Source organism: Crinia signifera, chromosome 6, assembly GCF_055691185.1.
Source record: "Crinia signifera chromosome 6, ASM5569118v1, whole genome shotgun sequence".
NCBI lineage: Eukaryota > Metazoa > Chordata > Amphibia > Anura > Myobatrachidae > Crinia > Crinia signifera.
In genome coordinates, this window is record NC_139222.1 from 193,563,874 (window position 1) to 193,635,962 (window position 72,089).

Below are 72,089 nucleotides of genomic sequence, written 5' to 3' on the forward strand. Positions count from 1 at the left end.
TATATACCTCACTGATATGTTAGATGCCGCAATATATTCCTGTTTATGTCCAATCAGTGCTACATTTTTCCACATATGGCCACAGCACTTTTTCAAAGATTTCACCTACATTGCTGCTAACATGATATCACTAAAGTAGTGTTAATAGAAATTTATTTTTCCTAATTACTAAAATAATTTCCATAAAACCAGACGTGTTAGAGGACAGAACAGGTGGGGGCCAGGATTACTGAAAATAGTAGATACTAACTGCAAATCAAAAAAATTCAGCTGTGATTTTGCAATCTCCAGTTTGATCACCTGATTTGAATGTGGAATTGATTCAATCTTGAGATATATATTAAAAAACAAAAGTACCCTATACAGTTTTGGTATTCACTTTAGTTACATAGTTACATAGTAGGTAAGGCTGAAAAAAGACTTGCGTCCATCTAGTTCAACCTGGTATAGATATCCATTGCTGATTTGGTAGGTTCTGGTATTTTACAGACAATTTATATTTCTTATTTGTACCCATGGATGTTTTTCTCCAGTAAATGTTTGTCCAACTTTGCCTTGAACGCATTTAATGAGCCAGCCGTTACCACCTCTCTGGGAAGAGAGTTCCAGAGTTTGACTGTTCTGACCGTAAAGAAATTCTTTCTACTAGCTGAATGAAATCTTTTTTCTTCTAATCTATACTCATGCCCTCGCGTCCTAGATTCCTTTCTAGTAGAAAAGAGGGTGTGTGACAGTTCCTTATATTGGCCCTTGATATACTTGTACATGTTGAGCATGTCCCCCCTTAAACGTCTCTTTTCTAATGTAAATAGTCCCAAATTGCTTAATCTCTCCCCGTATCTGAAATTCTCCATTCCCCTAATAAGCTTTGTTGCTCGCCTTTGGGGTAAAAGTTGAACCACAGCATGATTGTAATGGTCGGGGAGCGGTTAGGGTTAGGGTGTGGAGAGAGATGGTTAGGGTTAGGAGGGTGGCAGGGAGAGGTTAGTATATTTACCTGACCACTATTGGGATTACCACCATATATTATTAGCCGCTAGGACTGCAATGGTGCAAAATTAGATACTGTACCTACCACCTCTTCATAAAATCCTATGTAATATTCAGCATGCTTTCCTGATGGAAACGCTGGGCACCCCTTATTGCTCCCCTGTCTTTTCCCTATTGTCAAAATGGTCTAAACGGCAGGAATGAGCCAATGTTTGTAATTTAGAATTCTTGATTGATACTAAATATTGCAATTTTCACAATGTTAAAAACTGTGATTCTTGATTCTCTCCCCCACCTCTTTTCTTTTCTGTATCCCTTCCCTTTTAGGTCTATTGGAAAACTCTTGATGGAACAAACATAGCTACCGGCTCCCTCCCTGATCACCAAGTACTAGAGACATGTGTATTTTAACAGTGGAGTGGGCCTGTGTGCAGACTCTGGGTAGGCCTCCTCCTCTCTACAGTGCAGTATGCCATAGTCTGCTGCACACGTGGAGGTCTTCGGAAACATGGTGCCTGAGAGAAATTTCACTACTGCTCATGAGCTGTGGGCATTTCAGCTGTGAGTTTTGCTGTGGCTGCAGTGACTGATGTGGGACTCCAGATGCGTAAATAATAAAAGATAGGTGCACACTGTGTGATGTGGGCCCCCCTTCACCAAGTAGCCACTGTGCACCTCATACATTGAATCCATTATAGAAACGCCAATGACTAGCGCTGTATCTGAGTAAATGGTAGTCCTTCGTTGAATTAAAATCCCTACTCTTGCCATACTTTGCACAGCGTGTACTAGGTGGAGGAATGGGCAACAATGTGCATAATTAAACGTACTTCTACAAATCCATATAGCCAACCAACATTACTGTTTGCAGACACTTCAAATTGTCAGAATAAAATGCCCCAGGATGTTTGCAATTAAAGAATAATGAGCTCTTGCAAATGAGTTTTCTGCCAAATTGCAAGGACCTTAAACTCATTTTATTTTTGAAAGGGTATAATAAGATACACTTCATCAGGAGAACAACAAATATTGCCATGTAGTTTCCACAACAAAGCTTTCCCATAGAGATGAATAAGAGTTGTAGGACTAAGGGCCTACAACTCGGACGGCTCCGTGTTCAGCCGGCCAGCCGATGTTTGGTATTTGCGCATGTGCCGAGGCGTATCTGTGCATGTGCGAATGCGTCGCACGTTCGGACACGAAGTGAGTTCAGTGCAGAAAATGATCAGTCAGAATCGTCCGAGCAGGGGGTGGAGAGGGGCGTGAAGGGCTGTTTGGGCTCATTACCATATGCGTACGCCCCCCGTATCATGGGCGTTCCCATGAAAACGCTGGGCGTACGTATGGTAATGCGGCCTTGATGCACGTGTGGGGGGCGGACAGCTGACATAGCCGGATGTCAGCTGCCCACCTATATCCCTGCACTAGGATGCACTGGTGATATCCTGCGGGAGGCACAGATGATTGGCGAGACTTTAAGACAGAGGTGCGGAGTCTTAGCTGTCAGTGATTTTCACCAGTGACCCCCGCAAGGGGATATGGACTTCGCTGCAACTGGCGGCCAGGTCACGGCCCTCTGCCCGAGTTCCTCTGTGACAGGCAGGAGTGATTCTCAGGAGATTGCAGAGCGATGATTATAATGGAATACTTTAACCATCTGTGATGGATCGATGGCACTGAATGCTGTATAGCAACACTGGGGACACTGGGAAACACAGGGGCATGACAGGTAGCAGTCTGAGAGCCGGAGATACTTGGAGACGACCTGGGAGCCGGAGATACTTGGAGACGACCTGGGAGCCGGAGATACTTGGAGACGACCTGGGAGCCGGAGATACTTGGAGACGACCTGGGAGCCGGAGATACTTGGAGACGACATGGGAGCCGGAGATACTTGGAGACGACCTGGGAGCCGGAGATACTTGGAGACGACCTGGGAGCCGGAGATACTTGGAGACAACCTGGGAGCCGGAGATACTTGGAGACGACCTGGGAGCCGGAGATACTTGGAGACAACCTGGGAGCTGGTAGAAGTGTCAACGGCCTGGGAGCCGGAGATACTTGGGGACAACCTGGGAGCCGGAGATACTTGGAGACGACCTTGGAGCCGGAGATACTTGGAGACAACCTGGGAGCTGGTAGAAGTGTCAACGGCCTGGGAGCCGGAGATACTTGGGGACAACCTGGGAGTCGGTGATACTTGGAGATGACCTGGGAGTCAGTAGAAGTGTTGACGGCCTTTGAGCCAGAGAGATACTTGTTGACGGCCTGGGAACCGTAGGTGAGTGTCGACGGCCTGGGAGCCAATGATGGTTGTCAGCCTGGGAGCCGTAGGAGTGTCGACGACCTGGGAGCCGACATGGGCAGTTGACAGCCTGGAAGCCTACACAGGCAGTTGACGGCCTGGAAGCCTTGGAGCAACCTGGGATGTCGACAGTCGGGACACTGGTAAAAGTCTCTGGAAAACTCAATAGCTGGTGGTCGACCTGGGATGTCGACACAATCTGGACACTGGTGGTAACTGTTGATGGAGACTGCAGTATTGGATAGTCAACCCAGGGGTAAACAGTACTGTCGACAGTCATGAATAAAGTTGGTGATAGTCACTGATGCTGAGCAATAGCAGGAGATTGGCCTGGGAGCCAATATGGATGTCTAGCCTGGGAGCTAGCGGGGATAGCTAGCCAGGGCCAGCGGTGACCTCTGCTGGGGGTAGCTGGAGCAACTGGTAGATCAGCAGCAGCACGACACTGAAGGTGGAATCGCTGGGAGCACTGGATAGCCTGGAGCCTGGGAACTCTCTGTCTCTGGGGTAACCACACAGGGAGCAGAATGAACATCTGTTCAAGGCAAGGAGAACTCTGGGAAGCTGGCTTATATTCCTCCAGGTGATTGCTGATTGTCAGCAGCTTGCAGCAGCAGCAGCTGCACACAGAACCAGGAAGTATGCATTGAGTTTTACCTGGATCATGTGACTTGCTACAGCAACATACACAGAACAGGATTTGTGATACAGAGACATCATGCCAGGGACTGCAGAGCACAACAGTGGTTGATCTGCAGCGCAGAGTACACCAGCATACCCTCCAACTGTACCGATTTAGCCGATACAGTACCGTTTTTTAACAGTCTGTACCGGCTAAGGGGGAGATTCTGTAAAGCAGAAATGCGGTAAAAACCCCGTTTTCGGGGTTTTTACCGCATTTCTATATGCTATATGCCCCCTCCGCAGTGCCAGCGCTGCGGAGGGAATCGCCAGCAAAAGCTGGCGAATCCCTGCAGAAGCCTATGGGCTTCTCACCGCAGCGCTGTTTGAGGGATCCGTCACGGATCCCTCCCAGCGTGCCCTGCGGCCGGTGCTGGGGTCTACGCAGGCGCAGATGGACTCACGGGTCACAGACCCGGAAGTCCAGTGCCGGCACCGCATCGCAAGTGACAGCTCTTATCGCAAGAGCTGTCCCTTGCGTTAATAACGGCATATATTACAGCATATGCCGTTATTAATAATGCGGTAGCCGGCGATAATGGGCGCGGATGTTACAACATCCCGCCCTGTATCAGAATGTACCGATTGTACCGGTTTTAAAAAATTCAGACGGCTCCTCTTCTCCAGGAAAGGCCCGAAAGGTCATTCTGTGCGAGGTGAACTTTGGGGGCTGTAGTTCAGTAGAGGCAAGCAGCAGGGACTGGGAGCGGACCAGTGAGAAAACTAGCGCGGCCAGGGTCTCGCAGGTATGTGGCGGCAGGGTGAGGCTGTGATTGGCGAAAGCTCCCCGCCGTGGGAGAGGCACAGCAGCACATGCTACCTGTGTGCAGTTAGTTGTGTACCAGCAGCAGGAGGCGAAACAGCTTGGGCAGCGCGGCGGGCTGGCATGGGGCAGGCAGCACTGATCACTCTCCTGCTGGCATGGCACACCGGCCGACCAGCACTGCGTTGCCACCTTCCATCTGTGGACAATGACTTCACCCTCACCATCCCGGGCCGGGCAGCGGGAGTGCTTCTTCCAGCCCATGAGGAAGGGGGCCACCCGGGAGATAGAGTACCAAGTATGTGTTACCCCCTGCCATGCTATAGGTGGGTACATGCCGGACACAGCTATATATATTATCTATATATATATATATATATTATTGCCCAGTACGCATTCGGAAAGGGGGGTACCAACAGACACGCCCCTTTATTATTAGCATAGTCATGCCTCTTTATTACTGGCCACGCCCCTTTCCGAATGTGTACCGATTTCAAACATTCATATGTTGGAGGGTATGCACCAGCATGCCGGTAAGTGGCATATGCGAGCAGCACGAGAACCAGAGTTCCTGGTACTGGGGCTGTGGCAGGTCCCTGGAGCTTCGGCGTATGATTGCTGAAGCAGAGATGAGGGGGGAGCGATGGGGGCGGTGGCCCACAGCCCTGTGGTGGGTTTTGCTTGGGCAGGACAAACCTACCCTTCCAAACCTACCCTGGCAAAACCTACCAGTCAAGGTGTTAAACTAATGTGATCAAGGTTTGGCTGATTAGCATCACCTGTGGCTTTCTGTTATGTGTGTCCAGGGTGCTCCCAATGCTGAACAGCAGCTGAGTGAAAGGACGGTAATGTAATATTAGGTGCTTTGGAGTGTACCCTGACTGTGAAATCTGTATAAACCCTGCAATGCTGTAACCGTGTTTGCAGAGTTGTGAACCTGGTATGCTGTTTACCTGCTACAAAATAAAGACCCAGACTTATTCTATATTCAGTGTATGTTATTCCTTTTAACATTTGGTGCCCAAGGTGGGGCTCACGTTGCAAAACCGCAGGAAACCAAAACAGAGACCCTGGTTAGACAGATGAGTTGTCAACAAAACAAAAAAATCTGGTTATACATTGTGCAGCTGGTTTGGGGAGCCAGGAAATGTGATTGTGGTGTGTCCATTTTCTGGCCAGCCTGTTAAAACCTTTTAATCTGTGCCTGTTGTGGAATAGCAAGGCAACTAGAGTTGCAAAGGTTAGGTGTGGCAGCCAGCCTTAAAGGACCACCGTGTCATAAAAGATTGCTGCTGTTTTGTGTTAAGTGGTCAGTGAAGCAGGCAGGTGTGAGATAAAGTCTGTTTTGTGGATCTGGCACATTGTATTAAGCCTGCATAATTTGCCCCTAAAGGTGAAATGCAGGGTATTTTGGAGCCATTAATGAAATTGTTGGCTGAACTGTTTACAGTGCAACAATCCCAGATACAGGGGCAACAAGCTCAGATGCAGATGCTGCAGGAGGTACAGCAAGCTCAGATAAAGGACAGCAGCACCTGGCTGAACAACAGCAATCCCAGATTCAGGTGCAGCAAGCTCAGATTCAGCTTCGGCATGAGGAGCAGCAAACTCAGATTAAAGGACAACAGCTGCTGCATGAGAAGTTAAAGGTGCTGAGAAAAGGTGAGCGGTAGCGGGAGAGATTTCCTAAGCTCACTCCAGCTGACAACATTGAATACGACATTTGAAATGGCCTGCAGAGGAATGGTCTGTCAGGCTGGCACTCTGTTTGACAGGGGAGGCACAGAGAGCTTATGTGGACATGACTGTGACTGAAGTACACTCCTACCCTGACCTTAAGAAGGCTATACTCAGCAGAGTTGGGGTGATGGGCCCCGGCCAAGCCCAAAAATTTCATGACTGGCTGCCAGATGCCTCCGGTATTACTTGAACGTATTCTGTTTACATTTACTCTGAAAGCATTCCTTCTTTTCATTTCTAAACGTCTAAACTAGATTCCATCTAGCAGGGGATCCCTCCAGTGGTGCTGCTAGCATTTATTAAAGTGTGCATTGGCTTTCTCTCTCTCTCGGTTTGTGGACTCTACACGGATGTGAAAGTCCCCTAATCAAACACCTTAGCACGAAAGTGCTGCATGACCATTGATGATGACCATTCACCCAGCCGGTGAAGTTCGCGGCCACCCATAATTCCCCCACACTCAACCCTTTGAGCTTTGAACCATGGAACCATGTTAATTCCCATTTTGTTCCTGTCAGCATGGTCGAGGAATACCTGGAGGGGAACAAATATCTAGAGGATAGTCCATCGCTGTACGGTGCCGGAATTTACCAGTGGTTCGTCATTGCCTGAAGGTGAAAGGGTGCGGCACAGGTAAGTGGTCAGGATACACCTACACGGCAGCAGGCACCACACTGCACCACCTATTCCCCTCTTACATAAACATGGGAGCTTAGTAAAATTCCAGAATTTGAATTTAAAAAACAGACCATTAAATGTTTGTAACCAGCTAAGTTGCAACTCGGCCAATACATGGGAGCTTAGTAAATTGACCCCTGTAATTCTATTTTTCAAAGTAACATTTTGCTTATGCTGACATGACCTTGTATTATTGTTTGCTCACGCATTGCTAAACCATTACAAGTAATTCTAAATGTAACATGTGGAAAAGCTTCAAGGTTATTAAGTGTTATATTTCGCTTTATAAACTTGACTGTTCTGGATAAGTTACTTTCTATAATATCCCTTGAAATCAAGGTCTTCATTGAATGGGTTCTTTTGAGGTTTTATAGATAAAGTATTTTATTTGATAGCTAACAATTTCATTTTTTATTGGGTTTACGTCACATAATGTTATAGTTTATATTCAATCTTTGACCAGGGCCAAATTCAGAGTTAGGAGCAGAATTAGAAGAAATTTGCAACTTGCCAAAAATATGTTACCAGTGGCGTAACTACCAAGGGTGCAGGGGGCCCGAGCTGTTTCTAGGGCCCGCTGCTCCCCCTGTACCCAGTGGTGATTCACCAAAGATCAGCGGCAGTCAGCGCTCCCAGCTACAGCCCCCTCACCTTGGTCCAGCCCCCTGCAAGCTGCAGCGCATTCACGGAGGATAAAGCTGCACTCTCTCCACCCTCTCACCCTCCTGGCCAGCTTCCAGCAGTCCCACGATTCGCGGACATTTAGGATGAGTGGCCTAATGCCGTAATGTGCCCGCCACCATAAGAGGCCTCTGGCTGTGCTCCCACAGACTGTTGTCCCCTGTAATGAGGTATGCTCTTCCCCACTCTCTGTCTGACTCCCCCTCTCTCTTTTTCTAAGGCTGTCCCCTCCCCCTCGCTTTGATGCTGTCTCCTCCCTTCTCTGACTCTTTCCTCCCAGTCCTGGATGCTGTCTCCTCCCCCTCTTTCTCTGACACTGTCTCCTTCCCCTATTTCTCTGGCGTCATCTCCTCCCCCTCTTTCTCTGACGCTGTCTCCTCCCCCTATTTCTCTGGCGTCATCTCCTCCCCCTATTTCTCTCAGAAAAATAGGGGGAGGAGATGACGCCAGAGAAATAGGGGGAGGAGATGGCACTGTCTCCTCCCCCTATTTCTCTGATGTCATCTCCTCTCCCTCTTTCTCTGATGCTGTCTCCTCCCCCTCTCTCTGTCGCTGTGTGTGTGTTTGGGCCCTTCTCAAGTGATTACTATGGGGCTCACAGTGTCCTAGTTATGCCCGTTCATGTTACACTGCAGGTGGGGCAGATTTCTAATGTACAAAGAGTTTTATAGTTGGGAGAGGAGTCAGATGTGTTCACTCTGCCTACCCGTGGCACTCCTTCTTGAGTCTTCTTACCTAATCTGCCTCCACTTTCCATGTATTATGACTGCAGTCATGAAGAAGGTGCCTCTGCAGTACTCTGCCTACAACACACACCAACTGCTGCATCATTGGAGCCTTGGATTCACTTGGTAGTGTCACATTGTACAATCAGTGGTGGTTTTAACCTATGGGCTGCAGGCTGCAGCCCCCCCGGTAAAATCCACCACTGTAGTGAAGTCAGATACAGTCTGTGAGACGACACTGGCTTCACTGTGGCTGGCAGTGACTTCCTTTTGGAAATTCGACATGACAGTCACCAAGGCAGCCCCATTGGGAGATGTTCCCTGCCTCCGGGGCGCTGAGCGGCAGCCCATAAAATCCAGCAATTGCCCATGTGCAGTACCTACATCTGTACTGCACATGCACTGGTCCCGGTGCCTGTCACCTGTGTTATATAGGAGCCGCGACTGTGATATCCCATAGAAGCTGGCCGCATGCGCAGTACAGTACCGCGCCTGTCATCATAGTACAGAGCGGCGGCAGCAGGGGCGTGCCTGCATTGTGGCCAGAAGCAGCCCCCCCATTTGCCATAAGATACGAGCCCCACTATGTACAAGGTAAAGCAAGATTAAGGGGCCAGGGCTCTAATGTAGAGGATGAGTTATGAATATAAGCAGGGGCTGGTGCAAACAATGCAGTGCACAGGGGCCTAAGGGGTTAAAGGGGCCTGGCACTGCCATCCACCCAGCATGCCGCAGTTTCCAGGTTTTTTTATGTATGGCATGGGTGTGCAGGTGCCCGGACGATAACGCAACCGGCAGGATGATGAATACTTATATTTCGGACATGGATACAGCTCCCTGCAGGTCTGCATCAATGATGGGTGGGGTGGTCCACTAGGTCAGTCGGCATAGCAACAGGCAGCCAATCTCAAGGATGTCTGTTGCTGAATGGGGGCCCAGAAGACACTGCTCTGAGACTCCAAATCAGACAGGAAGTGACAGTGAGTGAGTGCGGAGCAACGCAGGTATTAGTAGCATGTGCCATGGCAACCAAAAGTAAGTTAATTTAAAAGGAGGGAGGCCACAGAAATAACTGAAAATATAACAGGGGGGGCACAGAAGTAACTAAAAATATAACAGGGGACACAGAAATGCCAGGTAGATAGCCAACTGAGTTGTATGTTACTATCACATGAGATGCACTCAGCTCTGAAGCTTGTATAGTTTGAAGATAAGCAAAATGGTCCTCAAAATGGTTTCCAAAATGCAGACATAAAAGGTAATTTACCAAACTAGGCCAATGTTTGCACATACTCCCATAACTCCATACCCAGCTCTACCAATGGTAGTTCTACCCCTAAATTAACATCCAAATGGACATTAATCCCTGAGTTGTTTCATGCTATCTTGTAGCAGGAATAAGCTTAAAGTAAAACAGTCCCTAGATTTTCTTCTATTTCTTTCTTCCATCTCATGTGCTGAGGTGCAGCAGACCATTAAAGATTAGGTAAATACTAATATTGCATGCATGTTAATTATAATCAAAGCAGGTCCAGAGTCCACACAGTACAGGATGTTTTTCTATGTTATGTTATCTCTTTATGTCTAATCTGTACTCTTGACTCTCAAGGTGGACACATGTCACCTCTTTCATGATAAAGTGATAGGAAGGCAGGACGGGTTATTTCCAAAGTTGTAGAAGTCGGTAAGTATTGTCTAACTTCTTCTATTCGAAGGAGCAAATTGAAGGAGTTAGACAATACTTACCTACTTTTACAATGCTCCCTCCTGGAGAGTCCCTAAGGCAGCAACCATGTCTGAGATGCTGTGTGGGGGCTGTGTACCACTGTATCAAGGGTTTATCCTCTTTATTCAAAGATGAAGGGTCTACAATAACACAATTAAATGTGAACTGTGTCATGAAATACGTAGAAATTTGCCCTATACAGTATTGCTGTATCGTTTTAAAACAATATGCAAGCTTCAAGGAGAGGAGATTGTACAGCTGCTTATGCAACCTTACTATGCAGCTTTAGGCACTTGCCTGTGGGCGCCGGCCACTGAAGGGCGGCACCAAGTTGGAAAGAAGCCATGTGAGCAGCAGTAAAGCAGCTGCCAGCCCATTAATCATCCAAGCCGGGGCACCACCCCTCCACCCCCCAGTGGAGCAGGTCATCGGCAGCTGTACCAGAGCCGTCTTTCCCATTGGGCACGATAGGCAGTTGCCCAGGGGCCCTGAGACCTGGGGGCCCATCCCAATGGGAAAGACAGTGTGGTCCGGGCAGTAGCAGTCCAGGTCCCTATAGCCAAGCCCACTGTGCAGAATGTGTCTGCCTGCTGAGCCCGTTCAGCCGGACAGTTGGTGCAGCGTGAGCGTCCAGGGACTGCACCAACTCAGGACATTGCAGGCAGATTACATTCCCAACACTCACGATTTCAGCGGTACAGTCCCGATTACCAGGTCCTGTCCCGCTGTCCCACCCGCGGCCGGAGGTGTCCCGCTGCGGGGGCGCAGTTGGGAACCCCTCCAATTTAACAGAATAGACGCTGTGCGTATTCGCATAGCGTCTATTCCCTTCCGAAAACGGGGACGTGGCTCATTTGCATAAGCCACGCCACTCATTTGCATAAGCCACGCCCCATTTTGGACGCTCGTGCGGTATTAGACTTGCCACCTCCCTACAAAACTTTAAATGGACTCTTAAGACCCACTTCTTCATTAAATCTAACCATTTCTCCTCCTAACCCTCTGCTTATGCTCGCTTGTATCCCAGCTGTGTCACCCCAGTTTGTCTGCTCCGTACCTTTTAGAATGTAAGATTGTAATGAGCAGGGCCCTCTCTCCTCGTGCTTTTTTAAGAATATACAGTATCTCTGCCACTGTTATAATTGCATCAGTGTCTACTGTTGCAACTGTCTTATTTACCATGTACTTGTCCTAATTTGCATTTGTAATGTAAATCACTATTTTCTTGTTTTGTTCTTTTGCTTATATATGTATTGTATGGCACTGTGGAACCCTTGTGGCACCATATAAATAAACGATAATAATAAATAATAATACTTGTTTGAATCTTTAAAAAAATATATATATTTTGAGTATTCACATGTTCTAACTTGTCCCTGAAATCTGCTAATACTAAGTATATTCCTGTAGCTGCACTCCATCCTGCATTGTTGCTATCAGACTTGCAATGAAAATGTGATAGCTTAGCACTTGCAAGACTGGAACTAGTAGGAACAGGGTTCAGGAAGCCAGCCTTGCAAGTGCTAAGCTAACACTCTTTCAGTGCAAGTCTGACTCCTGTTTCTACCAGTTCCAGTTCAGTCAGTGCTAAGCTCCATACCAGTATCCTGTTACCCTGTCTGCCTCATGCGCTAGAGTTACCTATACCCAGCTAGCTTCCTGCATTAAGCACCCTCTACTGAGCCTGCACCAGTATCCAACCCGAATCCACAAGAAATCACACACCTGACAATATGTCCAATATTAGTAAAGTAAAGGTCCATACACACTGGGTGACTTTGCCCAGTGTGTATGGACAATGGTGATGGGGAAAATTGCTGGGCTTAAAAAATGTGGGTTTTTTGCCCGTTTTAGCAATTTTTTTCAGGGTGGACAGCTTTCCATAGCGGAACTCTATGGAAAGCCGTCCATACTGTCACTCCTTCTGCTGGTAATACCAGCAGATGAGTGGCCAGGCCAGCGATGGTGGGGGAGCGCGTATCAGTGCTCACTGCTGCCCCTTACACATTGGGCATCCTTTGAGCTGAAAGCCGCTCAGATGAGTAAACTAAGCTGCTTTCAGCTCAGTCACCCAGTGTGTGTGGGCCTTAAGTCAAATACAGTATGTACATAAATGATGCTGGCTAGAAAAAAATATCATCTTTATTTCTGTACAGCATGAGGGCTCCATCTGGTGGCGAGAACAGAAAATGCAGTTTACCTTGATTTTCTCTAGGAGCATGTCTACTTTAAGGCAAATGTCCTCCTTTAACCTGATAATGCCCAGACATTCATATTCAGGATATGGTCATTAGGTCGACCACTGAAGGTCGACATGGCTAAGGTTGAAAGGGTTGGTAGGTCGACATAAGCATTGGGTCAACAATTGAAGTGCGATTTTGGCAGGGTGCTTGATGGAACTTTAGGCAAAAAAATTGTTAAGACGTTCAACAAAGTATAAATTCCGTGCACTGATCTGTGGTTTCTGACATCTTGGTGTACATTCGTGCACATTTGCAGATGATTGCTAGTAAATGTGCGATTTTTAGACTTTATACTAATGTTATTTTGATGATGTTTGTCGTGTAGATGGTGATTTCTCGAGATTTGGAGTACAAAGTGGACGATTCAGACCCATTAGTGGGCCAATGCCTGCTCGGGTGGGCGGCTGATGTCACATGACATCAGCAGCCGCCCCCTTTTCGTCCATCTCCATCTGAAATAAAGGTCAGCAACCAACAATTGATTAGTCTCTGCTTTGGCTGCACGTGAGATGATGCGGGCAGTGCTTGGGGGGCAGGGTGGGGGGCAATGCTGACCTGTTTGCTAGACTGTGAGCATACACAGCCTAGCGAACCATTCTGAATCCGGCCCAAAGTCGCTTTTGACATTTGAGCTCAATGTGGTATACGGTCACAAGGTCGACAAGAGGAAGGTCGGAATGCTTCAAGATTGACATGTGTGAAGGTCAACATGGTCATTAGGTTGACACATGCGTTAGGTCGACATGGGCTTGGTCGACAGTCAAAAGGTCGATATGGGGTTTTTCACTTTTATTTGAGCAGACAGGCTACCATCCACTACGAGCGCAGCGAGCCATTCAAGGGGACATGGTGCACTTTTGTGTCCATGTCGACTTTGTTGACATTCTGGATAAAAAACGTCAAAAACCCATGTTGAACTTTTGACTGTCAACCTTGCCCATGTCGACCTAATGCTTGTGTCAACAAAATGACACTGTCGATCTAACCCATTTTGGCCTTCAGACATGTTGACCTTGATGCAATTTGGCCTTAAGAGGTCGACATAATGCATGTCGACCTTCCTCTGGTTGACCCCACCCGCTCCATGTGACATGATCCTTAATGAGTTAATTAGCAATTTGCAAAATCACATATTTAAAAAAAAAAAAAAAGGCAAATGAACCAATGTCCAATCATTGTCAATTTCCCAGCAGGAATGGAAAGCCTTGTTCTTATCACCGTAACGAAGCCACACAGAGCATTGGTTCTAACTGCATATGGGCCTGATTCAGACCGGACTACTAATTACAGGATTTGCGCATGCATACTTTTTGCATCGTACGTGCATGAGGGTGAATAGCGACAAACAATGGGGGTTATTCTGGTTGATTCCTAAGGCTGCCGCCACTCATTCGCAATCGCTATACGCACGCAGGGTATGTTTATGGATGTTACACAGTTCGCAGGCCAGGGGGATCCACCCACATCTTTCAATGGTCGCCGACCATCGAAAGATGTGGGTGCTCTGAGCAACCTTACATATGCGTGCACGCTGTGAAGGAAATTGGTGGGCAGCTGGCATCCGGTGATGTCAACTGTTCACCCCCTGCACCCGTGTCATGGCCTTATTAGCATGAGAACATACAGCATTCTCACGGGAATGCCCATGAAACGCTGGGTGTTCCCATATGCTAATGGAGCTGCCTGGCGCCCCACGCCCCTCTCCACCCCCTGCCCGCTGTGTTGGGTGCATGCACCTAGCGAACAAACTGTCCGCAGAATGTGCATGCACATTAGTGACACATCAGTCCCCGATGCGAACGAAGCACTGGTGCGAACGGACCTGAATAAGGTCCAATGTGTATGGACCCTACACACAGTCTCCTCACAGTCTGACTGGCAGAAGCCGGCATTTGGGGGGTGGAAACAAGCCATTTTCTGGGTGTGTCAGAATAACCCAGGCATGCCCATGTGTTTTTGCAGAAGGTCTGTGATGTCATTGTGGACCACTTCCAGCCTCTCAAAGTTGTATATTAGTGGAAGCCTCAGTCCTACTTACTGTACATTCGCACAGATGGAAATCAGAGCGAGGGCCGCATAGGCTGGAGGGAATATAAGAGCCTTTGAATTTGTGGTCCATAAGTAGATCAGATCAGCAGCAGTGTTAAGCCTATGGAAATAGCAGTGAGTGGCAGTTAGTTCTAGCCAATCAGGTGGCAGGAGGGGGCGGTAGCCAGTGAGGTTATATTAGTGGGCAAGAGACAGGAAATGAGCCTCTTTGAAGCTGGATCCAGTGGAAAGAAGTTGCGTTGCTGCCGAAGCTAAGTAGACCTGTTACTTACTGTTTGTGTCCAACTATGTCAGGCCGCCCCAAGCGCTCAGCTCCCCCTCCCCGCTGGTTAGCTGATGCTGCCCGTCCGCTGTCCAGTGCTGCGGCGCGCGGTGGCGGACGGACGCCACACGGCCGCAGCTACCACACCGCCCCTTCTCCCTCTGGATCCCCTGCCCGCCCCAGCACATCATCGCTGGGAGCGGGTGTTGCCGCGACACAAAGCGCGGCCGGCGCGCAGCGTAGCGCTGCTGCCGGCGCGCCCGTGTCGTCACAGGCCGCGAGCCTCGCGGCGGGGAGTGACGGGGGAACACTGTTCCCTGATACACCTCCCAGCAGCGCGGCGGTGGTCGGTACAGACCACGCTGCTGACGCGCTGGCAGGCTCTGGCCTGCGGGCGTCTGGCGCCCAGGTCAGGACCCTGTTTGACACGCCGGGGATGTCAGCCCCCGTTTCTCCCCAGGGCCGGCGGCCTCCCCGCTCATCCACGCCGGCGGGGAGCCCTATGCAACAGATCTCGGGGGGCCCCGCAGCGGGGGCTATCCCCATGGGGCAGGGCCCCGTTATCGCCATTGGTGGGGGTGGACTGGCGCCACCTAGGGGTGGGTTAGCAGCCGGTATTTTCCCCACTGCAGCTCTGGTAGTGCAGGTGACACGGGACCCTGGGGGACAATCCGGCGCCCCAGCACCTACACAGCCAGCAGCTCAGGGTTTTGCGCAGCAACAACACTGGTTCCAGGGTACTGGCGCAAGTGTTGGTTTTCAGAGTGGTTTTCAAGGGCAGGGTTTTCATCAGCAGGGCGCACAAGTCTATGGCGCCCCTGGCATGCCGGCAGGATACCCCCCTTTCCAACAGGCTGCTCCCCAACCACAGGCTCCACAGCCCTGGGCTTTTAATACCCCTCCTGCTCCTGCGCAGCAGGTTTTCGCACATGGCCAGCAGTACTTTGGGCCTCAGGCCCCGTGGACTCCTGCACCGGGTTTCCCTTATTTTGCTGGGACAAGCGGGGTGCCTGGGGGGCCTCACGGCCACAGCGGCGTGGGTTACCCACAGCACCCTGGGCAATACTGGCCGGCTGGCCAGCAGCAAGGTCACCCTGGGACACCTTATTTTCACCCTTACGCTCAGCCGCAGTCTGTGGCTACATAGCAACCCCACTATCCAGCAGGAGGCGGGGCAGGACGGCGAGTGCGCAGGGGCGATGCAGGCGATTCATCACTGTTCTTTTCAATAGTTAATGCAGTGCCTTTGTCTCCCGGGTCCAATACAGGTACCGGGCGTGACTCTAGAGCTGGGGGATCCTTCGGCAGCAATGAGCAGGTGATCGTACAGGATGGGACGCAGTCACCTAGACCACCGACGCCAAACACCTCGGGCGCGGGCAGACGTGGGAGCCCATCCAGTACTGCAGCTGGCGAGCTGCCCGACACACCGCCGAGGGCCCCGTTGTTGGCATCAACCATCAGGGTCACGGATCCTGTGCCTCTAGCCTCCAATCCGGCTGAACAGGGAGACACATCTGCGGGTGGTGAGCATACTGACTCTTCTGGTTGTGAATCATCATCTGGTCAATCATCTGCTAGCAGCGATGGTTCGGAGTCCCCTAAGCGCCCGCGTAAATTTGCGAAAATGGTGGCCCGCGCTGTAGCCAAGAAGGTGGCGGGTAAGAAACACACTAGGAAGGAGGGTGCACAGGGCGTGGGTCCACCCGCCGGGGACATGGTTCATTGCTCAAACACCGCAATATCGCGGGGTTTGCGCAAGGGCATTAGGGATAAGATCAGGAAAGGCAAGTTTGTAGACCTTTTTTCCCTTACCACTGACATGAAGAAGGACTTAGACAAGGCCAAGAAAGCAGCCGGTAACGGCGAGCTGGCTTTTAAAAGTTTTCACAACTGGCTCAAAGGTTTCTTAGTCTTTGCCTCATGTTACATAAGCACCAGGCCAGAGGAACATGCTAATGTCCTTCGTTATCTTTACTTAGTTAATGAGACTTTCATTTCCTACAAGGGCACGGCCTGGCGTGACTACGACGAAAAGTTTTGTCTTAACCACGACGGGTCCAAGATTATGCCAATGGGGTGCAAACAAGTAGAGATTTGGTTGGAGGTTATTGGTAAGGGCCAGCCATCCTCTGATCCCGCCACTAAGAAGCCCTTTCCCGGGGGTAAACCCGGGGCTAAGCCCGGCAGCAAAGGGAAGTGCTTTGCATTTAACGACGGCAAATGTGACCAAGGCGCTAAGTGCCGTTTCCGTCACGAGTGCCGTTATTGCGGGGCTGGCCACCCCGGTAAGTCCTGTCGGGCCCCAGGTTGCCAAGCCGACCAGGGTGAGCCCGGCACTAGCAGTAAGTAAGGCTCCTTCCCCCATTGTTGTCCCGGAATTGATACGCAGGCTAGCCCGCTACCCAAATGGGGCTGACGCTAGTTTTTTAGGTCTCGGTTTCTCTGAGGGTTTTCGCCTCCCCATTCCCCAGGCAGTCTCGGTGGTATCCTATAAGAACCTTAAGTCGGCAAGGGATTTCCCCGAAGTGGTAAGAACCAAGGTGCAAGCTGAAATCCGCCTTGGGCGTATGGCGGGGCTTTTTCCAGCTGACCCGCTACCTGGGATGTGTTTCTCCCCCCTGGGGGTAGTTCCAAAGAAAACCCCAGGCAAATATAGACTGATTCAGCACCTGTCTTACCCCCACGGGGCGTCCATTAATGACGCTATCCCCGAGCAGTTTTGTAGCGTCCAGTATCAATTATTTGATGAGGTTCTTGGCATGGTCCGGGGTTTTGGCAACGGGGCACTTATGGCCAAATTGGATAGAGAATCAGCTTTTCGGCTCCTTCCCCTACACCCCGAATCTTTTAGGTTCATGGGTTTCCATCTAGACGGGGGTATATTTATTGACAAGTGTTTGCCCATGGGCTGCTCGGTCTCCTGCGCCTACTTTGAGAAATTCAGTTCCTTTTTACACTGGTGCATCCAAGACGTCACAGGCTGTAGTGGCGTGGCCCATTATTTGGACGATTTTCTCTTTGTGGGACCTGGGGGGCGCGACACATGTGCAAACATTCTGGCCGCCGCAATGCAAGTTATGGGGACTTTAGGCGTACCCATTGCTGAGGATAAGACAGAGGGCCCTACCACGGTTCTGTCTTATCTCGGCATCGAGATAGACACGGCGGCAGGTTGCTGCCGGCTCCCTGAGGACAAGGTATGCAAGCTGCAGGCCCTCATCAGGGAGTGCGGGCAGAGGAAGAGGGTCAGGTTACGGCAATTACAGTCATTGCTAGGATCTTTTAATTTTGCTTGTCGCATCATCCCGATGGGTAGGGTGTTTTGCCGTAAGCTAGAGAGGTCTACGGCGGGGGTTAGGCACCCTCATCACACCGTCAGACTGTGCAGAGAGATTCGAGACAACCTTTTGGTCTGGTCGGTTTTTCTCGACCAGTTTAATAGGGAACTCATCTGGCCTTCCGACCCCGCCTCTAACCTCGAACTTCAGCTGTTCACGGATGCGGCGGGGTCCACGGGTTTCGGCGCGTATTTCCATGGGGAATGGTGCGCGTCGAGATGGCCTCAGTCGTGGGTTGATCGTGGGTTCACGGTCAACCTGCTGCTTCTGGAGCTTTTCCCGATTATCGTATCTACGGAGCTGTGGTGCTCTAAGCTGGCCAACCAGAACATAGTGTTCTGGTGTGATAACCTGGGGGTGGTGCATGCTATTAATAACCAGAGGGCAGCTTCTCCCGAGGCTCTGCGCCTTCTACGGCATTTGGTTTTGCTCTGCTTACGGCACAATATTCAGTTTAAAGCCAGGCATGTCCCAGGGGTGGAGAACAACATAGCGGATGCCCTCTCGAGGTTTCAATTCGCAAGGTTTCGCGAATTGGCCCCTGAGGCCTCCCCCATAGGGCTTACTTGTCCCCCTTTTGTGTGGCAGATCATAGAGCAGGCATGATGGACCTGGCTCTACTGTCTTTGGCCCCCTCCACTCGTAGAACTTATGGTGCCGCATGGCGAGATTGGGTGGACTTTCAGGGCTCCCCCTGAAGCTAGCGGTAAGTCGGGGGAGGACAGGCTACTGGCGTTTGTATGGGGTCACCATAGGCGGGGCAGGTCAAAGTCGGCTATGGCGGCGGCATTGGCGGGCATCGCTTTCTATTCGCGCTTGCGTGGCGAACCTGACCCCACAAAGTAATTTGTGTTGTCTAAGGCCATGAGGGGTTGGGCACGGGTGCGTCCGGCTCCCCCGGATTCCCGCAAACCCATAGATATAGGCATACTGAGGGGCCTAGTCGGTTGTTTGGCCACAGTGGCGGAGAGCATATACGAAATGTCATTGTTCAAGGTGGCTTTTACGTTTGCGTTTCACGGCGCTTTTCGCATTAGTGAGCTAGTAGCAGCCAGCAAAAGCTCCGCCTCCGGGTTGCTGGGGGACAATGTAGTATTCCGGGAGGGGCAGGTGCTATGCAGGATTAACAGGTCCAAAACGGATCAGAGGGGTAGGGGCCACTGGGTTACCCTTAACGCACAGGCTGAAGCGGCCGTGTGTCCAGTTTCCTGGGCTAATGAATATAACTCCCGCAGGCCAGAGGCTGCCTTGCAGTTTTTGTCGCATGTCGACGGGCTACCACTGGCCCGATTCCAGTTTTCTGCTGTGTTTCGGAGATGTCTGGTTGAGTTGGGTCTGCGGGAGCAGGATTTCGGAACGCATTCCTTCCGAATTGGGGCTGCTACTTGCGCAGCAGCGGCAGGATCTTCACCTTCTGCCATTCAAGCAGTTGGTAGGTGGAAATCCTCCGCCTACAAGAGTTATGTCAGATTAGATAAGTTAGATAAGTAGTAGTTAAGCGCCTGTTGCGCCGGCTCAAAAACTATTGTTTACAATCGGTTCTGGAACGATAGCGTTCCGGAATCGACGGTGTGAAGGGAATTTTTTACTTTTTCCTTCATTGTGAACTAATTCAATTGGCTGTCCCCTAAAGTTCACAGGAGGTTTTTTAAGTTTTTCACCTTCACTTGGGCCGTAGTTAATGCATTTCGTTGTGTGTACAGTTGCATATGTTAACCGCTAGGTTTTCTCTTTTTCAGCTCCCCCCCCCTTCCCTCACGGCTCTGGGCAGGGTTTGGTTGGTAGGGCATTCTTTTATTTTTTGGGCTGCTAGGCATCCACTAGCCTCCAGTTCTCCCGTCCTGGAGAGGGCACTTAGTGTACAATGGTTTGGAGTTAGGGGCCTACATTGGGACAGTTTATGGGAGCTTCTATCCGCTAAAGCCAGTAAAGGGGGCCGCCCGGATGTTTTGGTTGTGCATTTAGGAGGCAATGACCTGGTCAAAAGGACAGGCATTGAGCTTACCATCAGAATCAAGACGGACTTGGTACGTCTGGCAGACCTCTGGCCCGGTGTGAGGATTGTGTGGTCCGACATAGTTCCCCGCATTAATTGGAGGGGCTGCCGGAATGTGAAGGCAGTTGAGAGGGCCAGGAGGAAGTTGAACCATGAGGTGTCTAGGCATGTGGTAACTATGGGCGGCACGGCGGTTAGACATCCCACCATAGTCACAGACGCAGTAGATTTATACAGATCTGATGGTGTCCACCTTTCGGACGTAGGCATGGCTGTGTTCTTGCAGGACATTTTCCTTAAGTTAGTTTAGTACAGTTAGCGTAGGGGTATTTGTTTAGGATGGCGGGGCCTGGGTACACGAGGTGACCCTACCGGGTTGGCGTGACCAGGCTGTGGCGAGAAGGCGCTCTCGACCAGCAAACAGGTGGGTTGTCAGGTGGTCTCTGTGCGGTATTGCCCCCCCTTTGCCAAGAAGGCGGGCGAGTCCCCAGTTCCGGCTGGGGGCGTTGGTCCTTCCTGGAAGGCCACGTCATGCAATAGAAGGGGGCAGTATGTCCGTCACAGTGCAGGCTGTACCCACAAGAAGGGGTGTGGTCATTGGGGGCGCTAAGGTCGCTACCATGGCACACCCGTGAGTGGGCTGGTCTCAAGCGCTTTCTTTGCCATCCCTTATTACAAATAGGGGTCATACCACTTAAATAAACATATATGACCTTTTAACCTTACGCAGTTGGTGTCAGTGTCTTTATTTATAGATAAGGTGTTTTGTGTCAGTTATTTCTAGGCATAAGTGTTAGAAGGGTATGAATAACAACAACATAATTCAATAGGCGCCTTAATCAGAGCGAGGGCCGCATAGGCTGGAGGGAATATAAGAGCCTTTGAATTTGTGGTCCATAAGTAGATCAGATCAGCAGCAGTGTTAAGCCTATGGAAATAGCAGTGAGTGGCAGTTAGTTCTAGCCAATCAGGTGGCAGGAGGGGGCGGTAGCCAGTGAGGTTATATTAGTGGGCAAGAGACAGGAAATGAGCCTCTTTGAAGCTGGATCCCCACCCTCCCTACCCTTTTTCTCTGTGCTACCTGGCATCAAGCCTTTTTCACCAAATTTGGTACTCTATTTCCATAGTTATAGTTTAATAATTGGCGAGAAGGCGCTCTCGACCAGCAAACAGGTGGGTTGTCAGGTGGTCTCTGTGCGGTATTGCCCCCCCTTTGCCAAGAAGGCGGGCGAGTCCCCAGTTCCGGCTGGGGGCGTTGGTCCTTCCTGGAAGGCCACGTCATGCAATAGAAGGGGGCGGTATGTCCGTCACAGTGCAGGCTGTACCCACAAGAAGGGGTGTGGTCATTGGGGGCGCTAAGGTCGATACCATGGCACACCCGTGAGTGGGCTGGTCTCAAGCGCTTTCTTTGCCATCCCTTATTACAAATAGGGGTCATACCACTTAAATAAACATATATGACCTTTTAACCTTACGCAGTTGGTGTCAGTGTCTTTATTTATAGATAAGGTGTTTTGTGTCAGTTATTTCTAGGCATAAGTGTTAGAAGGGTATGAATAACAACAACATAATTCAATAGGCGTCTTATGAATAACTGGTTTTGGAATTGTGTATGGATTTGCCAGTGGACAGTGATAAGCGACCCATTTGCAATACTCTTCCAATTTTGCAAGGGAGTTTTCTGTATCTGTCTACAAATTCTCACATTAGCGGTCAGGTCTGCATCAGACCCTAGGGGCCAAATGTAACAGTGTGAGAATCAGAAAGTGAGAGAACGTGGGAGAGTTTTCCAATGTTTTTCAGAGCGGCAATCAATTACAATAAAAAAAGGTGGATATTGCAGTGTAAATGATTGCCACTTTAAAAAAAATATATGGGAGATTTCCCAAAATCTCTTATTTTCTGATTCTCACACCCGATTACATTTGGCCCCAGGTTTGTTATTTATCTACATGACTGGAACAGGACAGCAGAGGGCAGCAGTTCAGCAGTTTGCCCACCAAACCTGTATGAATTACAGAGATCACAGTTTATAATGTGTACATCTTGCTAAACGTAACTGATTTCTTCCCGTTTCCGACTATGGGCCTTATTCTGGTTCATTCACTTGGTTGCAAATTCACACAGGGACCGATGTTTTGCGTATGCGCAGCAGCATTTCTGCACATGTGTATACGCTGGGTGCTTGTGGACTCAGCGAGAAGTCTGGTTGCTGAGTGCACGCTCCTAGCCTTACGAGCGGGAAGTGGAGAGGGGCGTGGGGTGCTGGGCTGGGGAATTAGCATATGTGTACGTCCTGCATTTCAGGGGCATTCCCATTAAACTGCTGGGTATACATGTGCTAATGCGGTCATGACACACGTGCAGGGGATGGACAGCTGACATAGCCGGATGTCAGCTGCCCGCCCAATTGCCTGTATTTCTTCACTCATATGTACGAGTGGTCTGGGCCACCCTTACATATGCGGGCGCCTTCACATCATTCCATGGATGGCGACCATCGAAAGATGGGGGAGGTTCTCACTGGCAAGCGAGTGGATGTTCATGTATAACATCCGTTTGCAAGCCTGCGAACGAATTCAGCGTGTGAATGGGTGGTGCGGGCTAACCATTCTCAAGGCGGGGTTTGGTTCATTCGCAAGGGTGCGAATGTTTCACTGATGGAATCTAAGATGTATACACGGAGTTAGGAGAAGACAGACTTTCATCCAACTTATTAGCTAAGTACCTGACTTGAAAATGTCATGCTATACTTTGTTAAATAATGCGCATTTATAACAGATTGGTATTCACAGGAGTATAGGTGACCAGCATCAAACCTCAAGTATAATGATTTAAAGAGACAGCGTACAATTTGATACTAGATTTAACTAATCCATGTGTCTGTAAATATAAGAGTATCAATAAGGTTACCGTCCCCTACCTTTCTATTTAAGGGACTCTCATTGCGGCCAGTCTAAAAGCGATCCCCTGCGCTGGGCAAGCATCAGGGGCTCGATTAGATACTGACACGCAACAGCAGATCCCTATATTCTTCCTTCACTCACTCTACCATGACCCCCATTACTCCTGTACCCGTACCCAGGTCCGTCCACTGCCCTTGAGGCACGCGGCAGAGTTTAAGGGACAACAGGGAAAATCAGCATGTGAGACTATTTTTCTATTTAATTTAGCCATACTGCCTGACCTGTATAGTAAGAAATCTCAATAATGGTCAGTGTATGATCTTACAATGAAAGAATGTGGTATTCCATCAGTGATCACCACATACTGTATATGCTTTAAATTTCAAAAATATTTTTAAAAGTTGCACTGGTACTTGTGTATTATCACGGCGCCCATCGCTTTGCATCGCATACCACTAATTAAGGTATGCAATGGGACCCAATTTCAGCCTTTCCCCGGGAAGAGTGTACAATTTTAATATTGCGTCGCATCGCATGCCATTATAATGGCATGCGATGCGAAGCGACGCGATTTCCATGTTAAATGCCCACCCAGACCCGATTTTTAATTGTATCCCCACCCTGATGGGCAATGACTATGTTAAATGCCCCCCCATTGTTAACGTCACCCCACTATTAACACCAACCCGAAGCGTGGCGAGCGCAGCGAGGCCGCGAGGGGCGGCGGTACGCGTCCTCCCACCTTTTCATACCCCCACTATCCACGTCCGCGTGGAGTTGAATTTTATATAGTGTGGCGAGCGCAGCGAACCACCGAGCCCGAAGCGTGGCGAGCGAAGCGTGGCGAGCGCAGCGAGCTCCGCGAGGGGACGCGCATTACATCATAAGTATTACGCGTCCCCTCGCGGGGCTCGCTGCGCTCGCCACACTATATAAAATCAACTCCACGCAGACGTGGATAGTGGGGGTATGAAACGGTCGGAGGACGCGTACCGCCGCCCCCTCGCGGGCTTGCTGCGCTTGCCATGCTTCGGGTTGGCGTTGATAGTGGGGTGGCGTTAACAATGGGGGGGTATTGTACATAGTCATTACCCATCAGGGTGGGTGTACAATCTAAAATCGGGTCTGGGGGGGCATTTAACATAGGAATCAGGCATCTGGGTGCCTGTACAAATAAAAATCGGGTACAATCGCGTCACATCGCATCGCATGTGTTGCACAATGCCCTGCGATGGAAATCGGGGGCGCCGTGATAATACACACGTACCGATGTACTTAATACAAGCACTTTTTTGTTTATTTATGATGTCACTTGCACATTAAATTCACCTGGGAGTAATTAATGCCTCATAGGGTTCCATGAAATCCAAAAAATCATTGAACATGAATATCCCAGATACACTCATTTAATTTGATATTTATATATATTATTTTCAAATTTTGTGGTTCAGAGTTTTTGACAGTATCTGTTTTGCGAAATCACCCCCAAAAACATAGTGGTATGGTCCAAACTTTTAATGTATACCAAATAAAAATTTTAATTTTTTATTTTTTTATTAGAGATAAGAAGTGCCCCAACTAAGAGATTAATCTTTTTCTGTTTTGTTCATATGTCTATACTCATGACTCTGGGGAGCACCACCAACTAAGTTATTAGCCTAGTAGACATCTATGTCAGAATAGGCAGTGGCTGACATTTAATAGGACTGGCGCAATGTCATGACATGCTACGTCATGACATGCTACGTCATGATGTCACGCTTATAAAACCTGCCCCCGGCACTTTGTAACTTGTGTATGGGCAGTTACAGTGTATTGCTGTGCAGCTAAAAAACCCTGAGGAGACCAGGAGAAATACACAAAAAACGGGAGGCTCCCACTAAATGCGAGAAGGTAGGCAAACCCATATACAACCATAAAAAAATTGATATTTAGGTCTGTCTGGCTACCCGTCAGAGGGGAGGAGAGTGCACTATGCATCTCTCCTACCCCTCACTAACACTAGCGGGCATTTACAATGTGGCTGGGCCGTCAGCCAATCGAGAGCTCTGATTGGCTCATGGACCGACCGACCGCCGCAGGAGTACACTGGACTGGAGTTAGGGCAGGAGAGTCACCTGCTGCGCTCTCCTTTCCCCGACAGCAGCAGCGCCAACAGCGGTGAGTTGCACTGCAGGTGGGAATTTCTGGCACCGTGGGGGCATATGTGTATCTTGTATCCTGAGAGCATATCTGGCACTGTGTGGGACATATGTGTATCTTACATCCTGAGGGCATATCTGGCACTGTGTGGGGCATATGTGTATCTTGCATCCTGAGGGCATATCTGGCACTGTGTGGGGCATATGTGTATCTGGCACTATTGGGGGCATATATATATCTGGCAATGCACTATTGCAGTACCACACAGTACCACCATTGTTTATCTAGCACTGCTGGGGAGAATTGTGTATCTGGTATTACTAGTTGCATTTGTATATAAGGCACTACTGGGGGCATTGTGTATATATATATATGGACCTTGGGTATTATGTGTTAAAAAAAATTATGCACCAGTTGATGCCCCGCCTGTTTGGTAGCTCCACCCACATCATCTCCCACTTCTGTCCATCCCACAATTCCTGCACCTATTTTCCTATGCCCCAAAATGTGAGTAACTAAACATCAGTGCACTTACCACTGCTTCAGTTAACAAAAACGAAAACCCAGTGACTCATTTTTCTTAAGCAAGAAATTAATAAGCAGAAAGTGCAATTTACTTTTGTGTTGTGTTTTCAGGAATATTCAAGAAAAGGGTATGAAAGAAACATTAGTGAAAAAATGTTCATATGGTCCATTTTAGGGGAAAGCGTATGAAGTCAGCTCTGGACGCCTTTCAGCCTGGTTCTATCACAGCCATTGAGTAATAGGGCCTACACACATGCAGATATTAAGGCATTTTCTAAACGACTTTGCTTAGTTTGGAAAAATCGCTTAGAAAATGCCCCTACATTCATGTATGTGTAGGGGCTATAGCGACAGCAATGCGTGTCCCCGCATGCTGGCCCGAGATTGATCGGCTGTGTCCATCAATCTCGCTGGTCACCAGTGTTCTCCACCAGAGAACACTGGTGCTGTCAGCTCTCACAGCACACAGAGCTGACAGCTCACGCTATGTGTGGGCTGTCAGCTGTTTGTGCTTAGTGACAGCACTGCAGCAGTGCCCGACCTAGCATAGCCACATGGCTGGCGACAGGCTGGGGTGCTATGGGTACAACTATCCTGGGCCCAGAGGATAGGGCCCGGGCAGCAGCCCACCAGCACCCCATTTACTGCAGCCACCCTCCCCCACTACACAGCGGGCCGCGGCACCTCTGTAGCCCACCGCACATACACAGTCCCCAGGCCTGGCTGGATCCTCCTGCTGCAGGAATGCTGGGTGCCTGCACTGTAAGCCACGCAAAGAAACCACACCACGCATGCCAGATGGAGCAGGGCGAGCCTCAGGAGCCGAAGCCTCTGCCACCGCCGCCATAGATATAATTTCAATACATGGGGGGAGAGGGGGCGGATGGGATTTTGTCAGTCCCAGGCCCCACAATTTCTGATGGCAACTCTGCATCGCTATGTGTGTAGGGCCTATAAGTCCTGGGCTATGTAAAGATTGCACGCACAAAAATCAATCCATGGTGAGTGGTTGAAAATGGATTTGCTGCTAATCGCAGGCTTGCACAGTATGAGATTTCACTCTGGCGCGGCAGTGGTTATCTAATCGCTAGGCTCCAAAAGTTAGCACCGGTCCGATCAGGTCTGAATTAGGCCCAATAAGCAAATAGTAGTTACTTAGGTGCTATTGCAAGGGGATTTGTTCTCATTACACATCCCTTCGCATGTTACCGAGGGGTATCGGCAGAGGGGCATTCGGATGGGCGACAGGCGGCATCTCAGGTGCTCGGTAAGCTGTGAGGTTCTGAATTGGGCCCATGGTTTTGCCCATTAGAGAAAAATGTTGCTTTTGACATCTGCACTGAATAACCCGCTAAAATAAAATTGTATAATTATTTAGTACCCCACAAGAACCCGGAGAGGCCCTCGTTTTATCTTTCACTATATAGATGTGCAGGCCTGCTATAGATGTAACTCCTCCCCACTAGACAGATCCTCCATCAAGCAGAGAAAACAACTAATTACCATAATGCTCCGAATATCACACATATCCAAACCAGTAAGGCCAGAAATACCCCTGAATTATTTACACCCCCAGATAGCACCCACTCCTGTCTTTTTAACAGATGTCACAATGAATATAGATTGGCACCACGCTTTGATGAGTATTTGCGGTGTTGGGTACTCTGCTCTGTGAACAGGCAAAGGTTGCTTGTGTGGGAGACAGGAGGGGGACAGTGCCACAAGTCTAGCCAGCTGGCCTCATAGGTGAGTCGGCCTCCCAGGAATCTTCCCTGTAAGGTCTATGACCACTTTGTTCCTGGTGATGAGTAACAGCTGCCAGTTAGAAGAACAGCACATGCAGTGGGTGGGAAACTAACTGTCACATGACTGCAGTGCATAAATAGCAGCCCCACACTGACATCTCAGAACTCCTGAGGTAAATGCCAGAGGGGTCAGAATTGTACTACTGCAAAGTCCAGCAGACTGAGGAAGTAGACCTGTACATTACAGCTTATCCGAGCCCTGTTGTTATTAAGGATGAGCGCATTCAGATCTCCAAGATCTGAAAAAAAAACCCTCCCGAACTTCCCAATGCAAGCCGGGAGTCAAACTCGGATCCCAGATCAAGGCAAAACATCATCATCCCACTGTCGGATTCTCATGAGTTTTGGATTCCATATAAGTGGAAAGGGTAGTGGATGGACCTGTGTGTGTCTGTCTGCGGGTGTTGTGGGGTGGGTGCTTCTGTCTCTGTCACTGAAATGATTTGTTTGTTAAAGTGTGCATGTCCTGTTTATACAACATAAGGGTGGGAGGGTCCAAGGACAGTTCCATCTTGTACTTCTTTTCTTTGCATTACCTATATGTGCTTTTAAGGGCCTAGTTTTTAAAATTGCCATCCTGTCTGCCACTGCAGTGCCACGTGTTTGTGCCGCCCACTTGTGTTGCTTAGCTTAGTCATCGAGCTACCTCAGTGCAACCTTTCAGCCTAAAAAGAATATTGTGAGCTGTGAGGTGTTCAGAATAGACTGGGAATTAGTGGAAATTAATGTTATTTAGGTTAATAATACTGTAGGAACAACAACAAAAAATCTATAATTAAAAAAAAAACCCAGAACTGAAACCAAAACCCATAAGGGAATACAGTTATCACCTTTGGGCCTGGACAGAAGGATTGCATGCAATACATCACATGCTGTACTTCTGCATGTGATGTATCACATACGATCCCCATTCTCTGCTGTCAGTAGGGGGTCTGATCTGGCAAACTTATGTGCAGCACCTGTGACAGGCTGACTGACACGGTGTGGTGTTGTACCTGGTTTCCAGATGATGGGTGGGTTCAGCACTCAGTAACTTCTTCTTCCTTGTGGCAGAAGGATGAACACCCCAAGCAATACACACAATAACTAACATACACAAAGGCGGTGACAATAACAGTTATTAACTAGGGAACTGGTTGCCGCTGCAAGTCAATTTAGGTTAAAAGTTAGGTAAATGCAACAAGCATCACGTTACAAGATATACAATTAAAGGCAATGCAATTAATAAGGCTCTGGTGGTAAATATGATAACAATTAATCATTCAGGCAAACAGTCACTATACTACTATGCTATCTATACCATTAAAGTTATTCAGAGCATGAACTGTCCTACTCTTAAATGTCCTCCAAGGATAATGAAGAGTTTAATTGGAACTGTGCACGATTGTAATCCACAAATAGGGGGCGCTGTAGATCATGCATGTCATATCAGAGTCACCAATAGAGGGTGCATTGGATGTAGGCAATGACAGTTCCTACCAATTGAGGGCGCTTTGCAATAACAGCTCTCACCAATGTGTGTAGAAAGTGGCTGAAGAAATATATATATATATGCATCCAAAGTTTAAGGTCACGTGTAGAAATAAATAATGTAATTTAGAATCTTGGGCAATAGTCACACACTTTTCTCTCTGAATGGCAATCTCCCCTCCACAAACTTGTGCAAGTGTTCTTTTAGTTTGAGATAGGTTGGTAGCTGGCCCAAACACTCCCTTTAAATGGCTTGATCAGGGATCACAGACATCTATTAATAGTACTCACTCAGTCTCCCACACAACACTGTGTCCAGCTGCAGGATTCCTCTCTGTGAACAGGACTTCCCACTCTGCACTAGCTGTTATGCTGTGTACACACGGGGGAGATATATTGCTCAGCCATATATGGCTGAGCAATACTGTATATGGCTGAGCAATATATTGCTCAGTTTCTACTTTACATCAGCGACCAGAGATGGTCGCTGATGAAAAAGAAACTGCCGGGGGGAGCCCGGCAGTGGTAATCAGCTGGTCGCAGGAGCATGTTCCTGCGACCAGCGATCACCACAGGGGCAAAAACGGGAGCGCGCACCCGGCGATATATCGCCGGTGCACACTCCCATTGCGGGCAATATGGTCGCTCAGCGACCATATTTCCCGTGATTTTGCACAAAATCGCCCCTGTGTGTATGCACCTTTAGATACACGCCGTGACAGGGGTTTCTCCTGAATTGCTTTCCATGCTTCTTTAGGGCTGTAAGCAGATGGCTGCAGTGACACTGCTATCAGCACTCTGTCTGGGGATGTCTCAACACTGACCCCACATGCATCACCAGTCCTGGCTTCTGTGATCCTTCCAGTATCTCACATGGGCTCTCTGTCACACTTCAGTTCCATCCAGCTCACACACCATGCTGCTGCTGCTTCTCTCTCTCTCTCTCTCTCTCCTACAAGTGCTGCCTGCCTGGCTGACCTCTCACCTCTCCTTCCTGCATCCCAGCAGGCTTCTCTCTACAGGACATGATCAGAGCAGCCAGCAGGGTCCTAGTGCTGGCCAGGTTAGTTTAACCCCTTGCAGCCCTGATTACAGGTAAGGGGTTTTACTGGGCAGCTCTTGCAACCATTCCTAGGTCCTTTAAGGGGCACAGGGGCACCTGCAGTGGGGTGCCACACACCTATGATCTCCGGCTCTGATCCAATGTGCATGGGACCGCGCATTGGATCGGACATCAGACACATGCTATTTGGGGTAATTTCACCTGATTTCTCAGGACAATCCACCAGAATCAGGTGAAATCGGGCCCAAATCGCATAATGTAGGAAGGCCTTAACTGTTCTTGCAGCCCATTTGTTCCACTTTTCAAGCATAATTTCAGGACAGGAGGAAATAACGGGGACCATTTAGATTTAACATGGATTCACGTCACATGGATTTACTTTCCGTAAATCGCAAATTTAATAGGATGCGAATTAGGGTAAAAAAAAATCACACTTTTTGCCGCGAAAATAGAACATTTTGATCTGTTGTTGTTTTCTTACACTTCACATCCAGATGTTTTCCCATTATAAAGTATACAACTCGCAAATGTAATAGGGTGCGATTTTTGGTAAACGTTACCAAAAATTGCAAAAAAAAATAGACCAAGTTTTGACTGGCTAATTTGAACCATGTGGATTTAGAGAGAAGGATTGGCACTGGTTTGAGATTTACAATAGTTAGCAATTGTACATGGGTATTTAGATAGAAAGAACCAGCATAATTACTGCTTTTTAAAAAAAATATATAATGGCAGTGTTTGGCTGGTGGTGCTCCCAAGGGGATGTTCAGTATTTAAACTGTAAGGCAAAACAGAAAGGGGTGGTCACAAGAGTGACCAAAAAGGGAACATGCAAAGGGTTTTTGGGGCACACTTAATGATATTATAATGATAGTGAAGAGTATGTGAAGAGATGGTACATGAGTGAGGTAAGACTTAACTTTTATTTAGGAATAACAGTAAAAAAAGGTTGTATTTATATCTGATGCAAAAATGCACAAAACAAGACAAGACCATACGCATTCAATAAGTCGTATGTGGAAATATCACAAGGTATAATATAGGGTTAATAACCTGTCAAAAAAGAGGGTCCTTGATATAATTAGCAAAGTGGGCGCAATGTTAAGATGAAAATACCGATATACCTGTAACAAAAGTACCTGTAGTTAAACAGAATTTGTTCAATTAGCGTAAATATATAAAATACAGAGTACAGGTATATAATTGTGGATGCTTGCCACACCAAATAAGACGAGGAATTAGGAATTGAGAAATATGTATCAATCTGTCTCCGTCATATAATTGTAATCTAAGGTCACTACCCGAGAGTGGGAGGTTATAATAGAGGGTCACTACCTGACAGTGAGGGGTAGTGGTGAAGATTTAAGGGTGTGGAAGATGCGGAAGCTATAGATAGTATAGTAAGATTGAGCTGAGTCCAGAAGGTGATCTCCTGCCTGCAACTTAATTACAACACCCGGTATTCCCAAAGGGTCTTCCCAAAAGTACTAGCCGGGCCCATCACTGCTTAGCTGCTGAAATCGGAATGGGTTCAGGCGATCCAGTGTGGTATGGTAGTAATATTATTGGCACGCGAGGGGGATACCAGCGTTGAGGCTCAAATGAAATAAGGTGCTTCTGCTGTCAGAAGCGCCGTCAGTAATCCACCCTGGTGCTCACCTGCATTGCAGGGGGGATGGATACGACGCGACTGATGAGAGAGCACTGAAATGAGAAGTGATCAACAAAAAATGGTGGGCTGGTGTCAATGATGCGGACCTTAACCTCTGCTGTCCACCATCCACCTTAGGTGTCCAATGATGAATGAGAGAGTCAGGGATTGCTGATCCTGTCCCAGAAAGACAAAAGAAAAATATATGTGGGGCAGCACAACCAATAATGTTGTTGCTGGTAATAAAGTAAGGTTTACCAAAAGTAGCAGGGGTTGGTTGATCCAAAGTTTTTTTGGTTTTGTATCCTCATTAGTGGTGCATCTTAGTGGCCATTAATATCAGTGAGTGGTAATTTCTGACAGGAGCTAATATGTCACCTCGAGGAAGTTTATTGCTGGATTGCCCAGTCTGTGTGCTTAAAAGACAGATGGAGCGATTTCTTTCTGCTGTGTAGTAAGAAAGCAGATAATTAAACAGACTGGGTAGTGGATTCTGTGCTGATGTACACAGAGTATGGGGAGGGGAGAAGGTAGTTGCAGTATTAAGTGCCAATTACAATCATATATGCACACAATCAGGATCAGATATTATTACTGCGATAATTGGGTTAAGCCCCTCACAAAAAATGCATGTACAGAGAAGATCAGTGAACTGGATTCACATGAAATACATTGCAAGCAGATCCCAGTGATGGTCTCTGCTAATATACAGTTGCTACAAATAAAGAAGGTTCTAGATTATTTGTTTAAGAACATAATAGACAATGCTGTATTATCCAAAAATTGTAGTGTCAAAGAGACAGTGCCCACCGCTATTTGAATATTATGAGCAGGTTTCAATTGTAGCAGTATTGTACACAGAGTATCATACACAGAATCGAGTATAGTAGCAGTATTGTACACAGAGTATCATACACCGAATCGAGTAATGTGATGCGCACGGAGCTTAATAACCATGGCTGTGGGAATGGTATCAACAGGTTTTCATTAATACACTTGTAAAAAATACTGTGGTTAAGTTTTTAAATGATTAACAAGGTAACTGCCGCAATCATGTGCATCTGCAGTAATATTTACCACTGCCCGTGGTTACTGGCGGAGATAGACAGGTATGCTTGATTGAAGCATCCGCTGGTAAGTTTAAATGCTGATTTAAGTAATGGAGACGCCGTGGGACGGCACCCAGCACTGACTTGCAGGGGCTGTCTTTGGCGTACAGAGTATCAATTTACCGTAAGGGGTCAGAGTGTGCGGGGGGGCTAAGGCAGGAAACCCCCCAAAGCGGGTGAGGGGAGAGACGGTACTTAGCTCAGGGGAAGCGGCGCCCGGCGCCAGATGACGGGAGCCGCTGCTCCAGATGACGGGTAGTGACCAGCGTAGAAGACGGAGGCTGGGGGTGTGTCAGAGGCGTATCCTCACACGTGTTTCGCCTGTAGCTTTCTCAAAGGACGCTGACAGGGAAGCAGCACAGCCGGTATAAGTGTGTGGCTCTGTCCAATCGGAGCCAGGGGGAGAGTTAATTGGTGAGTGACGTTTGGGATGAATGGAGTTAGCCGCAGAATTTAAAAGAAGGGGAAGAAGGGGGAGTTTATACGTAAGGCAGGGGACTATGAGAGGTATTGTGCTATGCCCAGATTGTAAACTGGGATATAAACATGAACATGGTGAGCTTGCAATAGCGGGGATTCAATACAGGAGCTGTCATAGCTTATTATTATTTAAGCTATGACAGCTCCTGTATTGAATCCCCGCTATTGCAAGCTCACCATGTTCATGTTTATATCCCAGTTTACAATCTGGGCATAGCACAATACCTCTCATAGTCCCATGCCTTACGTATAAACTCCCCCTTCTTCCCCTTCTTTTAAATTCTGCGGCTAACTCCATTCATCCCAAACGTCACTCACCAATTAACTCTCCCCCTGGCTCCGATTGGACAGAGCCACACACTTATACCGGCTGTGCTGCTTCCCTGTCAGCGTCCTTTGAGAAAGCTACAGGCAAAACACGTGTGAGGATACGCCTCTGACACACCCCCAGCCTCTGTCTTCTACGCTGGTCACTACCCGTCATCTGGAGCAGCGGCTCCCGTCATCTGGCGCCGGGCGCCGCTTCCCCTGAGCTAAGTACCGTCTCTCCCCTCACCCGCTTTGGGGGGTTTCCTGCCTTAGCCCCCCCGCACACTCTGACCCCTTACGGTAAATTGATACTCTGTACGCCAAAGACAGCCCCTGCAAGTCAGTGCTGGGTGCCGTCCCACGGCGTCTCCATTACTTAAATCAGCATTTAAACTTACCAGCGGATGCTTCAATCAAGCATACCTGTCTATCTCCGCCAGTAACCACGGGCAGTAGTAAATATTACTGCAGATGCACATGATTGCGGCAGTTACCTTGTTAATCATTTAAAAACTTAACCACAGTATTTTTTACAAGTGTATTAATGAAAACCTGTTGATACCATTCCCACAGCCATGGTTATTAAGCTCCGTGCGCATCACATTACTCGATTCGGTGTATGATACTCTGTGTACAATACTGCTACTATACTCGATTCTGTGTATGATACTCTGTGTACAATACTGCTACAATTGAAACCTGCTCATAATATTCAAATAGCGGTGGGCACTGTCTCTTTGATACTACAATTTTTGGATAATACAGCATTGTCTATTATGTTCTTAAACAAATAAGCTAGAACCTTCTTTATTTGTAGCAACTGTATATTAGCAGAGCCCATCACTGGGATCTGCTTGCAATGTATTTCATGTGAATCCAGTTCACTGATCTTCTCTGTACATGCATTTTTTGTGAGGGGCTTAACCCAATTATCGCAGTAATAATATCTGATCCTGATTGTGTGCATATATGATTGTAATTGGCACTTAATACTGCAACTACCTTCTCCCCTCCCCATACTCTGTGTACATCAGCACAGAATCCACTACCCAGTCTGTTTAATTATCTGCTTTCTTACTAGACAGCAGAAAGAAATCGCTCCATCTGTCTTTTAAGCACACAGACTGGGCAATCCAGCAATAAACTTCCTCGAGGTGACATATTAGCTCCTGTCAGAAATTACCACTCACTGACATTAATGGCGACTAAGATGCACCACTAATGAGGATACAAAACCAAAAAAACTTTGGATCAACCAACCCCTGCTACTTTTGGTAAACCTTACTTTATTACCAGCAACAACATTATTGGTTGTGCTGCCCCACATATATTTTTATTTTCTCTTTCTGGGACAGGATCAGCAATCCCTGACTCTCTCATTCATCATTGGACACCTAAGGTGGATGGTGGACAGCAGAGGTTAAGGTCCGCATCATTGACACCAGCCCACCATTTTTTGTTGATCACTTCTCATTTCAGTGCTCTCTCATCAGTCGCGTCGTATCCATCCCCCCTGCAATGCAGGTGAGCACCAGGGTGGATTACTGACGGCGCTTCTGACAGCAGAAGCACCTTATTTCATTTGAGCCTCAACGCTGGTATCCCCCTCGCGTGCCAATAATATTACTACCATACCACACTGGATCGCCTGAACCCATTCCGATTTCAGCAGCTAAGCAGTGATGGGCCCGGCTAGTACTTTTGGGAAGACCCTTTGGGAATACCGGGTGTTGTAATTAAGTTGCAGGCAGGAGATCACCTTCTGGACTCAGCTCAATCTTACTATACTATCTATAGCTTCCGCATCTTCCACACCCTTAAATCTTCACCACTACCCCTCACTGTCAGGTAGTGACCCTCTATTATTACCTCCCACTCTCGGGTAGTGACCTTAGATTACAATTATATGACGGAGACAGATTGATACATATTTCTCAATTCCTAATTCCTCGTCTTATTTGGTGTGTCAAGCATCCACAATTATATACCTGTACTCTGTATTTTATATATTTACGCTAATTGAACAATTTCTGTTTAACTACAGGTACTTTTGTTACAGGTATATCGGTATTTTCATCTTAACATTGCGCCCACTTTGCTAATTATATCAAGGACCCTCTTTTTTGACAGGTTATTAACCCTATATTATACCTTGTGATATTTCCACATACGACTTATTGAATGCGTATGGTCTTGTCTTGTTTTGTGCATTTTTGCATCAGATATAAATACAACCTTTTTTTACTGTTATTCCTAAATAAAAGTTAAGTCTTACCTCACTCATGTACCATCTCTTCACATACTCTTCACTATCATTATAATATCATTAAGTGTGCCCCAAAAACCCTTTGCATGTTCCCTTTTTGGTCACTCTTGTGACCACCCCTTTCTAATTTGAACCATGCACAGATCATTGATCTTAAAAAATGGGTAAAAGTTCAATTAAAAAAAATGTTGTTGGGTCCCACCTCCTCAGCATAACCAACCCCGGGCTCATTGAATCGGATCTGGTTCCAAAAATATGGGGACAAAAAGCGTAGGGGTCCCCTGTATTTCTGAAACCAGCCCAGGACTCTTGGACCGATCCTGCTTCCAAAAATACAGGGGACCAAAAAACTGGGGGACCCTGTATTTTGGAACCAGCATCAGGCTCCAACAGCCTGTGGTGTCATGCCACAGCCGGGGGACACTTTTTACATAAGGTCCCCAGGCTGTACCATGCGCACCGTGGCTGGTCAGCCCTGGGTGGTTACCTGTCATCCATCCCATCTAAAGGCACCCTTGAGCAAATTCCTTTCAACCTCTTTTGCTCTCTGTGGCCCTTGCTCCCATTGCAGGAATTCCTAGTGAGTGCTTCTTGGTTTTAACCCTTTGCGGTACATTGTCTAGTCTGACTCGACCGGCCTAGAACTATTATCCAACATCGAGCTGTGGTCGTCGCCGTAAAGCTCTGCAATTATATGCTATTCCAGTAAGTTGCTGCCATCTACTGCCAGTTCTGTGTACTTCTTGTTTCAAAAGAAATGCGCCTGGTGGAAGAAGGGAAACTAAAATTGGACCGCAAAGGGTTAAAGGTCTGATGATACAGAATCCTAATAACCACAGTCAATACTGACATCAATCTATTCTCCTGCACTGACCTTTCCTCCTCTACCCTTGCTCATATCTCGGTTTCCATTCTATCTTCCCACTTTCACCTAAATTTCCAGATTCAGGCCATTCTTGACACTACCATATCTGTTATTCATGCCCTTATCCTCTCTCACCTTGACTATGGTAACTTCCTACTGTGCCACATGACCTTCCTTCGTGAGTCACAGCAAGCATATAATTGGTGGTTGCCCACGTTGTGCAGCTTTATGTAAATGCCATTAAAAAATTCTCCCCTCCAGTACATCCGTGCAGCAGAATATGCAAGGACCGAGATATCAACTTTTGGTGCCTGTGCACAATACCAATATAAGTAACCCTCAATCTGACCATCAAAACTTAGCACTGTGGCAGGTGCAGTTTCTCTGTGGCCTCCTATACTTGCGGCTGTGCGTCTGCGGACACAGCTGCTTGCATTGACATGCCTGCAACACTCTCATAACAGGCACATGGAACAGTCCATTTTTTGCATTCAAAGCTACCCATCTCCCAAACACCATCCAGGAACGCTCATTACTTTTTCCAAAATATTTTTGCTAGCATCTGAATCAATTGCAACTGCAACTTAGCGCATGTTTTCCAACATTTTTGCTGGTTTTGCTCCTAACGCACAATAAAGACCATGAGCCTCATTCAGAGTCACATGCAAAAGTGCATTCCGTAACAACTATTGGTGGTGGATCATCTGCAAGTGTATGCAGTTGACGCACAAACTCCTTCCTCATATCCATCTGTGTGGCTGAATGTGCAAGGTCTGAGACACTTTTAGCAACAGTGCTCATTGCAATATCTATTGGTGAGTCATTATATGCCACCATCTGTTGCACCAATGTAAATTAGAGCTGTGTGCAGTGGCGTAACTATAGCACCGCAGCCCCCGCGGTCGCGCGGGGGGGGCGCTGTGCATATGAGGGCGCCGGGGGGGCTGCGGTGCTATAGTAATCCCCCCCGCCCCCCATCCCCCGCATGCTTACCAGTCCGCGCATCCCGGCTCCCCTCCTGGCTTCAATCAATGCTATGGAGACGGACCACAATAAAATGGCCGCCCCATAAAGCAGACTGTTCTCTGAAACTGTCTGTGGTATGGGGGCGGCCATTTTATCGTGGTCCGTCTGCATAGAATTTATTGAAGCCAGGGGGGGAGCTGGGATGCGCGGACAGGTAAGCATGCGGCAATGGGGGGAGGGGGCACGGGGGGCAGGCACGGGGGGCCGGCCAGCCGGACGGGCGGGGAGGGGGGGGGCGCCCCCTCATTAACGGCGGGGGGGCGCCCCAAACAAAGCTACGCCGCTGGCTGTGTGCCTTCCATAACACGCCACCTCCCGGAAACCACCAAGACCACACTTATCCTATCTTAAATATCCACTTGCATGGGGCTCTGTTTACTCCTAACTTGGCCCATGTACAGATAATTTGCTAGAAGTTAAGGAGTGTACACACAATGCGATTTTGACCTGGATTCTGATGCGCAGCAGTCAGTATCACCTAGCAAAATTAACTAAGCAGGCAAGGCAATTTTGACTAGACCACAGACTATCATAGACAAAATCACCAGTGCGTCTAGTTAAATTCGCTTAGCAAAAATCGCATGGTGTGTACACGGCTTTATTAACAGTTTTTAAAAAAAAAAATAATTATAAAGCAAGGTTATTTAGCTACCAGGCTGTGCCATTGGAGAGTTTGGCTGATGTATAATTTTATCTTTGCAAAGAAAGTAATATGGCATATGCTAATGCACAGCATAGGCGTGCACACTAGAGCGGAGTGAACAAGTTGAAATTGAGATATTCAAAATCAACTAGTGTGGAAAAGTTGTGACTTGACCTGAATAAGAAATGTGCAAAAGCGTTTTGCTCTAAGTCAATATCTTCTGTTCCGGGCAAGACACCTAAAGTTTCACTTTTTCGATGAAAATAATGAAACGTATCGAGCTTTGATCTACAGTTAAACTTATGTCAGGACATCTTAGAGTGATTCATGAGCTTGTCCTAGTGCAAAGTTACTGACTTCGGTAGGAGAATAAAACCCTGATAACTGACCCGTTTTCATGGTCACTGTAACGATCAGATCAGGTGATCGATCAAATTAACGTATGCCTCCTGTTATGATTATCTGTGCAATCAATGTATGTCTGGTATGTTTGGTAAAATCATGCCGCCTGTGATTATTATGTGGGAGATCAGAACATGTCATGTATTATGTGTGTGGACTATTGGTGACCCAGGGAGTGTAGCCATCTGTGGACTCCTCTGGAGTTAGGATGTAAGATAAGATCTGAGACCCCTCATAAACCAGATTGGGGGGGAGAGCAATAGTGTCCAGCCAACCGGCCAAAGTGGCTCTGGCCCTGCACTAAATGACCTCTTATCACTTGAGGAATGTATAAAATCTACTTCAAAGCAGGGAGAAATTCTTTATGGGAAAGATCCTATATCTAGGGACCTTCACTAGGCTCAGCAAGGGAATGGTTAAAAATCCCAAGGGTGGGAGGGATGAGGGAGTCTGCAAGGTATAACTAAGACTCTTCTCCCTATAGTCAGTGTCACTACCTGGGGGTCTAGCAATCAGGCTGTAGGCGACGAGAGATTTCTTGTGGAGAACCCCCCCACTTCAGGATTGTAAGATACGGTTCTGTCTTTTTTTTCCTTTTATTTTATTTCTGAAATTTGCATTTAAATCGTTGTGTGTACTTTTAAAATCATTGTAAAATCTTGTAACTATTTTCTAAAGCTCTGTAGTATTTCTAGGAATAAATAATACATATTCCCAGTTCTGGTTCTGTGTTCCTAAGACTCATTAGCCTCGGAAGAGAACGGCTGAAAAAACGTTACCATTGTTATCTTGTATTGTGTGGTCAGGGGCGAGCCAAGCCGCCCCTTGCGCAGTTTCAGGCGCTAAAATCAGGTTTTGGCTGGTGGCAGTGTACCTCAGGAAAGGACCCGAGTGTCCTGAGTGAACCCCAGTCACGGCCGGCGCTGCTCAGATTGACGTATCGGAGCAGGCGACCGGTGGGTCCGTGACATTTGGTGGCAAGCGGTGGGATGGAGAATTAATTTTTCTCTTTAAGAACTTAAGTGAGTGTGGGTAGAATTTTGTGAGAAATACCCACATCACCAGAATCAGAACTCAGAGCTTTACTATAGTTTTAAAAGTCACACAGTGGATGCAATTTCTGTTCCCTCCCTTCTCTTGTTTTTCTTTCCTATCATTTTATTTGAAGTGTGAGACTCAGGATGGCTGATTACCAGCAGATGAGGAGAGATGACCTGGCGGTCGTGTGTGTGCAGAGGAATATCCCTTGGTCTGGCCAGAGTAGAAAACGTATGATTCAGGCACTAGTGGATGCCGATCGGACTCTAGCTGCTGGAGGAAACCAGTCCATGGACAATCCTACCCCAGGGGCTCAGTCAGCACTGGACAGTACAAACGATGCCGTGCCAGGGTCAGACACTTCTGCTGGACCCAGCAAGTCTACACTGCAGAGCGACCTTCTAGCTGCTAGCAGGCAATTGAAGAATGTGAACCCCGTATTCGCTTTGCAGCTGGTGCAGTTCTGCCAAGGCATTGTCGACAGAGAGGCTGCGGAGCGCAAAGCCACTGTGGACAGAGAGGCTGCGGAGCGCAAAGCCGTACGGGAGGCTACAGAGCGTCAGGCTGAGCGTGAGTACCAGTTGGAACTGGTGAGGCTCAGAGGGCTGATCGCTGTTGGTGAACCAGTGGAGGATGATACAGGGCATTATGATGGCGAACCTTTACGTGAGACTTTATCTGCCGTGGCTACTGAGTTAGCAGGAGATGGGCTTCGTACTGAACTTTTACTGTCTGCGGAAGTAAATAATGTGTTGGATCATGGTGTGGACTCTGTTATCAATCATGGGGAGCCTAACAAGGGACAGAGGTCCCAAATCACCGCTGACGCGAATTTCACCGGACCGCGTCATGCACAGTTCCCTGTCTTGGAAGCAGACAGAGGAAGCCAAGTGAGTGTCAGCTTGGTTGTGAGTAATGAGCTGGCCCTGGACACTACAACCGATGCTCAGAGAGGTGACATCTCTGCTAGCACCAGGGAGACTGTAGGATGTGTGGCAGTCAGGGAGACTGCAGAGTACCAATCCCCTACAGCACCAGAAGAGCCCAGTGGGTATATTGACCCAATGGAGGATGATGATATGTTTACCCTACTGAGCACAGAGGAACTAACGGAAGAATGCCAGCTGCAAGGTATCTCCTGCCACAAACATACTCGTGGGGAGATGATCACGCAGCTCACCCAGGCCAGGGACGATGAGTGCAATGCCTTCAGCCAGTATCGTGCAGCATTTCGTTTCTGGGGTCCATCCGCGTCTCCTTGGGTGCTTCTGAGAGAACTGGGACAATGTTACAAATTTGCGCAGCAGGAGGTCGATGCTTGGAGAAAGCTGGATACCCCATTTTGGGGAGATCAGTGCCGCCGGATAGGTGCGGAGTGGCGTCGCCTAGAACAGCTGCTGTTACCAGCTCGGAAAGCAAAGTTCCAGTTTAAACGGCTGGGAGAAGCAGAATCTGAGGATGTCAGCAGCTTGCTCTCACCAGTGGTGCCCCACCAGGGCAAGGTGCCTCTGCCTACTACAGCAGTCATGGAGCCTGCTCATGAGACCTCACATCACAAGGCCCAGTTTAAACTGCTGGAAGATGTGAGCCGCATGTTCCCACCCGTTGCTCCAGATTTGTTGCCAGAAGCGACTGACTGCATAGTGAAAGTATGCAGGGAAGGGACTATGTCGGAAATAGGAATGGGACTTTCTGACTGTATGCACACAAGTATGTGTGGGACTACTGATGTGGGACTTTTATTAACTCCACACATATCTGTCGCTAACCCTTCTGAACCATATGATGCATCTCAGGTAGTATGTAACCATGCTGAACATTGCAATGTTGTTATTTTGTGTGAAGCCCCTGGGATGATCTGTGATCGTGCCGTACCTTCGGTGGAGGTGGAGGGTGAGTTAGAGACAGGTATAGTGGGTAATCCTTGCCAGTTTGTGGGGTTAAATGAATGCCCTAATCTAGTTGGGAATGAGACACCCTCACTCATCAGTGGTAGGAGTACTGCTGGTGATGTCATTCATGTTGCTGTACTAGACGTTAACCCTGTTCTTCCAGTGATGTCTGGTTGTGACATGGTGCCATGGGACGCTAACTGCACCAATGGGACCGATCTGAGTTGGTTGCAGGCAGCGCATGTACCTGCCAATAAGTTACTGGTGACAACATGCTCAGATAACCCCATTCCTGCTCAGAGACAATGGGATCCAGATATAGTGTTTTTGCCACGGTGCAATTGTAAGCCAGCAGGATGGGCCCCATGTGTTGTGGAAGATGCACAGGCTGCCCCATACCTGAGAAGTGGGAAAGATACCCCTGGGTACAGTGAAAGGGTTGTTTTAGGAATAGAGCCAGTGGCTAGTAGGGAAGCTGCTGTGTGTAACCAGAAGGGTGGGAGGGCCCGCGAAGCACAGGTAAACTCAGCTATATTAACCTCAGAAAAGCTGAGCTGGGATGTTCCCAAGACAGGGGACAAGGACCTGCTGGTATTCCCCCTTGCAGAAACGTGCCCCCCTTCACAATTCACACACACAGACACAGAGGGCGAATCTCCTCACAAAAGGATGAGGTGTGAGGTGTTGAGTGAGTGGACCTTCCCCCCAGTGAAGGGGAGGGGGGGTCAGTCAGCTCAGGAGAGGTGCTGGGAAGACATTTTTAAGTCTGTATATAGTGCTGGGAGAATGCCCCACACCTGTGGTATAGTTAAACGTGCCGAGGTACGAGTCCCAGGGGGATGGCCATTTGGGGTGTGGCGGAATGGTCTGGTACTGATCTCAGTGAGTAAGGCCAAACTGCCAGCTGCAGGGGAGAATCCATGCCCAGGAGTTCGACGCACAGCTGTGGCGGGCTGTGTCAATACCAGCCAGGATGGAAAAGGGGGACACAGCTTCCACTATATCAGTGTGCTCACAGACTATGGGTCAGGTGGTGCCAAGTATAGGGAAGTGTTAGTACAGATCCCGCAGAATCAGTGGCAGTCTGTCTCAGCACCGAGACCACTGCTACCTGTCCAGGTGATGTAGTTAATAGCGCACTGATGAGACGGTGACGTGGGTCACCGCCTCTGTGCGCCATTTTAAAAGGGGGAGGTGTAACGATCAGATCAGGTGATCGATCAAATTAACGTATGCCTCCTGTTATGATTATCTGTGCAATCAATGTATGTCTGGTATGTTTGGTAAAATCATGCCGCCTGTGATTATTATGTGGGAGATCAGAACATGTCATGTATTATGTGTGTGGACTATTGGTGACCCAGGGAGTGTAGCCATCTGTGGACTCCTCTGGAGTTAGGATGTAAGATAAGATCTGAGACCCCTCATAAACCAGATTGGGGGGGAGAGCAATAGTGTCCAGCCAACCGGCCAAAGTGGCTCTGGCCCTGCACTAAATGACCTCTTATCACTTGAGAAATGTATAAAATCTACTTCAAAGCAGGGAGAAATTCTTTATGGGAAAGATCCTATATCTAGGGACCTTCACTAGGCTCAGCAAGGGAATGGTTAAAAATCCCAAGGGTGGGAGGGATGAGGGAGTCTGCAAGGTATAACTAAGACTCTTCTCCCTATAGTCAGTGTCACTACCTGGGGGTCTAGCAATCAGGCTGTAGGCGACGAGAGATTTCTTGTGGAGAACCCCCCCACTTCAGGATTGTAAGATACGGTTCTGTCTTTTTTTTCCTTTTATTTTATTTCTGAAATTTGCATTTAAATCGTTGTGTGTACTTTTAAAATCATTGTAAAATCTTGTAACTATTTTCTAAAGCTCTGTAGTATTTCTAGGAATAAATAATACATATTCCCAGTTCTGGTTCTGTGTTCCTAAGACTCATTAGCCTCGGAAGAGAACGGCTGAAAAACGTTACCATTGTTATCTTGTATTGTGTGGTCAGGGGCGAGCCAAGCCGCCCCTTGCGCAGTTTCAGGCGCTAAAATCAGGTTTTGGCTGGTGGCAGTGTACCTCAGGAAAGGACCCGAGTGTCCTGAGTGAACCCCAGTCACGGCCGGCGCTGCTCAGATTGACGTATCGGAGCAGGCGACCGGTGGGTCCGTGACAGTCACAATTGTGAATATTGTGGTTTTTTGGGGGGAGAGGATGCTCTGTAATTGAAGTGACCAAGAAAAAAAACGGGGCAAAAAATGTTTGCTCTTAATAAAATTGTGCACCTCTGTGTCTTCTAATGTCCAACTCTTTACTGAAGGCTACAGTAAGTTCAGTAAACAATGCATTACGCTCTGTTGTTTAGGTGAAGTATTTATACACTTTTGTTTATTGTCTTTAATTGTGCCCGTTTATTTTAAACATGAATTGGTCTGAAAACCGTTTTGCATCCCCTGGGAGCATGTGCCAGAAGAGCAAGGTGGACAATTTGGCATTGGGGGGAGAGATACTCATTGGAATGCTAGTGTCACGATCTGGGTAATAAAACAGACTTTCTTACCATTCAAGTATCTGCGCAGACTTTGCCTATGTCTCACGCCAGGATGCAGCCTGTGTGCAGGTTGGCTTTTCCGCAATCACCTCTGTGTTCTCCCAGGGTGGCTGAGCCTGCGGCTGTGCAGCATGTCTACTCTCTCACGCTGGATGATAGTCTTCAGTCAGTGCCCTGCAATCTCCCAGTCCATCGTCATTGCTTCTGGCCACACGCATGGTGTGTACAAACGTACTTTCCCGCCATAGCCTGACATGGGGGCTGCCGTGTTCCTTCCAGTCACATGTCATTCTGAGACAATCCTGCGTAGTTCAGTTCCCTGTCATACCTGCCCAGCCAATCCTGGCTTCTCAGTGGGTATAAGTATGCTGGGAAATCTAGACCTGATGCTAGTGCTTCAATTGTCTCTCTGCTGCAGTGTTTTGGCTTCCAGGTAATCCAGCTCCTGTGATCCTCTGTCCAGATAGGATACTTACCTCAGCATTTCCGTGCCTAGCTCTTGGTGGTTGAACCATTGTTCCACATTCGATGTTCCAGCCATCATTCCAGAAAACGATGTTCCAACCATCATTCCAAACAACAATGTTCCAACTATCCTTCCAGTCATTGATGTTTCAACCATCGTTCCAGTCATCGATGTTCCAACCATCGTCCCAGACATCGATGTTCCAACCATCGTTCCAGACATCGATGTTCCAACCATCGTTCCAGTCATCGATGTTCCAACCATCGTTCCAGTCATCAATGTTCCAACCATCGTTTCAGTCATCAATGTTCCAACCATAATTTCAGTCATCAATGTTCCAACCATCATTCTTGTCATCGATGTTCCAACCATCAATGTTCTAATCATCAATGTTCTAATCATCATTCCAAGTCATCAGTATTCCCAGGCAACCCCAAGTAACTCAGTGTGGTTATCGGCTCATAGACGCTTATGATCTTCATCAGTGCGCTGCACTGCATCTTATCATCTCATTTCACTACAATCATTGTGTACCATTCCTGTTACCCTGCATACGTTACTCTCTGCCAGTTGCCAAGTACAATCTTCCTTGTTATCCTCTGTTTCAATAAAACTGATTGTACTTTTACTCCTGCCTTCTTCCTGCTCATCCTGCCTCTGGGTGCACTACGGTGCTGTTTATGTACAAGGGTCTAATCAAGCCTCCCCGAATCGGTCCGAGCCTACGCCTGAGGCCTTTGTCACACTGACTCAGACCCCAGGCGTCACAGCAAGAGTATTACAGGTCTACTGAGAAGCTGGAGCTGCCAATGAGAAATGGTAAGAGACCACTATTCAACCAGGGATGGTTTGTTGACAGTTCGCCATGTCGACATATTCCTGAAGACATACTGAATGTCAACATGGTCACTGTCGACAAGTCATATCACACCCATATGCTATGCAAAAATTTTACACAGCAACTTTCAAGCCATAATTCTAAAATGAAATATATTGGGCAGTATTCAATGACGCTGATTCGCCGCTTTTCATGGCGAATATGTGCTATTTTCGTTCTCCCTGGTGTATTTTTTTGACTGGAAAAGTCATTCGCCCTATTCAACACTCAATATTCGCCGACGGCGAATAGTAAATGATGATCAATTCACCGTCTGTTAGTCGCCGCAATTCGCTGCTGTTTTCCAATGTTTTTTTTTTTAGGTGAACTGGAATGTTATCCTATTATGTGCGAATGATTCGCGAGTGGGAATCATCACGGCACCGGGTGCACTTTACGGCGGGCTGAAGTCACTTCAAAGTGCTTGCGGTACTTGTTTAGCTTCACAGCGGCAGATATATCACATGCGATGCGATCTGATGCGATTTTGTACCTGTTCATAACCCCACTATCCACTATGCATGGTGCTGATTTTATATAGTGTGGCGAGCACAGCGAGCCACCAAGCCTGAAGTGTGGCGAGCGTAGCGAGCCCCGCGGATTACTTTACATGTATTCCATGCCGAGTACAGCAAGCCCCGCAAGGGATACATGTAAAGTAATCTGCGTCCGCTCGCCGCCACACTATATAAAATCGACTCCGTGCGTAGTGGATAGTGGGGTACTTACTAGGCAGGATTGATAAGCAATACTTTATTTCCTTTTTATGTGCTTACTGACCCAATTTATAATAATAATAATAATAATGATATTTATATAGCACTTTTCTCCCAATAGGACTCAAAGTGCTTCACACATTGTCTTTACAGCTCGAAATACAAACAAGCTTAAGGAAGATGTCAGTGAAATGCTTGAGTAAATAAGTATGTCTTTAGTCTATTTTTAAAGGATTCTATAGTGGGCGCTTCTCGCACTGTGCGAGGAAGAGAGTTCCACAGAGTTGGAGCAGCAAAGTTGAAAGCTCGACCCCCAGATAAATTCAGGGAGATTCTGGGTACTGTTAGTAGTCCTTCTTCAGTGGATCGTAGTAATCGAGTAGGACAGTAAGGGATCAGCAGCTGTTGCAGGTACCTTGGGCCCTGGTCATGTAGGGCCTTGAAAGTGAGTAAGCCAATCTTGAAAACGATTCGCCATTTTACAGGTAGCCAGTGAAGGGCGTAGAGAACGGGAGTTATGTGGCAGGAGCGGGGCTGGTTAGTTAATAGTCTGGCGGCTGCATTTTGTACCAGCTGCAAGCGGTGCATTTCTTTTGCTGGAAGACCCAGGTAGAGAGCATTGCAGTAGTCTAGTCGTGATGATATAAATGCATGTATGACTTTAGGAAGGTCTGCTGAGGGAATTAAATGCTTGATTCTGGCTATGTTTCTCAGATGAAAGAATGAGGATTTGATTGTGGCTGACACCTGATGTTTATGTGTCAGGCCATTATCCAGGACAACACCAAGATTCCGCACATGATCAGAGTTTTTTAGTGCTGTGCCCCCCAGCTTAAGACCTGTCAGTTGGCTATGCTGCCGTCTTGTCCTGTGATTTATCATCAGTATTGTCGTCTTATTGTTTTTTTTATGTTTTATGTTTTTTTTTATTTAACAGTCTAATAATAATGGACATCAAACAAAGTGGTCTGTATAAAACTGAACTAAAAACAACATAAAAAAAACAATAAGACGACAATACTGTATGTGCAACATCTTTGATTTTTACATAGTTACGTAGTAGATAAGGCTGAATAAAGACTTGTGTCCATCTAGTTCAACCTACGTTTTAATAGCTTATCCCTTGTAAAAGACAGAATATGCTTCTTATTAGTACCCCTGGATATTTTTATCCAATAAATGCTTGTCCAACCTTATTTTGAACATATTTATCCCCTTCCTGACAGAGCCAGTTTTTGCGTTCCTGACAGAGCCCTTTTTTTCAAATCTGACATGTATCACTTAAGTGGGGATAACTTTTTTTTGCTTTTACTTATCCCAGTGATTTTGAGATTGTTTTTTCGTGACACATTGTACTTCAAATTAGTGGTAAATTTGGGTCGATACAGTCTGTGTTTTTTTGTGAAAAATACCAAAATGTCGTAAAAAAATGGAAAATTTAGCAATTTGCAAAATGTTAAATTTTCTGCTTGTGAGACAAATAATCATACCACTCAAAATAGTTAATAACTAACATAGACCATATGTCTACTTTATGTTTCCATCATTATTTCAACTTCCTTTTAATTTTTTTGGACACTAGGAGGCTTACAATATGAATAGCAAATTCTCAAATTTTCAAGAAAATTTCAAACACTGATTTTTTTAGGGACCAGTTCAGTTCTGATGTGACTTTGAGGGACTTGTATGTGAGACACCCCCATAAATGATACCATTTCAAAAACTGCACCCCTCACAGTATTCAAAACAGCATTTTGGAAGTTTGTTAACCCTTTAGGTGTTTCACAGGAATTAAAACAAAGTGTAGGTGAAATTTCAAAATTTCATTTTTTTTGCAGATTTGCAATTTTAATACATTTTTCTAAGGAACACAGTACATTTTACTAGAGAAATGTGACTAAAAATTGATTCCCCCAATTCTTTTGTTTTCATAAATATCCTATATGTGGCCCTAGTGTGCACGTTGACCAAACCACAGGCTTCATAATAGAAGGAGCACCTACTTGATTTTGGAGCCTCCTTTTTATGAGATTATTTTTTAGGCACCATGTAGGTTTATAGGCACCATAAGATGCTAAAATTTAGGAACCCCCCCACAAGTGACCCCATTTTGCAAACTACACCCCTCAGGGAATTCATCTAGGGGTATAGTGTACATTTCAAACCCCCAGGGGTTTCACCAATTGTGGTACAACTGGGCAGTGAAAATGAAAAATTAATTTTTTTACACAAAAATGCAGTTCTGGCTCCAAATTTTTCATTTTCACAAGGAATGAAGGAGAAAAAGCACCCCAAAATCTGTGCCACAATTTCTCCCGAGTACGGCAATGCCTCACATGTGACCAAAAAATACCATTTGGGTGCATGGCAGGACTCAGAAGGGAAGGAGTGATTTTTGGATTTTGCAGCTCAGATTCTGGTGGAATGTTGGTGGGTGCTATGTTGCAATAGCAAGACCCCCCAAGCACCAATACAGTGGAACTCCCCCACAAGTGACCCCATTTTGCAAACTACACCCCTCAGGGAATTCATCTAGGGGTATAGTGTACATTTCAAACCCCCAGGGGTTTCACCAATTTTGATACAACTGGGCAGTGAAAATGAAAAATTACATTTTTTTACACAAAAATGCAGTTCTGGCTCAAAATTTTTCATTTTCATAAGGTATGAAGGAGAAAAAGCACCCCAAAATCTGTGCCCCAATTTCTCCCGAGTATGGCAATGCCTCATATGTGACCAAAAAATACCAGTTGGGTGCATGGCAGGACTCAGAAGGGAAGGAGTGATTTTTGGTGGTGGAATGTTGGTGGGTGCTATGTCGCATTAGCAAGACCCCCAAAGCACCAATACAGTGGAACCCCCCCACAAGTGACCCCATTTTGCAAACTACACCCCTCAGGGAATTCATCTAGGGGTATAGTGTACATTTCAAACCCCCAGGGGTTTCACCAATTTTGATACAACTGGGCAGTGAAAATGAAAAATTACATTTTTTTACACAAAAATGCAGTTCTGGCTCAAAATTTTTCATTTTCAGAAGGTAAGAAGGAGAAAAAGCACCCCAAAATCTGTGTCCCAATTTCTCCCGAGTACGGCAATGCCTCACATGTGACCAAAAAATACCATTTGGGTGCATGGCAGGACTCAGAAGGGAAGGAGTGATTTTTGGATTTTGCAGCTCAGATTCTGGTGGAATTTTGGTGGGTGCTATGTCGCATTAGCAAGACCCCCCAAGCACCAATACAGTGGAACCCCCCCCACAAGTGACCCCATTTTGCAAACTAAACCCCTCAGGGAATTCATCTAGGGGTATAGTGTACATTTCAAACCCCCAGGGGTTTCACCAATTTTGATACAACTGGGCTGTGCAAATGAAAAATTACATTTTTTACACAAAAATGCAGTTCTGGCTCAAAATTTTTCATTTTCACAAGGAATGAAGGAGACAAAGCACCCCAAAATCTGTGCCCCAATTTCTCCCGAGTACGGCAATGCCTCACATGTGACCAAAAAATACCATTTGGGTGCATGGCAGGACTCAGAAAGGAAGGAGTGATTTTTGGATTTTGCAGCTCAGATTCTGGTGGAATGTTGGTGGGTGCTATGTTGCATTAGCAAGACCCCCCAAGCACCAATACAGTGGAACCCCCCACAAGTGACCCCATTTTGCAAACTACACCCCTCAGGGAATTCATCTAGGGGTATAGTGTACATTTCAAACCCCCAGGGGTTTCACCAATTTTGATACAACTGGGCAGTGAAAATGAAAAATTACATTTTTTTACACAAAAATGCAGTTCTGGCTCAAAATTTTTCATTTTCATAAGGTATGAAGGAGAAAAAGCACCCCAAAATCTGTGCCCCAATTTCTCCCGAGTATGGCAATGCCTCATATGTGACCAAAAAATACCAGTTGGGTGCATGGCAGGACTCAGAAGGGAAGGAGTGATTTTTGGTGGTGGAATGTTGGTGGGTGCTATGTCGCATTAGCAAGACCCCCAAAGCACCAATACAGTGGAACCACCCCACAAGTGACCCCATTTTGCAAACTACACCCCTCAGGGAATTCATCTAGGGGTATAGTGTACATTTCAAACCCCCAGGGGTTTCACCAATTTTGATACAACTGGGCAGTGAAAATGAAAAATTACATTTTTTACACAAAAATGCAGTTCTGGCTCAAAATTTTTCATTTTCATAAGGTATGAAGGAGAAAAAGCACCCCAAAATCTGTGCCCCAATTTCTCCCGAGTATGGCAATGTCTCATATGTGACCAAAAAATACCAGTTGGGTGCATGGCAGGACTCAGAAGGGAAGGAGTGATTTTTGGTGGTGGAATGTTGGTGGGTGCTATGTCGCATTAGCAAGACCCCCAAAGCACCAATACAGTGGAACCCCCCCACAAGTGACCCCATTTTGCAAACTACACCCCTCAGGGAATTCATCTAGGGGTATAGTGTACATTTCAAATCTGTGCCCCAATTTCTCCCGAGTATGGCAATGCCTCATATGTGACCAAAAAATACCAGTTGGGTGCATGGCAGGACTCAGAAGGGAAGGAGTGATTTTTGGATTTTGCAGCTCAGATTCTGGTGGAATGTTGGTGGGTGCTATGTGGCATTAGCAAGACCCCCGAAGCACGGTGAAATGATGAACCTAATAATCCATAGATGTGTGGTATATTTTAAAACACTCCTTTATACATAGGCCGGGTTTGTCGGGGCAAGTTTCACAGTGGAAAATAGTTTCCTTTCTTATTCCCTTTTTATAGCAAACTTTGCACCTTTTTTGTGTCCTGCCCTTTCTTGCAGTGGAGGGGATTTCGTTCGGAAAATGCTGCCCTGGTACAATACGGGGGCCAGTACTAGAAGTACTGGGGCCCTCTGCCTGCTGGTTCCCAAATACTAGGCCCTTTATGACTTCCTCTTGAAAGTGCATAAATGTCCCCCTCTGGCCGGTAGAACGGAATAGCACGTAAGCGTTATACAGTGCCATCTGGATGATATACACGGCCAGCTTCTTGTACCAGATTTTTGTTTTCCGCAGGGCACTGTACGGCTTCAGTACCTGATCTGAAAGATCCACTCCGCCCATGTACCTATTGTAATCCAGGATACAATTAGGTTTTGAGGTGTGGGTACTGGTACCTCGTACAGGGACGGAGGTTGTACTGTCTCCGTGAATTGTTGTCAGTATAAGGACATCCCTCTTGTCCTTATATTTGACCAACAACATATTTTCGGTGCATATTCCCCTGCTTTCACCCCTTCTCATTACTTGGGCAATGTGCGTTTTTGGGAGGCCTCTTTGGTTCTTGCGCACAGTACCGCAAGCTGCTGTACCTCTTGAACCAAGGGCCTTAAACAGGGGGATGCTAGTGTAAAAGTTATCCACATAGAGGTGATAACCTTTATCCAGGAAGGGGTGCACTAAATCCCAGACAATTTTTCCACTAACACCTACGAGGGAGGGGGGGCATTCTGGCGGTTCAATTCTTGAATCCTTCCCTTCATATACCCTAAACATGTGGGTGTACCCTGAGGTGCTTTCACACAGCTTATACATTTTTATGCCATACCTTGCCCTCTTACTGGGAAGGTACTGGCGGAATTTAACCCTTCCTTTAAAATGTATAAGGGACTCGTCTATGCAAACGAATTTATCTGGGATGTACATCTCTGCAAATTTGGCACTGAAATGATCAATGACCGGCCTGACTTTGAATAGCCGGTCAAAGGTGGGATCATCTCTGGGTGGGCACTGTGCATTATCGTTGTAATGCAAAAATTTAAGGATCGTCTCAAATCGAGCCCGGGGCATGGCCATACGGTAAAATGGGGTGCTGTACAGAACATCTGTACTCCAATATTGCCTAATTTCTGGCTTTTTTACTATGCCCATATGAAACACCAGACCCCAAAACGTCATAATCTCTACTGCATCTACAGGGGTCCACCTAGCAAATGATGACGTGGGGTTTTGAGCAATAAACTGCTGGGCATATAAATTAGTTTGGTCCACCATTAAATTTATAAAATCATCAGAGAAAAATAATTTGAAAAAGTCAATTTCTCTGAGACCTGTGGAATCAAATTGGATTCCTGGCATGGCCAAAAACTCAGGAACCTGGGGCTCAAAATTGTCTGGTGGTGGGGTCCATACGAGATCAATTATTGGGGGGTGGGTCTCAGCTGCTCTACGGGGGCGTCTTTGAGGGGGTCCCTCATCACCAGAGGAGGAAGAGGAGCTTAAGACGAATCCTTCAAATTCCCCGCTTGCCTCACTGGCTGTGTCAGAGTCAGAGGCAAGCATGGCATATGCCTCCTCCACTGAATACATTCTTCTGGATGACTGGGATGACATTTGGGATGACATTTGGGATGACATTTGGGATGCCATTTTTATTTTTGTGTTACTGGTAGTGAAATGTTTCAACACGTGTATAGTGTAGGGGGGGGTACAAACTTTATTTCAACCCGGGGGGTATGTAGTGTGTAGTGTGTATGTAGTGCAGAAAAAAAAAAATACTTTATACAAAAAAAAAAAATTGAAGGGGTTAAAAAAAAAAAAATTGAAGGGGTTAAAAAAAAAAAATTGAAGGGGTTAAAAAAAAAAAATTGTAGGGGTTAAAAAAAAAAAAAAAGGTCCTGCGCCATAAATTGAGCACAGATGTTGGTCAGTAACGTCCGTCACTGAACAGCGCTCAAAGGCAACAGGAATTTGATCAAAAAAAAAAAAAAAATAGATCAACCCTGTGCCGAAAAAGCTGATCAGTGATGTACGTCACTGATCAGCGCACAGTGGCCACAGGACACCCACAAAATCACAGTGTGTGTAAAAAAAAAATTAAAAAAAGACCCCACAGCACCCACAAAAAAAAAAAAGGTGATCAGTTATGCGACACTGATTACCAGTGAGGGGCAGCAGGTGCACAACCTTTGGTGCAACTGACAGTGCAACTGGCAGCAACTGACAGGTATATATATAAAAAAAAAACCTCTGCACCCCCAAAAAGTTGCTGATCACCTCAGATATAGTGATCAGCACAAAAGGCGGGGGCAGCAGACACAAAATTTAGCACTCTCTATCACTCTCTGTCACTATCTCTCTCTATCTCTCTATCTCTCACTATCTATCACTCTATGACACTGCAGCAGCAGCACTGACAGTTATATATATGAAAAATAACCCCTGCACCCCCAAAAAGTTGCTGGGGGTGCACAAAAGGGGGGCAGCAGACACAAAATATAGCAGTCTCTATCACTCTCTGTCACTATCTCTCTCTATCTCTCTATCTCTCACTCTATGACACTGCAGCAGCAGCACTGACAGGTATATATATCTAAAAAAAAAAACTGCGCCCCCAAAAAGTTGCTGATCAGTTAATTTATACTGATCAGCACAAAAGGGGGGGCAGCAGTCAGTTATATAAAAAATATATAGCACAATCTGTCACTATCTCTCTATCTCTCTCTATCTCTCTCTCTCTATCTCTCTCTATCTCTCTCTATCTCTCTATCTATAGCTCTATCACACTGCAGCAGCACAAAATATAGCACTCTCTGTCACTAGGCCTCTCTATCTCTCTTTCTCTATCTCTCTATCTAATAACTCGCAGCAGCACAACACAGCACAGGATGTCACAGGATGTCACAAGAATAAGCAAGATCTAGGCAGTGATCAGGTAAGTATTTAGAGGGGTTCTGGTCAGTATATCGCGGCAGCTGGGTACGGTGACCGCACTGCATGCAATTCCAGACCGGAATGGCGTCTGCAGTGCAGTCACCGTTAGTTTAAACCCCCCTCCATGGCTGTGATTGGTCCGTCGGTCCGACGAACCAATCACGGCCTTTGGGGGCGGGCGGGGTGAGGTGGGGTGACACCAGTGTCACCCTTACACCCCGCGGTGATTGGTGCTGTACTTTACAGCACCAATCACCTCCGATCCCTGTGTCACCGGCGAACGTTATTTGCCGGTGACACAGAAAACGCTGTGAATGGCTGTTCACACTGAACAGCCAATCACAGCGATCGCCGACGGGGGGGCGGCATCGCAGCCCCCCCTGGGCATGCAGGGACATGTCTGCTGTCAGGGACAGCAGACATCGTCCCTCTGTCACTGCGTCTCTAGACGCAGTGACAATTAGAAGCCATGACGTATATATACGTCATGTGTCGGGAAGTACTTCCCGGCCATGACGTATATATACGTCAAATGTCGGGAAGGGGTTATTGGATCTGCCAACACCACCTCTCCAGGAAGAGAGTTCCAAAGTTTGACTGCTCTGACCGTAAAGAATTTTTTTCTTTTGAGGGTACGAAATTTTCTTTTTCTAAACATTAGATTTATGTGTTTATTACAGCATAATGCACGTTAATGTATTTCACTGTTAACATATTGGCTAATCTTTTGCATAATTATATGCTCTAATGCAGCCCAATCTTATTCCCAGTACAGGGGATGCAAAACTGTTTTTCAGACCAATTAATGTTTAAAATAAACTGACAATTAAAGACAATAAACAGAAGTGTATAATTTTTTTTATGAAATTGCAAGAAAATGAACTAAAAGCAAATATGTGGGATTTCTTTCTTTTAACCTCCACCGAGAAATATATGGTGGGCCCTGTTTTAGCATTAATCCACATTTCTGATACAGTAAAAAGTCAGATTCTACACAGGTTTTCAGAATAAAATCAGCACTCGAAAATAATTATGTTTTATTTTTAGACGTTATAAAGAAATGCATAAAAATGTGTAGGACAAATGTGGTAGCCCAACAAGGCATAACTTTTTTTTTTTTTTTTAAATAGAGCACAATTACTGCATCAAATTATGTGTTTATTGATACCAGGATGGGGAGGATTAGGGCCATAGTTGCCTACCCTCCTGCATGCTACAGGAGACTCCCTAAAATAGGAGCAATCTCCCTGACTCCCTGAAGAGTCTAAAAATCTCCCTTATTTCCCCTAACCCACCTTATGCAGTTGTTACATTTTTTGGGAAATAAAATAAATTAGAGATATACTGTAAACAATCAGATGGGATTTGCACTTGGAATTTATTGCATAGGCATCACATTTATTATCATGTATGTTGTGCTGAGAGAGAAGGAACTAAATATCACAGCAAATAATTGCCAACAAATATTCCAATATTGCAGGCTGCACTGATATTATCAATACATGCTACATTTCCCAAATTATATAGTTACTAATGTTGTCTAGAAATATCTTGCAACAAGCATTTAAGCACATATACGCCCATATATGGAATATATGGAACTAGCCACGCCCTTTGGGTGGAGCATGATACACACCTTTGTACTGCCAAATATAATCTGCCTACTACAGTAGTTTTCAAAAGTAGGCAAGTATGATTAGGGTCCTAACCCCATGATGTATCTGTCAAAGACAGGTGGTTCCAGCTGCCCAAAAATTCCACTGAAATCATGACCACAATAGCAGTATATAATGAGTTAGTTTGTGAAGGGCCTTTGCCACTGGGTTAACCATCGCTGCGGCATGAAACAAATATTAAGCATCTCCAGGATGCAGTTGTAGCAGCTGCAGAAAGAAACGCCTGAGTGCTGGGCTGTGTGTCTGTGTGTCATTTTGTGTCAGAATCAGCTTTATTGGCCAGGTATACTTGCGTATACTAGGAATTTGTTTTCGGTTGGCTGTGCAGCAGCCAGGTGGGTAACAAGTAAACAGCATACAGTATAAACAATATAAACAGGTGGGGGAACATGTACAGTCATATAGAAAGTTATTCTGAGGGGACACCGTGTTAGATTATGTGCAAAGGGTTATGGCGCGACTAGACAGTGAGGTGTTCATGAATTCACGTGTCAGCAGGTGGAACGCTTTAGGAAAGAAAATTTTTAGGCTTCTACTGTACCTGGTGGGAATAGCCCTGTAGCATCTGCCTGATGGCAGCAGGTTAAACAAGCCATGGCCAGGATGTAGTTGGTCCTTGACTATCTTTGTTGCTCGCTTTTTTGCTCTGGACAGGTACATGTCCTGGACAGAGGGAAGGTCTGTCCCGATTATTCTCTGCAGTTCTGACTACCCTTTGGAGTCTGCATTTGTCTCTCTCGCTGGCGGAGCCATACCAGACCAGTATTGAGGAGCACAGTACAGACGCCACAATTGCGAAGTAGAAGAGGAGTAGAAGCTTCTGTGGGATGTTGAACTTCCTCAGTTGCCTAAGGAAGAACAGCCTCTGCTGCGCTTTTCCAACAATAGTATCAGTGTTGGCCCCCATTTAAGGTCCCGGGAAATTGTGGTTCCTAGGAACTTGAAGGAGTCCACTAGCAACACCACACTGTTAGCAATTGTTAGCTGAGGAACACCAACAGCCTTCTTCCTAAAGTCCACTACCATCTCAATGGTTTTGAGTGGGTTGAGCTCTAGATGGTTGATGCTGCACCACCGGGCCATTCGGTCCACTTCTTGTCTGTAGGCCGATTTGTCCCCTTCCTCGATAAGGCCAATGACGGTAGTGTCATCAGCGAATTTGATTATCTTTACTGATTGCGCCTCTGAGGTGCAGTCATTGGTGTACAGGGAGCAGAGCAGGGGTGAGAGTACACAGCCCTGGGGGCTCCTGTGCTGATGGACCGCACTTGGGAGGTGAATTTCCCCGCTTTCACAACTTGTTTTCTATCAGTCAGAAAGTCCACAATCCAAGAACACGTAGCTTCAGGGAATCCTAGGCGGAGTAGTTTGGGTTGGAGGATGTTGGGGATGATTGTGTTGAAAGCTGAGCTGAAGTCAACAAACAGGGCCCTTGCATACATATCAGGCATATCCAGGTGCTGCAGAATGTAGTGCCGGCCCAGGTTAACTGCGTCCTCAATGCATCGATTAGATTGGTAGGTGAACTGGAGGGGGTCTAGCTGGTGGCCAGTCACAGCTTTCAGGTGGTTCAGTACAAGGCGCTCAAATGTTTTCATGATCACAGACGTCAGAGCTATCGGCCTGTAGTCATTCAGATATGTAATGGTTGATTTCTTGTGGACCGGAACAATAGTGGAGCTTTTGAGGCAGGAGGGAACCTCGCGTAGGTTGTTAAAGAGACTGATGAATTTGGGGGCAAATTGACCCGCGCAAACTCTCACGCAGATGGTGACACCACGTCAGGACCTGGTGCTTTCCTTAGTTTGGCCCTCTTGAACATCTCTTCCACCTCTACTTGGGTGACCTGGAGTGACTGGAGTTGGCTGTCGACATTTGGGGCAGCACAGAGGGTATGGTTTGGTTCACAGTGGGCTACTTTTCAAACCTGCAATAGAAGTTGTTCAGCTCATCAGCTAGGTCTTGCTACATGGCGGTGGGTTTCGGTGTTTTCTTGTAGCTGGTTATAGATTGCATTCCTTTCTACACAGATAAAGGGTCATTAGTGGACAGGTAATTTGTCAGCTTGTCAGAGAACCGCTTTTTTGCTGGTCTGATTTTTTTTGTTAGGAAGTTCCTGGCTCGGTTGTGTTGTGCTCTGTCACCGCTGCTGTGTGCCTCCTCTTTGGTTCGGTGGAGTTGTCTGAGCTGGGCGTTGAACCAGGGCTTGTTGTTGAAGATGCGGTAGGTCTTGGTCGGTATACACATATCCTCACAGTAGCTTATGTAGTATGTGACGGTGTCAGTCAGGTCATTCAGGTCAGTTGCTGAGGCTTCAAAGACCAGTCCATGCAGTCGAGGCAAGACTGGAGTTTCAGCTTAGCCTCCTTAGTCCATTTCTTAACTGTATTGATGACATGCTTAGATGCTCTCAACTTCTGCGTATAGGTAGGGAGTAGGTGGACAAGGCAGTGGTCAGATAGTCGAGCGCAGCACGGGGGATTGACCGGAAGGCAGACTTAAGGGTGGTGTAGCAGTGGTCAAGGGTGACTTGTTGTTTGAACTTGGGTAGCTCCTGGCTTAGGTTAGTTCTGTTGAAGTCACCCAGCACTATGAACAGAGAGTCTGGGTGTTTTTGCTCCATGTACACTCCTACTAGGACAATCGAAGCAAATTCCCAGGGGGAATAGAAGGGTTTGCACTTGATACATAGCATCGCCAGTTTAGGGCTGCATGATTTGCCTAGGATCGTGATGTTGGTGTACCATCTATCATCGATGTAGAAGCAGATGCCGCCACCCTTTGTTTTCCCTGAGAGAACCTTGGAGCGATCAGCTCTGTAGAGACTAAATCTTGGCAGGGACACCGGGGGGTCAGCAATGTGGTCATCCAGCCATGTCTCTATGAAGCATAGGACAGATGATCCTGCAATGCTCGACCTTGTGCTTCCCATGAGGAGGGACAGCTCACCGAACTTGTTTGCCAGGGAGCGCACGTTTGAGAGCAGGATCGCGGGGAGTGCAGACTGGTGCCCCCACCGCTTCCACCTTACTAAGGCACCGGCATGACAGCCTCTCCTCCATGACCAGGGCAGGTACACACTGCGGCTTAATCCAGGTTGGCCTCTGCTGGCAGTGCTGGGGAGCTGATGGGCTGCGGCTCATTCTAGGACCACCGCCACACCGCCACACCGCCCTGGGGGTTTACTTTTCTGCTACCTCTGTGAATGGTTCTCCATGGTCTCTGGTCCACTCTCCAACAACTGCCATTAAACTTTGCTGCATCCTTTCTGCACAGGGCAGCAAGGGCAGCGTGGACTGTGAGAGCTGCCGATCTGCCCACGTCCACTCCATCAGGCTAATACGGGTGGTCTGCTCCAGGGGTGAGCTCCATTTCAGAATGGCTTCTCTGCTGTGCTTGGTTACCACACTTGGCAGGGTCATCACACTCGAGGGGGTGATGAACGAGGACAAGAACAGGGGGAGACAAGGGGAGATATGTAGTTGAGCTGCACAGCTCCGAGGCAGCCTTCTGCGGCGCCATATTTGTGGTATCCAGTATGAAGTGTATGTATATGGGGCACTGTGAGACTATAGGGTCTATGGGTCAGCATGTAGGGGCATAAACCAAATAAAAAAGGCTGTTGGATAGTGTCTGTTTGAGAGGGAGGTTATGGGGCAGCGTCTGTGTGCTGTTATGGGGTAACACTAAGGGGGTAGTGTTTGTGTGCGTGCAAGGCTATGGGCAAGTGTGTATGTGTTAAATATGGGGCAGCATCTCTGTGTATGAAGCAATGGGGGCAGCATGCATGTGTGGCTATGGGGGCAGTGTGCAGCTATTGGACAGCATGTGCGGTTATGGGGGCAGTGTACAACTATGGGGCAGTGTGTGCAGCTATAGGGGCAGTGTGCAAGTGCGGATATGGGACAGCATGTGTGGCTATGGGGGCAGCGTGTGTGTGCGGCTATTGGGCAGTGTGCGTGTGCGGCTATGGGACAGTGTGCATGTGTGGCTATGGTGAAATTGATTGGGGGGAGTGCAGGCAAAGGAAATTGGTCTATAATCAACTCAGACTACTAACCTGTGGGATGCATGTAGACTTCATCTCACAGATGGTGACAGCTGCCCTGTTTTCCAGAGACCTGCATTTCCTCTGTACTCAGCCCCTGACTGCAGCTCTTCCCTTCTTATGGCACTTTCCAGGGCCAGCTGCCACTGCCAGATGCCAGTGCATGCATACCCTCCAACTGTACTGATTTACCTGGTACAGTACCGGTTTTTAATGGTCTGTACCGGATAACACAAACTGTACCGATTGTACCAGTTTTTTTTTAAACAGAAGCTCTGGGTGTTTAAGGGTCTGTGGGAGTTGTAGTTTAAAATACCACCAACTGCTCCCCAGGGAGCGTGGGGGAGCTGCCGGCCAGGACTATATCCCCCAAGGTGCACGGCGGGGGGACGCAGTGGGCCTGCCTCTCCCTGCTCAGGGATAGGCTGCAGTTGGAGGATGTCATGGCACGGCTGTGGGGGAGAGTACAAGTCCCGGCATGCTGTGTGTGCCCATTCAGCAGTGCCAGACTGTGGATTGCTCTCCCCATGCCGCCCCAACCCCTACAGAAAAAGCTTACGCCGGGATCAAAGAATAGAATGGGCTGAGTGATGTCACAAGCGGGCGGCCTAAAGTGCCGCATCGCGGAGAACCCGGCAGTGGGGACTTACAGCGGCCGAAGTTTACGGTCATCTTCCAGCCAGACCCCACACAGTAGATCAGGCAGAGGTAGGGACCCCCAGACCCCACACAGCTGATGGGGCAGAGGTAGGGACAGCCAGTGCAGTTATCTCTTATTTAAAAATGGGACTCTAAAAAATGTTGGATACTAAGTGGAAAGTAAAAGGGTCATGGCCACTTCCCCTTTACCACGCCCCTCTATACATGGCCACACCCTCTGCACCGATTTTTGTGTCAAATATGTTGGAGGGTATGTGCATGGTGTATGGTCTTCAGGAAAAATGGAGGCAGGGCTTCATGGGCCATGGGTGGCCAGAGCTTAGGCGGCAGCTCACAAATGGGAGGGGCTTCATGCATTTGAGTAATGTTTGGGAAATTGCTGTGCCTCCTCCCAATGGCACTGAGCACTCGCATGCATCCTTTATGCAGCGGCTAAAAGCCTGAGCCAGCCTAGCATCCTGATACTGGTGTGACTGGGTGCAGGGGGGATCTGCGGGCCCTGGGCATGGTTTGGGCCCCAAAGCAGCACCCTTCATAGTTACGCCACTACATTCATGGGAATACAAAACAAATTAAAAATTTACACCTACTGCAAACCTGCGCTGTCTCTCAGCTTGCTTCCATACAGTATCAGCACTCTGGGGGTTATTCAGACCTGATCGGAAGGTAGACTATTATCGATCGACATGGATATGGATTTCAGTGTGCATGCACAAGGTCATTCACCAAACAAGTTGTATTTAGGGATAGTGTGCTCTGGCCTCGATCGCCCTGTTTCTGTCACACAGGCAGAGTGGGTTCTGGGTTATGCACGGACTGCACACACTGGAAAAACCATGCAATGGTGAGTGAGTTGCGAATGGATTTTCAGGTATTCGACGATCTGCTTGATTTTACCAAGCCATTCGCAGCCTTGCACAGGGAAGGATGTCCCTGGTGGAGTGGCGACTATCTGATGTATGACCACCTATAGTTATTTACATCAGCCATTGCCCAGTTTAGCTTAAACTCATGCAAACTCCACAAAGATAGGGCCCTGGTTGGAAAAAAAACACCATGACCATATGATGCAGCAAAGCTATCCATTGAGCCCCAGATTGGTGACAGAGAAGTGAAATGTTGGAGGGCATTCAATTATACTCAGAAGGTAACAGCCATATTAAGAAACAAACCTAGATTGTGAGCAGTGGTGCCGAGAGTGGGGGGTAGTGAGTACTAATTACCAGGGCCCAGGTCTGATGGAGGAGCCCACTGGGGCCCCCATTACCTGGCAGCAGCAACTATTTTCAACCCAGCACATGCTGCTGTGTGCTAGGCTGCAGTGATTATTTTAATGGTGTTTAAGTAAATCGACCTGAATCTATAACATCACTGCTGTTCCTTCTCTCATTTACTGTAGCTGCTCTAAAGTCAGGACATCTTTGTAAACTTCATTGTTCCTTCCTGTGTTATTATGGAAATGTTGGGGTTTAGTGGTCTTTTAATAGGTGAGTTGCATTTGGACAATAGATAATAATAATAATAATCATATCTGACGTGTTTTATGTCCCCATACTGTACCTGTACATGATGAGTGAGTAGACACTGGGGCCTGAAGTTGGGGTACTAAGTAGGTGGAAGGATGGAAGAAGGAAAACGGGGAAGAAGGGCTGGGAAAGAGATGGTTCTGAGGTCCTCATCTGTGTCTCCTAGAATTTGGCTCCATGAATAAAAGCTGTCACCTTGCTTTATGGTAGGAATGAGTCTGTGTACAAATCATTTGCATCAGAAAGAGAATCCTACTGATATGCCATTCTCAGTCCACTGTATGGCTTCATATACTGTACACTGCCTCCACAATAAACTTCACATGATCCACTGGGAAGTTCAAAACCTTACAGCCTATTGCTCTGACCTTCTCTGCGATGCCACAGCCCAAGCAGGAAAACTGCACTTTACTAATCTTACAGTCTATTATTAAACGTATTGATAAACTATAACAAATGATAATTGCAATAATAAACTAAACTTAAAGATCTAAATGTGTCTTATTACACTGTACACATAGGATCCCTTTTTGTTGAGACTCTCCCTCCTCCCTCTTAGCTCCTTCTATCCCCTATCTTGGTGTTTGTTTTATTGGAGCCTGGGGTGTTCTTTTGATCAACTCAATCTCTCTTTGGCACTTGAGTCCTGATTGGCTAAAGGGTTTAGAGGGAAAATCTTTAATTAAGTAGATAATCTCTTCTTAGTAGGTTTGCAGTTCCATTTCTCTGCCTCCTTGGTTCTCACTTGGGATCCCTCGCTGGTCCTGACTACAATTTACAGAAGAACAATCTTTGCTTTTAGTGCCTCCGGATTTTCTAGTCTTGGATTATGTTGTATATTGGCTACCTCTTGATCACCTTCCTCCTACTTTCTGTCCATTTTTGCAACTCTTGGTAAGTATTATCTTAAGCAACTCATAAGGCATGTTGGAATTTACCAACATGTATGAATTGAAATAACTCAGCCAATAAGTTCAAACCTCAAACCTTCTACATTGTTTGTTTTATTTAAGCAATAACTACGCCAATTTGTTACAAACCTTCTAATTGTTCTATTTTATTTGAACATTGTACAGTGTGTGTGTGTGTATATATAGATATATCCATCTATCTATATATAGATAGATAGATATATATACAGTATATGTATATAGATATATATCTATATATATCTATATACATAGATATATATATATATATAGATATACTATATACTGTATATATATATAGAGAGAGAGATAAATCTCTCTCTCTCTCTCTATATATATATATATATATATATATATATACATACATACATACATACATTCATATAGAAAAAGTAGTCTCCTATAATTTTGAGGTAATGAAACAGCTTGGAGACAAATAACTACTAATCTATATTTGAACATTATACAGAAAAAAAAAATCAGTTTTTGCTGAAGAATGTAACGTATTTCAGCATCACTAGTTACTGGCATTTCTATAGCTGATTTATGAATTGGAAGTGTGCCCTCCTACCTCAGTCAGTTTGTTTTATCACTCTGTTACCTATTGTAAAGCGCAACGGAATTTGCTGCGCTATATAAGAAAATGTAAATAATAATAATTTTATATATATATATATATATATATATATATATATATACACACACACACACACACACACACACATACACACACACACACACACACACACACATTCACATATATAATTCAATTATTTTATAAGACTTTGTATTAAGCGGAAACAGAAGATTCTTTAACATAATTTTCCTTTCTAAACAATGAATTCCTTGCGTCTCTCCCTCCTCCGGATAGTTGCAGAGTTTTAGCATGTGATGTGCTGTCATGAAGGCAGGAGATACAATGATGTGTTGTTTCATTTATGTTTTATTGTATGTTGCCTGTGCTCCCTATCTGAATCATTATATCGACAGCCAGGATTATGCAGAATTATTTTTGAATGGATTAGATGTAGCATTCATTTAGTTAAACATTTTTCACCAAAATCTATATACAATATATATGAAAAAAGAAATATGTGTACTATTAGTAAAAATTTTTTTACAAAAAATCAACTAGAGCCACTTAATTACAATGTATAGTGAGCACTACAATCAAAAAAAATCTAGCTAGAAGAATTAAACAAGTAGTGTCCTATAATTTCAAGGTAATAAAACTGAATGGAGATAAATAACTATTGATCTATATTTAAACATTATACAGAAAAAAATACAGGTTGAGTATCCCTTATCCAAAATGCTCGGGACCAAAAGAATTTGGATAATGGATTATTCCGTATTTTGGAATATTTTAATATTTGAATGAGGTATCTGGAGGAATCTTGCATTTGTGTTGTATAAACACAACAAAAACATGAAATACACACAAATAGATTTTATTTATGCATGAAACAAGGTTTTAAAACATGAAACAAAGTTTGTGTACTATCTCAGGCACTGTCTTTGAATGCCAAGCAATCATTGTCTTGCACATATTTAACGGCAGTACTGCCAGTTACAGATGTCCCCAGTAGGTTTTTTGCAAAAATAAATAAAAAAGTAAATTTTGGAGTCTATGGTTTTCAGAATAATTTGGATAACGGATATTTGCATATGGGATACCCAACCTGTATCAGTTTTTGCTGAATAATTTAATTTACTAGCTACTGATATTTCTATGTGCTGAATTATTAATTGGAAGGGTGATCTGTTCAATGTGTACTGGTAATATAGTATTTAATACAGGTTGAGCCTCCCATATCCGAAATGCTAGGGACCAGAAGTAATTGAACATTTTAATTTTAACTCCTAGAGTCTGCAGTACACTTACATAGCCAACTCACTGTGTATCAGCTTTGTAACTGAGCCACTAATTCCAGTGGTAGTAAATACAATGTACAGTAGCTGAATGCTCTTTAGTCCCCATTATAGAGTTATGACTCATGCAGTATTTGCATTATTACTGTAGGCCAAATACCTTTCTTTAGTATTTCCATTGAATGCAGTAATCATTTGACACTTATATTTATTTATTTATTTACAGTTTCTTCTATAGCGCAGCAGATTCGGTTGCGCTTTACAATTGTAACTCATATCAATATACCCTACAGTATGTGTCTTCTTTGCAATGTGGTTGTGTGGCACTAGGAAGACTGAGATTATGGGGGAAATTTACTAAAGGAAATTTGTAAAAAATAGGTGTATTTGTATTTAGATATACACTTATTTTTGACATTTACTATCCCGAAAATACGGCAATTCGTATTCGTATTGATAGCACATCAATACGAATACGAATTGCCGTATTTTCGGGATAGTAAATGTCAAAAATAAGTGTATTTCTAAATACAAATACACCTATTTTTTTACAAATTTTTTTAGTAAATTTCCCCCTATGGATCAAATGTAATAGGGTGTGAGAATCAGAAAGTGAGAGATTTTAGGAGAGTTTTCCCATTTTTTTTAAGCAGCATTTTCACTGAAAATCGAGGTTCATTTTGCCTTGTATCTTATTGCTGATTTAAAGTAATAGAGCAAGTCCAGCTAGTCCTAGCATTGGAAGATTTTGCCATGACCATCTTCTACACATATATAACACACAAATTATATGCAGCACATAAAATTAAGCACACAGAAAAAAAAGGCAAGTGGACCTAGTTTCCTAGTGCAGAGGATGGTGGACCTAGTGGACCTAGCAAGATTCCTAGTGCAGAGGATGAAGAAAGCTTCTCTAATATGCTGATTTGCTCATCCTGTCCGTACCGGTGTGTTTATTTATTTATTAACAGTTTCTTATATAGTGCAGCATATTCCGTTGCGCTGTGTTCCGAAGGATTCAGTAACTGAATTGACACTTTCTTGTCCATGTAGTTGCAGTTTGTACAGGTTGAGTCTCCCGTATCTGAAAATTATTTGGGGTATTGGATTTTGGAATATTTGCATATCATAATGACGTAACATTGGGATAGGAACTAAGCCTAATCACAGATTGCATTTATGTTTCATATGCCCATAGCCTGATACAATATGTATAAAGTTTGTGTACATTGAACCATCCCTATCTCAAATGCAGTTTAAGACTTTTAAATTTCAGTTGTATGTTGTATGTTGACTTTTCAGATATGGGAACTCATCCTGTATTTGGACATGTACAAGGAAGAAACAACACAAGCAGTCATTATCATGTAAATTAATCATATCCCCATTCCTCAGCTGTATGGGGGCACCTCAAAAAGTTTTCCTGGACTAAATCCATGTACCTACTAACACTGAGGAGCCATATCTCTGCACTACAGTTTCTCCTACCTTTTATGGAGTAATAAAGACACTACACGTTCTTTAAATACATATGTACCTGTTTTAATAGAAATAACTTATTTTATAAGTCTGATTCTACTATTGGCTTTTCTGACGTCTCATTTGAATGCAGACATCTGAAGCTTTGCCATAATTTCCTTAAGCGTATGAGCCATTATCCTTTCCATCTTTATCCGGATGTTCTGCATCTGAGTCAGGAGACAGAGGATACTAATAAATCACTTAGGATAATTTCTTTATCTGTGTGCACAAGTCACCATGTTTCTTGTGTAAAGGATTTCAAATGACGTGACCCAGTAATAATAGCGACCACCAAACACCAAAGTCTTTTCAATGAGAATCCCCAGAAAGTTAAGCATTAATATGAGCATGGAATGTCTGGAAAATGCATAGAATCTCTGAGATACTATTTCAAACGCACAATTATAATTGGCCTAAGTGATCAGGAATCCACGGTCAAAGTCCTCACAGCTGAGCATAGGCAGCAAACTACGCTCCTCTCAATCTTATTGTCTCTGCGGGTTTGAATTCTGGACAATTTGCCAAACTGGTGAATTATTTTTGTACAATTACAAAGTCTGAAAGGAAAACTCAACATTATTAAGGTTGTTTATTAATAATATTTTAGTATAAAAAATACTTCCATAAATGTATGATCGGTGCCATGATTGTTGGATTTGATATCAGGAAACTGGTGATTACATACTAATTATGCTAAGAATTTCCAGTGATAAAAGATAAGACTTTTCCTCAATTTACGACTGTCGTATAACCCAGGCTCTCTTCTGGAAAAAAAAAAAAGATATGATCTTTTGCTTTGGTTCCTGATAACAATCAAAACTTTCCTGGGAAAGGAATTTAATAATGGGCACTTCTGTGACCTGTTGTGCTTTCCTCCATAGCACGCTGTAACTCTAGTGCTTACAGCAAATGGTAGGGATGATAGAAGACCAAGCAGAACAAGATAATTACTATATGTATATATGCAGTACGGATGTCGTAATGGTTAGCAATACTGCCTCACAGCACTGAGGTCATGGGTTCAATTCCCACCATGGCCCTAACTGTGCAGAGTTTGTATATTCTCCCTGTGCTTGTGTGGGTTTCCTCTGGGTACTCTGGTTTCCTCCCACAATCCAAAAATATACTGGTAGATTAATTGGCACCTAACAAAATTAGCCCTAGAATGTGTATGCGTGCGTGCACATGTGGTAGGGAATATAGATTGTAAGCTCCACTGGGGCAGGGACTGATGTGAATGTTGAACTATACTCTGAAAAGCGCTGCGGAATATGTGTGCGCTATATAAGAAACTGTTAATAAATAAATAAATAAATATGTAACCAAATGGTAGCAGAACCAAACAGAGAATGGAAATCAGTAAGGGATTAAATACAATATGCATTTTAATATGCAAAATTAGGTCAATATTTTATCGTAACAAAGGAGTCCTGTTCTATTATTTTCTGATTATGCCCGAAATATTTATTGCTGAGCCAATAATACTGCAGCTGAGAAATAATCATTTTGCAATAACTTGCTTTGATATGAGCAGATTCATAAATAAATCTGTGCCAGTTACCTTTTTATTCTGTGCTAGTTATTTGCCTAAGTTATTTGCTTAAGAAATATTACCCTTTTAGTTATTTAGTATGTCCTGTCCTATGTATAGGAGACTGAGCAGCCAGATTCAGTGTACAGTCTAGTATAGGTAGAGCAGGGTTGCCGACTTTCTTCTTCTCCTCTCCGGGAGAAGCCCGGAGAGGAGAGATTCAGTAGCCACTCGGGGGCGGGGCTTAAGTGTGACATCACTAAGCCCCGCCCCATGCTGTTAAACCAGCTAATTCAGTGATCTCCGTGGAGGGGGCGGGGCTAAAATGACGCGATTGTGTCATTTTAGCTCCGCCCCCTCCTCTGAGACCCGAGGATTGCGGCATTTTAATGCCGCGATCCGGGGGACAGCGGGGGTCCTCCCTGAATCCGGGAGGGTTGCCCACCCTTCCGGGGGGCCGGGAGGGAGCCCCGATTTTCGGGAGACTCCCGGAAATTCCGGGAGGGTCGGCAACCCTGAGGTAGAGTAGCCCACATCAGTTCAGTATATACTGTCTTGGGACAATTGGCGCTGTATGCATAGAAGCCCACTATACATCATGCAGTCTAAGGAGAACTCAGTAAACAATATTATCTAATTTGACATGGTTATAATGTGAACTATTTTTGCTTGGGAAATACCTTTAATAAATATTGAGGAGCTCTATAGGGTCAGATGTATTTTCTGTAGCAAAAATGCAGATGTATAATGCATTAAAAGTAGCATATGTGTCAAATTTAGGTCAACAAGAAAGTGCGATATACTGTACAAAGTGGTAGTGTAGATGTTCAGGCTTATCACAGGTGCATGTATGATAGTGGTTAATCTAGAACCCAGAATAAAAAAAATCCCCAGCATTCCGCAAATAGAACAGCAAAAGAGATTTATATCCTTCATAACAATAGAAATTGCAGAGATCTCAGTTACGTACAACTGGTAAGTCACCACCCACACCCATGCATTGCCGCTTTGGTGGTCCTACACTACCTGATAATAGAACCTACTTTTCTTAACTTGTTTCTGTAATTCTAAAATGAGAGCCAACTTACCTGGAGGCACCCTAAAGGCCCCCATACACTAGGGCGACTTGTCCTTAGGACAAGTCGCCCCCGACTTCCCCCTGAGCTTCCCCGGCTGCTCCCCGGGGGAGCTTGATTAGATTGGCACTTGATGTGCCATTTTTTACATGTGATAAATCGTCTCGATTTATCACATGTAAAAAAATGGGGAGCAGGGGGGGGGGCTGCTGGTGGGAGCAGGGGGGCTGGGGACGCTGCGGGGGACACAGACGCTGCGGGGGACACAGGCGGCATAGAGCCGGGCAGAGGGAGCCGGGAGCTGTCAGTGCTTGAAAAAAAAGCCTACTGTATACAATGAATGGGCAGCCTGTGATTGGCTGAGCGCTCTCTCAGCCAATTGCTGACTGGCTGAGAGAGCGCTCAGCCAATCACAGGCCGCCCATTCATTGTATGGGCTTTTTTTTTTTAATTCAGTGCTGACAGCTCCCGGCTCCCCCCGCCCGGCTCTATGCCGCCTGTGTCCCCCGCAGCATCCCCAGCCCCCCCTGCTCCCTCCACCGCCGCACCGCCCCACTAGGTCCCAAGTCGGGTGATCGGACGTGCAGCAGGTCCGACCACCCGACGCAGATCCGATGCGCACGGGACCGCGCATCGGATCTGAGGGGACATCAAAACTAGCTGATTTAGGCCAGATCCGACTGATCTGGCCTAAATCTGACCAAAATCGGCTAGTGTATGGGGGCCTTAAGATCCTGCAAAATAAAACTCATTGCCAGGAGTAATTAGTGTAGAGATATGGCTTGTCAGTGTTAGCAGCAAATATTGACTTTACATTACCCAATTTGTACAAAAGTATAATCCTATAAGGAAATGTCATAAACAGAACATTTAATAATATCTGAACAGTGTTATTAACCCTTTAATTGCCAACAATGCTGTGAGCGATCTGCAAAATATCTGCTAAAAGTGTCAGCATCGCTCACCGTGACTGTTCTTTTAGTATAAAGAAATACAAATACAGACAATTCTATTAACTGAAGTTTAGTTAAATATTGCACTCACAAAGAGAACAGTCGCTGTGAGTGGCGCTGGCATTTTTAACGGATATTACAGCAACGTTGGCACTCAAAAGTTTGCTTGACAATTTTCACACCTATTTGGACAAATTCCCTTGGCACTCAAAGGGTTAATAAATGTAAAAGTGACATTTACCATGTTAAACATAATTATCTAGACAAATACAAAATAAACACACAAATTAAGTTTTAACCTTAAAAATTAGCTTTCTTCATAGCCACAACTTCATATTAAATTTATAGCAGCCACATTTATAATCTATATACTATCAGTGTTAGCATTCAAGGCTAATCAGCCAATCAGAAGTGGCTGCTTGTTGTCATCATACTCATCAATGTGTATTTTGCACCAAAGTTTGCCTTTAAGTGATAAGCCTCCTGCTGGGCACCTATATGTATCTGTGACCAGGTATAAATGATAGCTTCTGACTCGTTGGCTTCCTCCTACGGGAGGGGCAGGCAAGTGTTCATAATGTTGTAGCCACCGTGGTGCAGTATAGGTGGGAGACATGTTGGGGCTATACAAAGAGGTCATGCCATTGTAAAGCAGGTGGCATGGGTTTAATGAGATGATTCAGCACAAATCTTGTCATCAGCTAACTGGACTGACTACTTTACTTGGAAAGTGGCTGGCACCAGGCAGCTGCAGGAGATTAAATGTTCTTCCAGGTAGCCCGGAGCACCACCCAAGATTCAGTAAACCTCCTGGCTAATAGGCACATATGGCCTAACTTCACATTAATGTGCCCTTACTGTACTTGACCTAAGCTTTTCAACCCTTTCCACTTCCCTAAGTGTCGGAATAGCAAGCACAATCTGAATATGGAAGCAGAATTTTACACAAGAGCAGTGGTGTATCTATAAAGGGGGGAAGGGTATGCACCTTGCACCCATTTTTTTTTTTTATGCTTCAATACTGCAGAGTGCAAATTGCTCCATGGACACGGAATAATAAATATAGTACTGTGACATTACCCGCCTCACTACCCTCTATTATTTTACAAAGTGCCCTGGAACATGGTTCATGGGGGAACGATCATCAGGGGATGTCTGAGCATGCAGAAATCAGGCAGATAGGGCCTGGGGTGAAAACTAAGCTCTGCTCCAAACACTTCTGATTTGACTGACTTCTGACGCATGGACCACACAATGCCTTTCGCATGAATTCTGGGAGTTCTGTGAGGTGACTGCGTCAATGAAAGCCCTGCTGGCTGCATCACATCCCATGTGACTGTGCCAGGTAAGTGGTTAAAAAATATACCACTGGCAAATTGAATGGTGGGAGGAGGTCTTGCTGCAGGCACAATGTGGCATCTGTGTCTGGTGAAGGAACCCATGTTCCCATTTTAAAAAAGGCCGCTGGGCAGATTGTTCTTGCTGACTCTCCGAAAAGGTCTTTGAGATTCCCAAAATTTCCCAATCTCTTCTCTCACCTTGGTATGTCACAATTTGAATTAATCGTGTACAGCAGGCAGCAATTGTATTCCTGTGATTTAGACTGATCACAAGATGTGTGGTATATTAGGTTAACAATGTCAGCCATCCGGATACCAATCACAAGAACCAGCAGAGTTCCAGTTACATAATTGCACTTTGATACAAGCTACGTGTATACTGTGAAGGAGATTTGGATTTGCCATATTGTAAAGACCACCAAAAGAGGTGGAAATCATAATTGCCACCCAAGTGTTTGCTCGGTACTTATGTAATATCTGGACTCCCGCTTTTCTTATGAGACCGCGTCCCCTCGCGGGGCTCGCTGCGCTCACCACGCTTCGGGCACGGTGGCTCGCTGCGCTCGCCACACTATATAAAATCAACTCCATGCGTAGTTGGATAGTAGGGGTATGAAAAAATGGGGTGCATTTAACATGGGAGTCCAGATAATACATAAGTACCATTTATTTTATTTTATTTATTAACTTTCCCATATGCGCTGTTTAACAAATATAAGAACTAACACAACCGCAATAGCAGGTAGCAGTTGTTACAGTGACACTGTGTAAGTGTTTTTGCTTTATAGGGTCACCTGACAAATACTGTATTATTAACCCCATTTTACAGAGCTTTCGCTTTCTGAGCATTTACTCAACTTCTTTTGCTGAAATCACGTTGTGACAAATTTTCCATTGTCAGCTAA

At 46.1% G+C, this 72,089-nt stretch overlaps 1 protein-coding gene and 2 pseudogenes across 1 annotated transcript in view; 2 read left to right on the forward strand and 1 right to left on the reverse strand.

Annotated features, from left to right (window-relative positions):
• Positions 1-31,535: 31,535 nt before the first annotated feature.
• Positions 31,536-31,653, reverse strand: LOC146011717 (5S ribosomal RNA; annotated as a pseudogene).
• A 3,608-nt stretch (positions 31,654-35,261) lies between these two features.
• On the forward strand, positions 35,262-35,379 carry LOC146011718 (5S ribosomal RNA; annotated as a pseudogene).
• A 27,329-nt stretch (positions 35,380-62,708) lies between these two features.
• WNT8B (Wnt family member 8B) overlaps positions 62,709-72,089 on the forward strand; it is a 78,537-nt gene continuing 69,156 nt past the window's right edge. Inside the window, exon 1 of the mRNA XM_083148490.1 lies at positions 62,709-62,856. Coding sequence (XP_083004616.1) covers positions 62,792-62,856 — 65 coding nt within the window. The 5' untranslated portion in view covers positions 62,709-62,791. The remainder of the gene's footprint in view (positions 62,857-72,089) is intronic.